Raw genomic sequence first — 70,653 nt, 5'->3', positions numbered from 1 at the left:
CAATATAAATATCTTGTATATTAAAGCAGTTGAAGCACAAGTTAGACATTTGTATTTGCCCTTAGAGACTGCTTGCCAGGGCCATATGGAATGGCTAAATTAAGGTTCCCTTGAAGTTATACAACGATATCAAGAAAAAAAAAAAAGGCATAAAATAGTGTCTCTGTGGATGTATACAATGAGCTGTCTCATTGCTGGTTTTTCTTCTTTGGCTGGTTGGTGGTTTTTTTCTCCACCATGAAAACTTTGTTACATACATATGGGAAAAGAGATGGTTTACAAGTTCTTACTCTCTAGTTCAGTGGCTAGTTCAATTCTAGTTCAGTACCGTGGGGTGAGCCCTTCAATGGAAACTGAGGGAAACCTTATGTGAAAGGTGAAGGGCAACTTGTTTTCAAGTAATTAATTCTAGTCGTGTTAGCTCACACACTCCTACCTCCAATTTTTTGAAGCTAACTTTGTTACAGTTTCATTTTCTGGCATGTCTTCTATCATTCCCAGTACTTCGGAAAAAATCAGTTTTTGCAAAACATTTTTGCAGAAAAGCCTGTTGTGTCTTCCTCAAAGCACTGTAAGTGACTGTGCTGTAATTCCACCTCAGGAAGCTTAAAGCAAATATTATGATGTCTTGTAATCAAGACAAATGCTTTGTTTCCTTCATCTAAATACTGAGGTTTTTTAGGGAAATGAATATGTATTTCGAAGAATGAGACAGCAGATTGTGCTCACCTGTATTTCTAAAGTCACTTTTTTGTCTGGAGGACTCCAGTGAGTTATGTCACCTCTGTGCTCACAATATATCATCAAGCATTCAAGTGCTTACATAAAATTTCTTAAAGCAGGCAGAAGGCGAGCTTGGCAGCTGAACATCTGGTCCTGTTCACTTGTCGGTTTCTAACACACGCTGGGTGGTGAAGGAGCTTTTGGAGAAGGAAAAAGAGAAAATGGCCATTTCTGAACAACAGCAAATAAACTAACAGTGGTAGTTGTTGAACCACTAGTTAAGTCTGTAAATAGGAATTAAAGTCTGTTAATAGGAACTAAGTCTGTTAATAGGAATTAAACCAAGCATCCAGTTTCACTCAAAGATTATTTGCGGGTGAAAACGTGCAAAATTGGTAGTAAACCTTTCTGAATGCTTGCTTTATACCAGTTCAAAACTTCACAGCTTTAGTAAGAGATGGGAAGATTAAACTTGAATTGAAATAGCTACAACTTGATTTTGGCTGTTTAAAGAGGTAAGAAATGGTCAGACTTGAGCTGGAAAGAACAGACCCTACAGGTATGAAGTTTCAATGAATATATTTACATAGCTCTTGGGTGGTTTAACTTCTTAAGTGTTGAACATGTTTTTGACCCTGTCCAAACCACTGGATCAGACTCAAAGGGAAACAAAACATATTATTGTCTGGATGGAAAAATGATGTATTATAGGGTTGTTTTGATACCAGATAATGTTCACAATACAGGCTACATTTGTTGTTCACAAACTGCTAGCATAGTACTTGGAGGTAATGATGGAACATTCCTGATAAGTGACTTTTGCTCAAATGAATACAATACATAATCATTTTGGTTTCTTTATTGTATCTCAGCTTGCAGAAAGTGCCCAGTACAAACTGGGAGACAGTCTGGGGGGTGTTATGCTAAGAACTTGTGTATATTGGCTAGATCTGGCTTAGAGTTGGAGAAGTGTTTATGCTTGGCATACTTGTAAACATAAGATGAAATGATATGCAGAAAAGCAGCATCTGAATGCATATTATGTGAGTTAGACAGCAGTTTGCCATTAGAATGTATAGACAGTACTTATCTCTGGAGGGCCTGGCTTATAACCAAAGCCTTCTAGTAGCTATAATGGCAAAATGAATAAAATGCATCATCTGGAATGATATCTGTAGGATGCATAGATGTGTTTAGGTGCATGTTGTGCACCTTTTGAGCTCTATTACTCTTACTGTTTCCATAAAATTATCTTAAAAGTAAATATTGGTTCTTTGCACGTTAACTATTGTGCCACCTAAACTGATTTTCTACCCCTACTCCAGTCCTTGAGTAGGTCAGCCACAAAGGTGAGAAATTCTCTCTTGAACTCTTGGCTTTTTGTTTTGTGGCTCTTGTTTTATGTACCCTTGTGCCAGATTGACTGGGATTTCAGGGAGCATGACAGGGCTTTGATGCAGCTTTGACACTGTTCAAACTGGTGTTGCTGAGCACTTCCCAAAACTGGGATTCAGATGTGCCAGGTATTTAATAACAGAGGGCCATATTTCTGTATTTGGGAAGTCTGCTTCCCCACCTAAATAGAGAAAAATCTGAGAGGGAAAGATGGATGGGGATGAGAAGCAATGGCTTTTGTGTGCCAGGACCCTCAAGTGCTCTTGGCCAGGAGCCCCTGCAGTTCTTTCATGTGAGGGTGGTGAGGCACTGGCACAGGTTGCCCAGAAAGGCTGTGGATACCCCAGCCCTGGAAACATTCAAGGCCAGGTTGGATGGGACTTTGAGCATCCTGGTCTAGTGGAAGGTGTCCCTGCCCATGGCAGGGTGTTGGAACTGGATGGACTTTAAGGTCCCTTCCAACCCAAACCATTCCATAATTCTGGATTGAGGCACTGTAATGGCCTTGGCTGGGGCACTCTGAGCCACTGTTTTCTTGTCACAGGGGTTTACTGGGTCTGATGGGCTGGTGTTATGGTATTGAGCTTGGGGTAAGTCGGGTATTGCCAAAAATAAAGCCCTTAGCTGACCCATGCTATATGAAAGGGCTGTGCATTAATTAACTCTTAACTTACCTATGTTAATTCTAAATAGAAATATATGCTTTTTGTAATAACTGTGATATGCCTGAAGACTCTTCAAATGCTGCTGCTGAATTGTAATGTGACCTCTTGCCAATTAAGATGTTATATGGCAAGATTTGGGAAAAGGTATAAATATTAATAACTTCTAACAGGTAAATGCATATATTTCATTGCTTGAAATTATACTGCACATAAACAACTCCATCTTGTTTCAGGTGTCCAACACCTAACTGTTGGACTGATTAAATAGAGGAGGATTATCTCTAAAACTGAAGTATTAGAATATCAAAGGGATACATCACTGGTATCTGCTTAGTGCTGTTCAGAAACCAAAAATTGTGATAAATGTTGCTGGTTTGAGTTATTTTATTGTGTGTTACTGGTTTGCTGGGTTTTTCTTTGTATCTGTCCACACCTCCTGCCTTTTTTTTTTTTTTTTTTAAAGAACAAATATGTATCACAGGGTTCCCTGTGGAAAGTGGGGAAGATGTCTTGTGTTTTTCCTTTTTCTTTTTTCCTTCTTTCACCTCTGGTGTCCACATAAAGTCCAAATAAAAGTTCATTAATAGCAATGCTTAGATGTTGGAAGAGTTTGTGCAGAAAAGGTCTTTATCCTCCAAGAAGCCTTAGTAGCTTTCCATTTAAATGTCAGTAAATACTTTTATGCGAATGATAAATGCTTTATTTTTAGTCAGTATTTGAGTATTCTTTGTATCTTGCAATGAATGCTGCTGTTGCCTTCTGTTCAGCAGCATAATGGTCCTCCCTGGTGTAATGTGACTCAGCAAATCACACAGAGGTCATAGTCATTTGAGAGGCTCCTGGAAGGAGAGTCAATATTTCAGTATTGGAATAGGGCAAAACAACATCTGAGAATGTACTAAGAGAGGGAGGGTTGGGGCAGACAGGTGGTAGTAAGGGCTTGTAAGATTTTTAAGACAATGCTGTTGTAGTATTGGAGTGACTAGTAAAGCAAATGCATTTAGATACTCCAAAGCCACTGGTAACATCAAAGTTGGCACCTGGGAGAGGAGATAGAGAATAAGTGAGCAGATACATCCATAGTGGAATTATGCTTAGATATCAAGAAGCAACCCTTTGGGCTGTGTGATGTGTGGTTTTGTTACTTGCTAGACAGTCTAAGAGGCCTTCACGTAATTCCATTTGTAAGTCAATTGCTTTATTTTTTTTTTCCTTTTCTGAATAAGACCTATATCCTGGACATCAGCTAGTGCTATTTTAGGGGACAAAAGTCATCTGGGGAAGCTTGTCAACAGGAGATGTAGAGAGACTTAATAACTTTTTTTTTTCACCTCAGCTTTCCCTCCGTCACTGCATGCTCTGCTTCTTATTTCATTTGTGTTCCAATTGTATTTCTGTCTGAGTCCCTGGGCCTGTAAACAGTCCACACAGAGTTACTGTCTGCTTTTTAGTTGCGTCCAAATTCTTGGCTGTCTTTTTCCGAGGAAGCTTCTCTGGCTAAACAGGGCAAGAGGCTTTGTTATGAAATTAGTCTTGTTAAGTAGAAGATATGTGTAGACTTGGCTATGAAGAGTTGCATTATATATCTGTAAGCTCTGAAGTGGATAATCTTTCCTCAGTAAGAGTAATAATTTTGTCCTGTAAGGAGCCTATTCCTTTTCTGTCCTAAAACAACACCTGACACTCAGAAACCATAAAATCTTATGAGCTTATTTTCCAAAGTTGCTTTCAGCAGAACTGTCACACTTTGACTGATGAGTTCCTCTTCAAGAAGAGAAATGGTGGTAGCAATGTATTATTCAAAAAGCCATTTTGTTCCCTTTCTTGATTTCTTGGCCACTTGTAGCTCTGCTGATGTTCTGTACCATCCAGGCTCATTGCAAGAAGCTCAGCCCTGCAACAGCACTGGGAATAAATATGTAAATGTGCCCAGATTCTCTAGGAGTTGGACTTGATGATCATTGTGGGCCCCTTCCAACTCAGCATATTTTGTGATTCTTGATAAAATAAATTTCTTCTGTGAATTTAGAGCGCAACTCCAAAGACCTTATTTTGTGTTTGGGTTCCTTGTGATCACAGTGTTTATGCTGATGTGCCTTTACTGGTATAATATCTTTGCCAGCATAGTCCTTGGACCGTTCTTCAGTCCAAGTGGTATTATTTAGTCTTATTACAATCAGACAATCAGGACCAGGGCAGTGATGGTCCCCCAGTACTCAGCACTGATGAGGCCACACCTCCAATGCTGTGTCTGGTTCTGGAGCACTCAATTCAGGAAGGATGCTGAGGGGCTGGAGCGTGTCCAGAGAAGGGCAACAGAGCTGAGGAAGGGTCTGGAGCATAAGTCTGAGCAGCTGAGGGAGCTGGGGGGGCTCAGCCTGGAGCAAAGGAGGCTCAGAAGGGACCTTTTCACTTTCTACAGCTACCTGAAAGGAGGGTGTAGTGAGGTGAGGGTCAGGTTCTTCTCCCAGGCAATTAATGAAAGAACATGGCATCAAGCTCTGCTGAGGAGGTTCAGGTCGGACACTGGGAAGAAATTCTTCATAGAAGGGTTGGTCAAGCATTGCTATGGGCTTCCCAGGAAGGTGATGGAATCATCATTCCTAGAGGTGTTCAAGAATTGACTGGATGTGGCACTGAGTGCTCTGGTCTAGTTGACAAGATGGTGATCAGTCAAAGGTTGGACTTGATGATCTTTGAGGTCTTTTCCAACATAATTTTTTCTGTAATTCTATGATTTCTAAAGGAAACTTCATTTTAAGCAATAATAGTGTCACGCAGGTTTCTAGAACATCTCTGGTATCCCATGAGCAGTTGGTTATAAAGGGAATATGGACAAAAGTAGGCAAAGCAGATGGTAAAACAGTAGTTTAAAGCAGCAAGAGATGCCTTGCTGGCAGGCACAGCTTCATGAAATGTGTTGTTCTATTGACTCTCACAAGTATTCTAGTAATGTAACACATGGGTTTTGATGATATGTGTGCTGTAGAGTAATGCAGGCATCCATTTTAACCACCAGACTTTCAAGCACTTAAGTTGTGCTGGAGAAGGTAGTGACGCAGGGGGCTGAATCCTTAATTACATATAGTTTATTCTAAAAAAATAAAATAATGGCTTCAAATTTTTTTTTGTTGCATTTTTACAGCATCACAGGATTGCTAACATCTTTTTTTGTTTCGTTTTTGTGACAGTGAAAGAGCTGCTACTGTCTTAGTGTAAGTACCTGCAGACAAGACCATCAAATCCCATTACAGGAAGCAGCAAACCACTGAATTGTGAATATTGGCTCATATAGTGAGCTTTCTCTTCTTCTGACGCAAAGCACCAGAGTGTTTCATCAGGGAAATACTCTTGAGGATGTGACTCCTAACACAGCTCTCCTGTTGAAAAGCTATGATGATCACCAAGTTAAAATTTATGCTTGATTTAAAAATGGAGGCACAGAGTTTGTTTATTCCTGTTTCCTGTGTAACTTTCCAGTGTTGTTCTAATGTTTTCTAATCTGAATACCCAGATGTTGTTTTGCTTGTATAGCTTTTAATGTGATGAAGACTGTAGTGGTTTTGGTTTGTTTTGTTTTTTTTAACTCTCTTCATCCCCGTTAAGGAAAACTTGGCACCTCTTATACTGTGACCTATTGTTCCTAGCTGTTACCTTCCGGAGGATTTCTTCTAATCAGCCTCCTCCTTTAAGCATGAAAAACATCTTCTGTTTATTCTAGCTCCTCTTGGTACTTATCAGCCTTAATGGAATTAAAGGAGTGGCTTCAGTCTTGTTCACATGGGCCAGAAGATGATTCCATAAAATTTGGTATTAAAGAACTAAATTATCTATTAAAGGCCTGTAGAATTAAAGATGCACATTCATACTGTAAACTACAATTGAAAATACTAGTCATCAAACATGATTGTTAGTTTGTTCTGGCAGGAAGACACTATTGAGCAACCTTGGCAGTGAAAAAGATCATGTGTGAATGGAAATGGGATGACCTAAGTGGTCATCATGTTCCCTGCTCATGTTAGCAAAGAGTCTGGTCTGTAGCCTGGAGGGAAAATAGCTAAAAAACTAGTTCAGTGCTGTCTGTCACTTAATAGGATGCTGTCCTGAAATACAAGGTTCGAGTGGCATTTACTCAAGTGAAACCACCAGCCCTACCCCCAGTTACTGGAAACATCTCAGAATTCCCAAATTCACAAAGCATTGCACAAGGCTCTTGCTGAGTATTTGTATTTAAAGAGCATCCTACTGTTTTTGGAAGGACTCTGAGGTTTTTGGGGTTTTTTTTAATTGGCATACTAGCTAGAATGAAGTCATGGTAGTGTGTCCCAAAGTCAGCAAAATTTGAATGAGAAAAAGCCTGTGTCAAGCCCTTTTTAAAAACTCACCACAAGGAGTTACTCATGTATCCATTGCATATAAAAGTATATTTTAGATCAATATTTGCTTCATAGGGATTTAGCTATAGTTGGTCCAAGTAGCTCTCCTGCCTGCTACTTAGGATGTGTTTGCAACACGCAATTCTGATTAGTGAGATATATATATATATATATATATATATATAGTCCTATACCTTGAGAGGCTGGACGTTAGTACATACTTGTACATACTCCTGGTCTGCTGTGAAAATGCTTTGTAGAAATGCTGAGATTAATCTCAAAGTTGTTGAGAAGATCCACTAGGGAAAAACTGCTATGAACCTGAGAAGGGACTGAGAATGGCAGAGGGGTTGGAGGTAGATAATCTTTAAGGTCCCTTCCAAACCAAACCATTTTGTGATTCTGTGAGGCACAGGAAATTTGATTGCAGCTTAAATGAAAAAGAGTAACTGTAGGATGAGACATCTCTTCACTTTACCAATGTATTTATTTACAACAAATTTTAAATTGTAGCATCCAGATGTTCTTCCTAACATCTGGGAACATGCTCCTCTGGTAAGGCAGCTTGTCTGACTTCACTGGTTCTGAATGAGCAGGGACTCCAGTTTCATATGGTGTTTACTGGAACTGTAACTAATGTTGATTCGTAAAATTGGAAAGTAAACTAAATCTAATTTCAGAGTTTTTAAGATAAGTAATGGGTGTACTTGTAGGTTTATAAATCAGGCAACTTCATGAAACTGTTTATCTTTTCCAAATCACTTAGCAATTGCAGCAGAAGTCACTTAAGGGCTGTAGATTTCAGAGATCTTTATCTCGATCTGTGGGCCAGAATGGTTGCCTTCATTTGGGGAGTGGTGGGATGTTGTTTGTTCCTTTCTAGTTACCCAACTCTCTTGTGTTTCAGAGCTGATTTTACGGTTGATGTAAATCAGTCGTGGTACCATTGACTTCAGAGGAACGCGCTGGTTTGCACTAAGTATCTAGCTTTGTTTTGTCAGTTTAATAACCATTCTGCAATACTTCTGGGTATTTGCCCAGGCAAGTGTTCTGCTGAATCGTTACCCCTAGAAATGCCAAGGGAAATTTGTTTGTTCAGCTCTGTAGTGTGATACGAGGTGGGCGGGACAGCAGTGGCAAGGGGCTTCTACCCCCATAGACCATTCTCATGGTCTTTTGAAACATGACAGCACTAGACGCTTGTCCTCAGTGTCCCGATGCATCTTGAAATAAGCAGCAGCTGAAGCAGCTTTAGGCTCGCACTGCATTTACGAGCTGCCTTTGAGCCGCAGATGAGTTGCTGTGGAAACCAGTGCTGAGCAGGACTGGGAGATGGCTGGAAAATAGGCTTTTCTTGTGAGCCTGGCTAGTTTACACCCCCATCCCCCGTTTGCAGAAGCTCCCTCTGAATTGCTATGGAGACAAGAGGAGTAGTGAAGTTTTCAGTCTTGTAAAAGTGCGAACTATAAATATTTATTTGGTTAATAACGTGTTTTCTGCAATCTCTCTGTTGGAATAAACTCTGTGCTACATTGAACATTTTCAAGCTGTGCATTCAAACCCTTCCTCTCCTCTATGTGAGTAGAAAAAAAGGAGAGAAAATAAACTTTGGAGGGAATTGAATTTTACATTTTGATTATTATTTATAAAACATTTAATAGTAGTTTTTTCCCCCAGCATTTCCCCTGCTCATGCAGTAATCTTTCAGTGTTGGGGACTACTGAAAGCACTTATGACAGTGTTCAGTTTATCTGAAATTCTTGTACTTTAGCGTTCATTTTCTTCAGAAAGGCTGACCTAAATAATCTCTTCCTTTCTTTTTCCCTGCCGTGTGGTTTGGTTTTTTTTTTCGTTTCCAGTTTCTCCTCTACAAGCACTTCACTTTTTGTCGGGGCCAACTGTCCTTGGGGCTTTGCTCCGAATTGAATCATTAACGTGATTTTAAAGTTATCCTACTGATATCTTTAGATAATAGGCTCTGAAAGCTTCAATCTTTTATTACTTTTAGTTCCAAGGTATTTTTTTGCTTAATCTGAAAGTTAAGGATAAAGGCACCATGACTGCTGTGTTGGCTTTCCAGATTGCACTGAACAGTGCCCCAAAAAAGCAGAGGATTAATTCATTCTTTGGTTATTTCTTTATAAATGAAAACCTCTTTGCTGGCCTGATCTCTGTTCGAGGCATTTAACACAGGAACTTCTTTTCCCTGTGAGAATGAGAGCTCCTCCGATCGTCCAACACCAGCTTTTAATACAGGTAGAAATCCTGCTCTTAGTCACTTTCTAGAAAAGCTTCTCTACCCTGTTTAGATAACTCCTGGCTAAGTGAGAACGCAGTTTTGTGTTCTGCTTGTCATGTGATTTCCATTACAGGGACAAAGTTACTGAAACTGCTTAAAACCTGCTTTCTGTAACACAAGCATGAAGGATTGTTTTTGGGTTTATGCTGCATCTGAGTAAAATGGTACTTCTTAAATTAAGCTCTGAAACTCTGGGTATGTAATTAATAAATCCACGTGTAGTTACTGCTGGTTTCCCAGTTGTGTTCAAATTCTTAGATACCTTTTTTTAAGGGAGAGAAAGGAGGGAAAACAGTGATACAAAGGCTTTGCCCAGTTGTCAAAGAGTGCAGTGGTTTTCTAACAAACAGCTTTTGGGAGAATGCACTGATTTTTGTGGGAAAAGAAAGAAATTATGTCTCTATAAGCATTTAAACATATTTAAAGTTTATTCAAAGCTTTTGAAAGCTCTGTGAACAGAGAAGCTCTGTGAACAGGAGGGGGATGGCTAGTTCTTGTATGTACAGAACATGTTTCCTGGGTTAACTCTATTTCCAGGCATACTATTTAAAATAGTATGTCCAGTATAGATATGTTAGTAACTTAAACACCTTCAGTTTTAGGATGGGACTAATCACCAGAAAAGAGGAAAAATTATTTGCTGCATCATGTTGCAGTAGAGAAAAGGTATTTGAACTTGAGCAGCTTGGCCATTAAACTCTGTCACTTCAGCTTAAGTTTTGGTTGTTTGGGGTTGGATTGTTGTTGTTGGTTTGTTGTTTTTTTTTTTTTCCTCCTCTGAAACGACTTGCTTGTCAGGGGAGGAATGACCATAAAGTACATTTTAGGGTGACCCCTTGCTTTGTTGCAAGAGAAGTCCTGCAGGCAGAATATCTTAAAACTTGACTGTTTTGCCTTACTTAAGTGTCTATGGATTTTTTTTTTTAATTTGACTGCTCTTGCTCATAATTGAGATCTTTTATTAAAAAAAAAAAGGTAAAGAGAGTATGTGCTGACTTTCCAGCAAGACATCTATTGTGTGTGTTGTATATCTAACCAACCTACCATCTGAATTCTGGCCTTTATCAACAGTGCCCTTCTTGCCAAGAAGGCCAATGGAATCCTGGGGTGCATTAGGAAGGGCATTTTCAATAGGTCAGGGAGGTGATCCTGCCCCTTTTCTCATCCCTGGTGAGGCACATCTGGAATGTCGTGTCCAGTTCTGGGCTCCTCAGCATGAGAGAGACATGGAGCTCATGGAGCGAGTCCAGAGGAGGCCACCAAGATGATGAGGGGACTTGAGCATCTCTCTGACAAGGAAAAGCTGAGGAAGCTGGGCCTGTTCAGCCTGGAGAAGAGCCAACAGAGGGGACCTCATCAGTGTCTGTCAGTGTCTGCAGGGAGGTGTCAGGGCATGGACCAGGCTCTGCTCAGTGGTGCTGAGCAATGGGACAAGAGGCAACGAGCAGGAACTGATGCCCAGGAAGTTCCACCTGAAGTTCAGGAAGAACTTCTTTCCTGTGCCGTGATGGACACTGGAACAGATCACTCAGAGAGGGTGTGGGGTCTTTCTCACTGGATATATTCCAAACCTGTGCAACCTGCTCTAAGTAACTGCATTAGTAGGGGGGTTGGACTAGACGATCCCTAGAAGTGCCTTCCAGGCCCAACCATTCTGTAATTCAATTCTGCATGGTTCTGAGCCTGGGCTGGAAGTAGGGAAAATGCTTTTGGGTTTGAGGGAATTTTTTTTTTTTAGTTTTGCTTGTGATGGGGGAAGGTTAGTTTTGTGTGTGTTAGATACTCAGCTATAGAGATGGGATTTTAATTTTGTGATAGCTGATCTTCCAAAAGAGGAGCCAACCCAAATATTGGATTTAATTGTTTGCTTCCCACTGACCCTGCTCTTCCCTTGCTCCAAAAACCTAGTCTATTTCTCTGTGAATAAAAAAATCTGTCAGGAGTTGGGAGAGGGCTTGTATAAAATGAGAGGAGGGAAAGCTGTCAGGTATCTATGCATACAAATTGTGGTGCATGACAGGGCTTTTTATGAGGTTACTAATAACTGTCCTTATGGAAAAGGCACTGCTTACAACATAGAAGTTTAACTGTGGTACTCTGCCAGTGAGCTTTTATTTCTTGTGTCCCCCCTGTGTTTTGAGTCTACTGAGTATCTAAAAGCTTCTCCTGTATTTCTGTCATTCCCAAGAGTCAAGACCAAGACATTTCTAGTGCAGTCTAAGGAGTGACAATAACTAGCCCTATTTTTTTCTGGTGCTTGAATCACTACTAGTGTGATACATCACAGCTTCTTTGTAGTGCCAGGAAACCAGCACTCCATCTGCTTGTATCAAGGAACAGTTTTCCTTATAGTTGCAAGGACTAAAAACTTATTTGTGAAAAGCAGTTTCTTCAAGCTGCTGGAAAAACGTTTCTCATTTGCCACTGATGTAGGAATAGCACATGTGTACATAGTGTAGGGTCCCTGGTCCCTCCTTTTCTTCCTTGAGTAAAAACATCTGCAAGGTCTCTGTCCTAGTTAGCCAGTAAGAGATCTTGCTGCATATTGCACCACATGTTAAGCTCCTCTCAAAAGCTCTGTGTTTTATCACCAGGTCTCAGGGAGCTGCAGCAGCTCTGGAGTCTGAATGACTGTAACTTGCTGTGTTTCATCTAACAGTTTCCAAAACCTGACTGAAGTGGTGCTGGCAGTTAGCACCTAAGTGATGGCATGGCTGAGAAGCTGTTCAAGTTCCTTTTGTGTTTTAGACCCCATTAACTGTCCAGCCAGAAAATGTGCCTTCTCTCTTGGGCTGCAATGCTTTATGCAGCCTTTCCACACCTATTAAGAGACAAACTCACTCCACACATCTGAGTTTAGATGGGCTTATTATTCCCACCCTGTGGACCCTGCATTCAGACTACTCCTTTATTTACCTTCTGTGGCTGAAGATATGCAAGGTTGTTTTTTGTGAATTGGATAAACTGCCAAAAGTAAATCCTGTTCTATTATTATTCTTTAAGATTCGAGAAATGTTGTAACTTAAGATAACGGAAAGACTGAAATTCAGTTTCTTTTGCCTGTTTTTCCCCCTTATGATGTGGGATAACTTCTTATAGCTCGTGTCCAAAATTTGAGGTCTTAATGCCACGTTTATATTATGCTTACTTAATCACAGAGTCACAGAATGGTTTGGGTTGGAGGGACCTTAAAGATCATCTCATTCCAACCCCCTTGCCATGGGCAGGGACACCTTCCACTAGACCAGGTTGCTTAAAGGTCTATTCAACCTGTCCTTGAACACTTCCAGGCATGGGGCATCCACAGCTTCTCTGGGCAGTCTGTGCCAGTGTCTCACCACTCTAATATCACCACTCCTAATATCTGATCTACACCTGCCCTCTCTCCATTTAGAGACATTCCTCCTTGTCCTGTCACTACATGCCCTTGTAAAAAGTCCTTCTCCAGGTCTCTTGTAGCTCCTTTAGGTACAGAAAGGCCACAAGAAGGCTCTTCTCCAGGATGAACAACCCCAACTCTCTCAGCCTGTCTTCACAGCAGAAGTGTTCTGACCCTCTGATCATCCTCATGGCCTCCTCTGGACTCACTCCAATGGTCCCATGTCCTTCCTGTGCTGGGGACCCCAGAGCTGGAGGCAGCACTGCAGGTGGGGTCTCATCAAAGTAGATTAGAGGGGTAGAATCCCCTCACTTGCCCTGCTGCCCACACTGCTCTGGATGTAGCCCAGGACATGACTGACCACACTGACGTGCGACTGACTTCCCACAGTGAGGCTGGGTTTACTCCAGGCTGGTTTGGTGCCTAAATCGCCAGTTTCAGAGGTGGGTTAAGGGCTCTGCCCAACTTAGGAGACTCCTGCAGAGGCTGTGAGAGACTCCTGAGAGACTGTCCCAGTCTCTCCAGCAGGCTTGCTGGAGGTTGGCATTCACCAACAGGCAGTGATGGAAGGTGAAGGCTGCTGACGGAAAACTGACCCCTGACAGGAGCGTGGCTGGGAAGGGTGGTGGGACTGAGCCCTGGCTGCCTGTCAATAACTGTCAGAGTGAACATAGTCCAGCCTGCTGATGCCACCCTGAGCACCCCTAAGATGCAACCACATCTTAGACTACTAAGAAGAATGAGAGTTAGTAGTTTTGGGGTTTCTTTAGGTGATTCACAGCTAATTGTGTCCAAAGGTAGGTAACTTCTCCTCCCCCACCTCCATTTATGGACTGTGTAGTCTGTGGACTGCTTTTCTTAGGAAGAAGTATGGCAACAAGTGAGCCAAAACAGATGTGACAGTGACAAAACACAAGGGATTGTTGGAGTGCCTCATGGTAGGTAGTTCCATGGCTGAGAAGTTCTGCATCAGCATCTAGTTATGTCGCTGAGGCTTTACCCTGGGGTGGTCACATGTCTGAAAGATGCTAACACCAAACAGATGTCTGGTTTCCTATTCTCTTTCAGAGATAGCCAGTAAGAGAACTGGCTTCGTTGTTGCTTTATTCTTGGGATGTGAGACTTCCTAAACTTACAGTGTCATCGGAAGCCCTTTGTTAAGCTTTGCTGTAGACCACCTGCTATTTAGAACTTGGCAAAAGAAATACAGACTGCTTTTTCTCTTGTACTTAAACTTTGTTTTGATTCTGTTCTCATGTAATTTCCTCCAGGCACACTGTTTCCTTTGATTTGATTTGACTAATATGCTCTTCCTTTATGATTTCTCCAGCTAGTAGTTTCAGATTACAGTTGTGTGAGCGTTTATCAAATGGAAAGTGTGTATTTTTGGAGTTTATTTCCAAACAAATAGAGTTAGTGACACATAAAAGTAGCTTTTTTTTGTTTGTTTTTTTTTTTTCTGGTCTGTATAAAAGCATTTGCTGAATAAAAGGTTTCCTGGTACAGTAATATGTCATCTTTTCACTCCTGCTCCTTATATGGTGAATTAAACTCCAAAGCTGAAGTGCTGGACTCCAAATAATTGGCAGAGGTATTTCTGGAAGGGCAACTAAAGGAAGAGATGCTCTAGGCTTAAGGACCTCTCCTGTCTTTCTGCTTGATTATAATGGTTTTAATTTGGTCAGCTGTCTCTGCACCACCTTAAGTTACTTTTTGGACTCTACAGCTTCTTGAAGAGAGTCCTGTATATGTGTGGTTTGTGTGTGTGAGGAGGAGGGCTCTGCGTATGTGGAACTTGTTTCTTTGTTTTGACATGTTTTATACTTACTGCACTGCATAATAGAATCTTTATGTATTCTATAAATCCCCTCATGTTACAGGAAATATGGAGACTTTGTGCAATTGCAAGTTCCCAATACAAAGCATGCAAAGTAATTTTGTATTGACTTCCATAGTGAAAAGTAACCACCATGGTCCAGCCCCAGAAGTCATAAAACATGTTTTCCTGTGGTGGCTTCTAGCTTATGAATGTGTAGATGGTGACAGTGAGCTGCATGACATCTGTATTAAAGAGGAGGAGAGAAATTTCCAGGTCCATGAAACAGTGAAGGTAATACAGTGATGAATTGCATGTATTTTAGCTGTTTTGTGTCCAGACAGAGAGGGTTGATGTACCAATAACTTATAAATGACTTTATCCACACTTTGGAGTCCTAGAAAGGCTTCCTACCTAAGTGTCAGCAAGTACTAGCTGCTGTCAGAGTCTCAGAACAAAATGTTCCTCCCTATCATGATCACATGAAGGAAGGTGTTATTTCAATACATAAACATGATTTTTATGTATTAGTATATAGGATATGGGAGGGAGGAAGGGAGGGAGGGGAAAGCAGGGGTGTTGTTCTAGAAACATGGTTTTGGTAAAAGTCAAAAGCTAATTTTCTTTCTATAAATCTAAATAGGACCTAATAGATTTAAAAGAAAATTACTTAATGACTTCAGGCTTAACTCTAGACCAAGCCTGGACAATACCAAGGAGCTGGGCTGTGTGTGGACATGCAGGAGGAATGGTTGCTTTGGAAGGGCTGGAGAAATTATTCCTTCCTGGTTTTAACAGGCCATGAGGGGGCTCATTTAGGGGTTTTTTTATTTCTAACTTCAAAGTTCAGCAGGAAAATTTCCTTTCTTAGTGGGGTGGAAAAAAATTCCAAGTGTTATTTGTAATGCAAACATTTTTTTGCCCTTTCAGTATTCTAAGGGTACGTAAATGGCATGGCTAGAATTATCTTCTTGTCTTATTTATTTTCATATTATAAACTTCTCCCACATAATTATTTTGGACGATAAAAGTAAAACATATTAATGTCAGGATGGTTGCACACAAATTTGGATCTTTTGGTAATGTGCACATACAAAAATTCACTTTGCATTGCTGGGTGTGAGGCTGTGTTCTCTTAGAAACAAGAAATGTTGGACAGGTATTTGGAAGGAGGGAAGGGGATGTGAGATATCTAGAAAGCAGCATGGAGAATCTGTGTTGGAGCAGGCTCCTGGCAGTAACTGTGATCCATGGAGAGAGCCCACACTGAAGCAGGGGAAAGTGTGTGGAGGAAGGAGCAACAGAGAGGAGCTTTTATGGACTGACCACAACCCTCATTCCCACAACCACTACACTTACTCTATTTTTAATTGGAAATAAATTTAGTTATTTTTTTCCTAAGTTGAGCCTGTTTTGCCTGTGATGGTAACCACTAAGTAATCTCCCTGTCTTTCTCGTGACCCATGAGTTTTTTTTAATCTTATTTTCGCCCCTACCATGTTGAGGAGGAGGAGTGAGAGAGCAGCTCTGTGGGTGTCCGACAGCCATCCAAGGTCAACCCACTGCAACACAGAGTAAATAAGTAACTGAACTCTTGCTACAGTGCCAGGGGCTCAAGTACCTATTCTGACCATTGCTCCTTGTCTCACAGAGGTGATAGATACCAATAGAACTGCAGTTTGTGTTTTTAAAGGATGCTGAAAAAAAAAAACCTAGAAAAAAATTATAAATGGAAAGGGCCATAGGAACAGTTTGGATAGAGAATTCCCTCTGTTGTGCCAGACTTAAACAATAAGGAATGATCTTGGAGAAGAAAACTGATGGTGTGCTGTATGGGACCAGTGCTGCTTGATATGTACATCAGTGACAGACAAAGAGATTGAGTGCACCCTCAGCAAGATTGTGGGTGACACCAAGCTGAGTGGTGCAGTGACACACCTGAAGGATGGGGCCATCCAGAGGAACCTGGACAAGCTTGAGAAATGGCACCATGAGAATCTCATGAGGTTTAACAAGACCAAGTGCTGGTGCTGCACCTGGGTCGGAGCAACCCCCGGTATCAATCCTGGGGGCGAACAGATCCAGAGCAGCCCTGCTGAGAAGGCCTTGGGGGTGCTGGTGGGTGAGAGGCTGGACATGACCCAGCCATGTGCACTGGGAGCCCAGAAACCCCCCGTGTCCTGGACTGCATCCAAAGCAGTGTGGGCAGCAGGGGAGGGTGGGGATTCTGCCCCTCTGCTCTGCTCTGGTGAGACCCCACCTGCAGTGCTGCCTCCAGCTCTGGGGTCCCCAGCACAGGAAGGACATGGACCTGTTGGAGTGAGTCCAGAGGAGGGCCACAAAAATGATCCCAAGACTGGAGCACTTCTCCCGTGAAAATAGTCTGAGAGAGTTGGGGTTGTTCATCCTGTGAAAGTGAAGGGGATTTGTAAGAAAGATGAGGACAAACCTTCTGATAGGGGCTGTTGTGTGTTAAGACAAGAGGTAATGTTTTAAACTAGAAGAAGGTAGGTTCAGACTTGTTATAAGGAAGAAAGCTTTTATAATGAGGGTTGTGAAACACTAACACAGGTTACCCAGAGTGGTGGTAGGTGCCCTATCTCTGGGGACATTGAAGGCCAGGCTGGATGGGGCTCTGAGCAATGTGATCAAGGAGTACATTGCAGGAGACTTGGACTAGATGACCTTTAAAGATCCCTTCCAATCCAAACGATTCTAAGATTCTATGATGATACCTTCAAACAAAGAGAAGAGCATGTTAACTCTGAGCTGTGAGGACCCACAGCTGAAAGCCCAAATGGACTCACTCAAGGGAGGAGTGAGGCATCCACTTCAACAGGAGCAATCAACTGTCAAAAGAAAACCATAAGAAGCAAAAGATTCTTAATTTGTTTGTGTCTTCAGATCAAGAATGGATATCCATCTGTTAGGTTGTGTGCAACTCTTCCCCCATCAGGAAAGGGAAATTAATTCTTTAGGGATGGATGCCTTAAGGAGGTCTGTGTGCACGAGAAAGAAACTAGTTTAATCTTGCTATTTACCTGTCAGTCAAAAGATTATGCTTTTAAACAAGCCATGTTTCTAAACACTGTTGATGGGGAGAGGGGCTCAGTTCTTGTTCATACCCTCTGTAGCAATTGTTCAGTTGACTGATGCAGATGGAGGAAAGGGACTGCATTAGGAGCATCTATGCTGTCTTCAAAACTAGCCCTAAAACCCAGGGGAACTTGAGATGGTTTATGGGGGGGGAGGGGGGGAAGTACACCTCTGTAAAGAACTGTACTTAGCTGCTGTTAAGCACTTGGTAGCCTGCTGTGAAGTAATTGTAGTAACTGTAACTTAGGCCTTGCAGGAACACTTCTGAATTGTGAGGGAACACAGTGGAATCCTTTCCTGGGAGGAGAGCAGCTCTTAAGAGAGGATACATAGTTAGATCCAGTGGGATAAAAGATAGCTCGGTGTAGGACTAGTGGTTATTTCACTTGTTCTCTCTGGAATTTCAGTATTCCAAATATATGAGATATCCAAGAACATATGGCGTTTTTATTCTCTCTTTGATTTAAAACTATAGAATTGTTGTCTAATGTTTTCCTTCCCATTTCGACAAGATTTTGAGGTAGTTGCCAATTACTGCACGTATTTTTTTTACCCCGTAGAAGCTGTATGTGGTATTCTTCAGCAAACACGCCTGCCTTGTAGTAGGAACACAATGGAAAATACACTTACGGATTAATAGAAGTGTCCCCAGTTAGAAACAGACCGAGACATTACCCCGGTATAAAACAACGTCTACTGTTTATAGAGAACTTCTCACATGTAAATATTATCATGCTGTTGTAAAAAAGAAATACTACTATTTTTTGCAGGTTCAAGAGCATGGAGAGGAAAAGATGAATTGGTCAAGGCCAGCCCTGGTCTAGCTCTTAGTCCTGTGGTCTCCCTAGTAGACAATGTCTAACCTATCCAGAGCAAGGAGGTCTCAAAAATATTGCCTGTAGCTGCTGAAGCACATAAGAAATTACAAGTGTCTATTGCTGATTTGTCTTTTTTCTTTCCCCTGGCAGATCCTGAAGTGTCCGGAATTTCCATTTTAACAGATAACGAAAACGTAAAAGCAGAGGAGTTTAAGGGTACAGTATGGGCATTGCTGTGATAACTTTTAATGTATACACAATACATGAAAACTATGTATACGGAAGCTATGCAGCTGTTAAGGTTGTCTTCCTCTTTCCTGAGGAGTCCTACTCCTACTCTCTCCATTGACTTTGTGTTATCGTGTTCTTGTCCCCATTTTCTGTCAGTGTGGGGTTGGACTTGGTGCTCCCCAGAGTCCTTTTACACCTCACCTGTCCTGTGGTTCTATGACTTGTCAGTCCAGGTAGTCCACTCTGTAACTTCGGCCTGGTCTCCTTCCACCCAAAATGATGGGAGCTGCTGAAAAGGAAAAGCATTAAATATAACAAGAGAAGTAAGAGACTAGAGAGAACAGCTATAATTTAGCTAATTATAAGTAACTATAATTTAATGGCTTTTTTTAATAGCACCAAGCCTATTAGAGTTCAAGAAGCATCTGGACAAAACTCACGACTACAGTTTAGTTTTAGGTAGTCCTGTGAGGAGCAGGGAGTTACGTTCAATGATCCTTAGAGTCCCTTTCAGCTTGAGATATTCTATAATTCAATAATCAAATTATAGCCTCCAGACCAGATGTAAATCCAAATTAAACATTGTCCAGACCTCTCGAAGATCCCAGAAGGTTTTTCCAGGCTTGACAGTGCCAGTAGTGATGCACAGCATCCTGTGGGTCTACCTTAATGCAAGTTAAGTAGGCCTACTGTGGAAAATACCTCTCACTGACTCCGTTACTGTGGGGGAAAGTGGGAGAGGGGAACTATAACTAAGGAGGGTTTTATTATGTTGTCTTTGTTCTGTGCATGCTTCCTTTCTTCTACCCATTCCTTTTCTCTGAATAAGATTAGTGAATGGGCATCACCGCTATTTTTTTCTGAAACAAAAACATGTGACATGTAAGAAAGGGGCAGCTCATTCGAGACAGAGGTGACTTGTTCTGCTGAGAACACTTCAGCTGAGCTGTCTCTGTGTCAGCTAATAGAGACCAGCTCATGAAACCGGCCAACTGTCACAAGGTCAGCAGCAAAAGCAAGCTGAGCTTGAATGATGGTTTTTCTTTGTAAGAAGGATACAAAAACAAAATGGAAAGGAAACTTTAGCAAATCTTAAGATTCAGGAAGTCTCCACCCATCCACTCAACCTGAAGTCAGGAACCTTGGGCTTCCTGAGTGCACAGTATGTTTTTCGAAGCGGCCGGTGCGTGTGTAACATGTTTCTGGCAAGGAATGCCCTCCTGCCTCAATTTTTCTTTCAAGTCTGGACATTTTTTCCCCTGTGAGTTATCACCAAGGCTACCAGTCTGGCTTTTTGTTTCTTTGCAGAGCAGACCTAGGAAATCAGACTCTGAAGGGTGAGAGGGTGAGCTGTCAGTAGCTCTTAATTGCCCTCCAGCCTCATTTGCTGAGACTGGAGAGGATGATGGTTAATGCAGGTTGACTATGTTTGAGCAGTGCATGTTTGTCTCATGAAAGCTTGACAGGCATTGCCAAAACTATAAAGGCTTTTGATCCTTGATACTCTGGCCTGTATTGGAAGATGAGTGGCCTAAAGGTGGGAAGATCTATGTTATGTTTGTTTCTTCTACAGAAGTTTCTGGAAGATACTAGATTTTACTTTATTAATAGATTTGGAGCCAGTCAGATGTATAGCTGAATTCTTTCCTCTGATGTTGTTTCCAAATAATTCTTATTAATACCTTGACTTTAGAATTATTTACTGGGGATATATATATATATACATACATATATATGTGTGTATATATATATGTCTGTGTGTATATATATATATATATGTGTGTATATATATATATGTATATTTCAGTATGCTTTTACATGGAGAATGGAACTACTGGAATGCCCTGCTGGGAGGACAGTTGGGCTCACAGGATTTCCTGTTCTTCATTAGGAGCACTAATTTTGGTGTTTAGTTTTGTTTTGTTTTCCTACCCAGTTATGGCAACTTTAGCAATAATCCAATAATCAGTAACTCTTGAAGTCTCAGCCTCTCTGTGAAATTTGACTGGTGTTGCCTATTATACAGGAGTCAGGGAAACTTGAGTGGTCAGACAGAAAGGTGAACAATTGTATGAATCTTCTTTTCACGAGAACTCAAGAAAACTTAGAGGTAATTCCCATGGGATGTTATGAGCAGCCTCTGCTGCCAGAAACTCCAGGGGCCTGGGGGTTCCTCGAGCTCAGCCACTGGAGCTCAGCCTGGAGACCTGGGGGTCTTTGTCCCAGGCTGATGGGCACAGCTGCTGCTTTCCCGTTTGCCTGTTCAGCCGGTGGCAAGGCTGTGTGTGTGTCCCAGGGGTGGCTGTGTGTGCACTGGTGACACTGCCACAGCTACACTGACCCCCATGGACAAGGCACTGCCCTCAGCAGCACTCACTGCTGCCCAGGCTCACGCAGTGCATCAGGCACAGACAGCAGAGCCTCCTTCCTCTTCTCTGCCTGGTGGAGATTGAATTCCCTGGCAAAAACCCTCACACAGTGTTCCAGATTCACAAACACATGCGTGTTCTTGGATCCTCTGAGTCCCAGCACAGCCCCTCTGCCCATCCCCTACCCCTGCCCTGCTCAGCAGCTCACCCAGCTGGAGGTTTGCTGGTGAATTACACACACACCTCCGGGCACACCAGCTTTGGGAAAGTACAAACACTGCATACTCTGCACACCCCCACTTCCAGAAGCCAGCACTGCAAGTCCAGGGGTGCCCACATTGCCCCAGTGTGACCCCAGCTGATGGACCTAAATTTATTCAAGCCACCTTTCATGTAAAAAGACAACCTTGCACTGTGGGCTTGGAGATTCACACACTCCCAGTATCTGTGGCCCTTCCAGTTACTGATGCAGAGACCCTCACTTGCTCCAGTTGCTCCATTTGCCCACACTACATCCCAGCACTTTAAGACTGGGGTTTAAGACTGTTTGGACACTGATGGTCGTTGTCATTCTCTCTGTTTGTATCTCTGTTTGTGTCTCTGTGGTTTTGTTTGTTGCTGCCCCTTTACTTATGACCACTTTTGAAGTGAAAACGTTCTTGATGGGGAACCTTAATGAAGCACGCTCTCACCTTCCATATACCCTCACAATAACCAAAGTGGAATTGTGACTAAATACATAGACATAAGATACTTAGAAGAATGTTTAACCATATTAGTGAATGTTTTCTGTCTACATTAAGTTACATATTTAAACAGTTAATACTGAATTCAGAATGGTAATTTAAAAAATATTGTTAATAACAGGGTAAAAGTCCTTTTTTAACAGTGGTCTGCTAACTGAAGAAAGTTAACTAAAGTAACTAAAATAAGGATAGTAATACAGAATCTCTGCCCATCCAAGATGGGAATATCTAGTCCCCAGTATCTGAAGTTTGATCCAAAAGCCACTGAAGTATGGGAAAATTACTGGTTTCTGTTTTCCCACTGTGTTTGTTTAAATGTGGAGAGGCATTACTTTGAGAAGTAGATCTGGCCCTTGCTTACTGCTCAGTTTCTTTTGAAGGGGGAATATTAATTTCATGGAGCTTGAATGTGTACCAAACAAGTAAAGTCTCTAACTTTCCCATTTGTGTTCTCTCTTTTTTTTTTTTCCCTCTAGAGGCGATTCTTAGTTGCAAACACAAATCTTCAAAAGGGATGAGCTTAAGAATAGAATGGAAGAAAATTCAGCCTCAAGGAGTCTCATTTGTCTACTACAATGGTGAATTTACAGGTACAGTACTACAAACAGACTGATGCTTAACATGTCATTCTCTAGCATAGATATTGGCTGTCTCTTGGGGAATAACACTAGGAAAATGACTGAAGGAGAAGGCTCTTGACTGTCTATATGGAACAGCTGTCCTTTCAAGGTAAAGATTTCTTTCCCAGGGGAAAAAGACATTTCTTTATAAAACTGGGAGTTGTTACCTTTTTAATGAATTTAAATATCATAAAACTCAAGACTAAGAAAAATGGCACTGCAGATCCTTGGCATTTTCCAACAGTGAAATTATGCAGATATGAACTCCCCAAAACTACTGCAGGCTCTGCACTCCTATCCTAAAAAGAGATTTCTGAAGCTTCTTGTAGAGCTGGAGGCTTGGAAATGAATAATGCAGGAATTTTTATATACATAAAATATAAACTCAGCTGTATATTTTAAATTATTTGTATTCTCTTCAAAAGTAGAATTTCTGTTTGTATGTTCTGAAAAGGATTTACTTCAGCTTTGTGTGTTGGAGAAAATATGGGTCTCTTGTTACCTTGTACACAATAAACGAAGGTTGAGAAGTAAAATCAAAGCACAGCAATTTTGTTACTTTGTAGAGCTTGCAGATGTGCTGACCTTGTTGATTAACTTTTTTTTTTCTGCATATATTTGATTTAGAGAAACACTGGAACTTGTGGTTCGGTGTGTGAATGTAACTTTAATTTCATAACAAGCTGTAGAATTAAAAGAACCCAAACTCATTGTAAGAAATCTGATGGCAATATCTTTGCTATATCCGTCAAATTTTTCTTGCCAAGTTAAAATGTCAAATCCTTTGCTGTGGTTTCACTCACAATTCTTTCTGTAAGGTAATTAAGTTAGTGATTGCCATTTCTCTAGTGGAAGGGGATTTCTTTTTTGCGTCCTGACTACTGCTATAAATATTTTCTTGAAATATCTGCAGAAAAAAGCATTCAATCTTCCAACTGGAGAACGTTCAGGAGACGTAGGTTTTTTTAACTGGGGCGAGGGAGGTGTTTGGGCTAAATGGACAAATTGTGGAAGGTTCTTACTGTCTTGGGAAGGGGATTAAACATTATATGTTGGTGATAGATAACTAACACTGAACAAACGAGCAATGGTTTTGTGTACGATATCACATAAAGTATCAATGAATTGTATGCGATTTCAGAATAAGCAAATGAGCTGTAGACATTTGCTTTCAAACTGACAGAGTGGAAATTTAGGTTAGATATACAGAGGAAGATCCTTACTGTGAGGGTCATTAAACTGGCACAGTTGCCCAGAGAAGCTGTGAATGCTCCATGCCTGGAAGTGTTCAAGACCAGGTTGGATGGAGCTCTGAGAAACCTGGTCTAGTGGTAGGTGTCCCTGCCCACAGCAGGGCGTTGGAACTGGGTGGTCTTTAAGGTCCCTTCCAACCCAAACCATTCTGTGATTCTAAGATTCTATAAGCAAAGAGCAGAAACCTCTCTATTCTCCCTTAAAGGTGATCTTCGAGGCCGAGCAGAGATGCTGAACCCAGGAATCCGAATTAGGAATGTGACTAGAAGGGATTCCGGGACCTACCGCTGCGAAATCAGTGACAAGAGTGAAGGGCATCCACGCCTGCAAGAGGCTATAATTACCCTCACAGTGTTGGGTACAAACTTTATTACTTGGGCTTCTGTAAACAAACTGAATGACTGTGTGTTGGGGTGTTGAAGGTAGTGTTGTCCACGTGGCATGTGGCTGCTGGGTTTTGGGTCTTCTTTGGGCTGGGATTATAAATACATGTGCACATGCACGTTCTACAGCATACCTCACAAAACAGCTTTGCAAAAGTCACACTTACATTAGAAAGGAACATAATTAAGGTTTTGTTGATATAAAAGTGAGTTTCAGTTCTCAAAACTTAGCAAGTATGCTGATCTACACAGTGGTGAAACTTCTATTTCTACTAAGGCTGAGGCCGCTGAGTGGCTGAGAACCTGGATAAGGCAATCATGGTGTTTGGCACTGGAAAGTCAGCATCTGTCAACACTTATTAAATATTCATAAGCACAAGTTCATTCCAATATGCTACAGTCTCCTCCTGGTTTTGGAAGGAGAAACTGCTGCAGTGTCTGTGCAATGACAACCAGTGAGCTGGCATTTTGTGGACTTTATTTACAGGAGAGATAGTGTTGGCTGCTGGGGGGGGGTTGCTCTTTGTGGAGTTTTGTTTGTTTTCTTCCCCAGTTGGGTAAAGGAGGGAAATGTGAATACTGAGCACATTCTTCCCATGTTGTTTCTGGTATTTTTCCCAGCAGATGAGTCGTAGAGGTTGATGGTTTTCTTCTTTTTCCTGTATAGGGAGAAAAGGAAATATTTGCTTTTGTAGTTTTTGTATTCTTTTCCATAAAAAAAAATTGATCTTTTAAAATTATAAATAAAGTCTCAAAGTTCTTCGTAAAGGATGATAAATTCACGAACCTCTGATTAGCTACAACAGTGAGATAACTCCACTTATTCATTCTTTCTTCCAGCCCAAAAGGAGGAAGACTGTCGTTGTTGCTTACAACTTTTTTGAAAGTTAATATGAATTAGTTAGTATTTCACTTTGTTTTATTTTTACTTTTTATCTTAAAATCAGCCAAGAAAAAACTATCAGTACTTGTTAAGGTGTGACATGTGCTTTTAATGTTCTATGCATACATTTTCACCCTTAGTTTTCTTCTACATAGCATCAAGTACCAAAAAATAAAAAATTAAGTTCCTTTTCTGTTCATGTATTACAAATCAGAAAAGAGGTGTTCATCTGCATGGGAGAAGGAACAAACAGTTCTCCCACATCTTTGCGGGGGAACGTTTGCTTTTAATTTAAACTGAAATGTAGTAACAAATTGGTTTTGGTCCTCAACCTGGGATTTATACAATGGCTGCAATGATTGCCAGTCTTTATGATTCTTTCTGACAGTCACTTTTCAAAAACCAGTTGACTTCTTTTAATACGAAAAAATCTTTTTCCTCTTCCTCACTTCTGTTTTTAAATAGTAGGGTGGGGAAGGGGGCAGTTGCTGGGCTGCAGATTCCCTGAGTTATCCCATCTCTGTTCTGTGAGCAAGAAACAAAAATGAAACAAACTCTGTGGGGTTGGGCGAGAGTGCACAGATTGGAGGCAGAATGACACAGCATGTGGTGGGGGAGGCTGGCTCTCTCATTTTTAGCAACTCATAAATTTTACTCTGCTCTCAGTAGCAGGACTCTGCCTTCAACCCCTTCTCCTGTGCCTCATTTCATTGATGTGGTACATCAGTGCTGAGCACATACACAAGTGCTCACCTCCTCACCGTAACTGTCAATCTGTTGTCATGCAGACAGTACTTATAAGTGTGTAACAAGTGCAATTCCATTGTCCAGTTGCTCCAACTACTCCGGTGTGTGATGTGCCGAGCTCCGCAATGACGGGAACAGTGGTGCAGCTGAGCTGTAAGGAGACTGAGGGCTCTCCTCCATCTGAGTACCAGTGGTACAAGAATGGTGTTGCCTTGCTGGAAAAGACAGGAACAGGCAGTGCTAGAACACCAAATATAACTTACACCATGAATAAGAAGTCTGGCACTTTGGTAAGTGTAATAACCAGCTCTGTGATAGCCAGCTATCAAGGAGACCAAATTTACTGTTTAGTGCAATGATGCACAGGGGTCTTAATCCAAAAATGCACAAGGTCTTTGTTGGAGATCGATGTCATGCTGAAATATGTGTTAACAAATGTAGAAAGCAGTCTCTGCCTCAAACCAGTGCCAAGCTGTAGACATTGAGTGATGCAGACAAACCGGGAGAAGTGCGAGTCTGCAGCGATGAGAACTGAGCAGGATCGGGAAAATACCTGACAGATTTCACCTTGTCAGTTAGAAAACTAATGCCAGGTGAGAATGAGTGCTCAGTATGGCAACAGAGCTACATTTGGTAGAACTTAAAATCTGAAATAGCAGCTTTGGGGGGACTGCAAGCACTCAGATCACAGAATCTCTGCGATCCAGTGACACTTAGGAGCTCCCATCCAGGGCCTGTGAAGTCGGTGGGAATGAACTGGGGCTGTGAGTAAGGTTAGTAGGTTCTTTGTTTAGTTGTAGTTTGTTTTGTGGGTTGTGTTGTTGGGTTCTTTTCCCTCAGAACTGGCTGTCTCTTCCTCATCCCTCTCCCATTAGCTGATCTTTCAAAAAAATCTTGATACTACTTAGGGTGCATTGTCAGCTGAGGTTTTTCAGAAGTAAAGAGTTGTTCTCTGAATGCTGTGACTCAGCATTCAGAGGTGCTGGGGATCTTTCATCACACTGTGGAAATCAGCTGGTCTGCTCAAACTTATTAATCACTTCTAAAATCTCAAAGTATGGCATATAATAAAGGGAAAACAGTTAACAAGTCTAAAAAAGAATACAGGGAAGCACTGGAATTGATGTGAGGTCAGTCTCTGTCCACCTCTTGCTTCCTCATTTTCATTTTTACAGTAATAGTATTTGATAAATAGTATGGTTTAGCATTTTTCTGCTGGAAGAAGAGACAAAATGCCATTTTTGGAGTGGTGGGGACCCCCCCAAATAAGGCTTAAACTTCAAAAAAATTTCAGTTGACAAGGCACTGTAAGTAGTATGTGTCAGGTGTTTTTGACGAATCAGCAAATGGGGTTGTTTTGATAAAATGAACAAACTGCTCTGATTTCAGGTATTTTTCGGGTATATTTCAGGTATTCTGAAATTTCACACTTTCCTTCAGGGTTTTTTTTTTGTTTTATTTGTTTAAAGCAAACACTCCCCCCCCTGCACCCATTGACATGTCAAAATTTCTATCCCATGGGAAATGCCAATCTTTTTTTTCCATTCTAACACTCGTTTTGAACTCTTTCTTAACAGCTATTTAACACAGTTACAAAGAATGACACTGGAGAGTATTTCTGTGAAGCCTCCAATGGGATTGGATTATCTCAGAGATGCTCAGTGAAGCGAATGCAAGTCGGTATGTGTTAAAGAAAATAAGGGTGGAAAACAGTCTTGCAATAGGATTTATTTAATGGCATGGTGCAAGTGAGAAGCTAAGACCAGATTGAATTAAATCTTTTTATTTTGGCTATGGCATTTGGGGGGAGGAATAACAATACTATGACTTCCTTATGTGTAGTTGCTGTGGCCACTTCAAGCTTTCCTTTCTTACAGCACAAACATATCTCACTGTATGTCAGAGAAAAGCAGGTAGTTTAGTACCATAAAATTATTGCAGTAGCCAACCCTTAGGTTGCTAAACACAACTTCACAGAAGAGCAGCAGCCATATGAGAGCCTTAATGTTTCCAAATGCTTTTGTGGAAGGCTTACAGGATAACGTGCCAGTCCACTGGGGTATTTTCTTCATGCAAAGCCTCCATTTAAGGATATATTTATGTGAGATCTGAATGTAACAGATAGATGTAATAGAAGGTTAACTGAGTGATTCATTTATACCTGACAGAGGAACACTGAAGAAGTCAGTGTATCTTAAAAATAAACAAATAGATAAATAAAGCCTGCTGGCTGTATCTTTTCTACTTGTACAGCATGGGTGAAGTGTAACACTGGTTAGCTGATAAGGAATTAACAAAGGCTGGAAGGGTCAAGAGTCTATAATTACCCAAAATGCATGGAAGTTTTTGCAAAATATACAACTACCTCTTGTAGATGTGATAGGAAAGCAAATGGTAGCAAATTCCAATAACTACTGCAGAGGAGATCCCATCCAAGTGTTTCATAAAGTGATTGACTGGTGCTTTTTTAGAACTTAGCTGAAAATTACTGTGTCATGGCTTTTAATGCACTCCTAGTGGATTGTGAGCAAGTGTTCCTCAAGCTACTGAGATAGAATCCCTCTGTTGTGGAAATACTCACATAGAGTCCTAAATTGCTGGCAACCAGTACACAAAAATGTATAGGTTTGCGAGTAAAATTCGCAATCATATATTAATGTATGCTTAAAGTAAGGATCCAAACAGGTAATTGGACATATCACAAAAACCTGTGAAAATGTTTCTGCTTGTTGATGCTTTTGTTTCTCATAAAATGGATGATTGTCTGAAGCTCTTAGTGATTATATCAGGAAATGGGCATGGCCCATGTCATCATTTAACCCAAGCCACCACCTTCAGAATAAAAATGGCTAGGTGTACGTATGGCCTGATGAAGAGTTTAAGCTGTTCAGACAGCTTGGCTTTATTGTGTTCCATTTTAAAAACCTTGCTCTTTAAAAATTAAAAAAGCATTGAATTGTAAATAACCCATTTGAAGGGTTCTTCAGAACTGGAGCCATCAGCTGTTTCAGTTGTTTTAGGCAAATTAACTGTATGAAAAGACTTGATTTAATACTTACAAAGATTTCAAAGTGTTTTCCCTTTGAGACACGTGACTTGGATAAGACTTATTTGGGATAAGTATGATGAGGAGTATGTATCCTGTGGCCTGTCTTACTCTTTCCTTACTTTTCACCCAACTTAAGCAGTTGAAGTGCATCAAGCACTTCTCTTCACGTGGCTGTGATACAGTAGTGCTTTTAGACTTCTTATCCATGTCTGAGTGTTACTAATCAGTTTATCCAGCTTGGGCCAAAGACCACCTATGGATAAAACAGGTGCCTGTAGCAATTAGGGAAAAATCCAGCCAATGGAAATGTTTACAATTTACAACACTGGTCTTGTGTTTTATAATTACAGATGACCTGAATGTAAGTGGTATCATTGCTGCTGTAGTATTTGTGGCTCTGGTAATGGCACTGTGTGGCCTAGGAGTATTTTATGCCCAAAAAAAAGGCTACTTTGCAAGTAAGTAAAATAAAATCACTCCTTCCTTGTGTCAAAAAAATGTCTGTACATAGCAGAGTTTCACAAAAGATCTCTGTTACCCAGAGAAGCTGTGGCTGCCCCATCCATGGAAAAGTTCAAGGCCAGATTAGACCAACCTGGAGCAACCTGGTCTAGTGACCATGGCAGGGACTGGAATGAGATGAGCTTTAGGGTCCCTTCCAACCCAAACTAATTCTATAATTTTATGATTCTGCTGACTGTATCATGTCCTTCTTTTCATGAAGGCTCTAACTCCATGGCACTAAAGCTGGAGAGCATTACTAAAGCATTTTTTGTGCATTTTTATTTTGCCAACTTCTACTCCAAAAGATACATCAAGAATGACATGGAAACATTTGTGCAGTTGCTTACAGCTACCAAACAGCAATTTAGGGAAAAGCAACAAGCCAAACCCTGGTTCCTGCAGCCTTTCCGCTCTAGTTTTGAGAGGGAATAACAAAGAAAGGGAAGATAAAAACAAGCCAGTTTTAGTACACAAGGTCTGACCGGCTGAGTTCTGGTGAGAGTGAAACTAAATTAACTGTCCCCTTCCTCTGGGTGATGGAGGAAGTTTGCTTTTAGGGGTTGCTGCAAAAGGCTTGACACCCAGCAGCCCTCTGTAGCATTTACATTGGTGCCTGCAGCTGAGCACAGCAAAAAGGGATGACGAATGTCAGGATCTGAAAAGTTCACCTGTCTCAGTAACAGAGGCTACAGAGCTGCTGTTAGGATTCACTTGGAGCTTTATTTAGCCTTAAAAGCAGCCTAATCTTTTTTTTTCCCTGTTTAAACTCATTACACCAAAAAGAAATATTTGGTTCAGAAACTCCTAGAAACTGGAGAGCTGAATAAGCTAGAAATAATTATTTCAAAGGACTTTAAATCAGTGAAGGAAACTGTTCTGGTGCTAATTCTTTCTTTTTTTTTTTCTTTTTCAGAGGAAAGCTCTTCCCAGTAAGTATCTTGATGCATGTAGTACACAAATCACTGCAAATTTCACTTACATTTCTGGCGATTTAGTAACTGTAATGATTTTTATGGCCTTTTTTACATGATTCTTGACACCAAAATAAACCCAATCCTACACACCAGCTGGTTCTCGTATTAGAACCAGCGTGCTGGTGAGACAGTGAATCATTACATTGCTGTGATCAGTGTGCAGAGATGTGTCTTTTATAGTTTACAGCCCTAATTCACCTTACAGGCGTTCATGTGTCTCCTCTACAAGCTAGACAAAAGACAATCAGAACCAAATTGAACTGCCTTCATGTCCATGTCCACAGGTTATTTCAGGAAGTGTTTTGTAAAAATATGACTGGTGGAAACTTTCTGATGGTGCCTAGTCTGCTCCTTTGATATGGATTTATTTCATTTGCTTAAATTTCTTAGTAGCAAGTCAGAACTCCTCAAGCTATTTTAGTGCTCCCACAGGAGGCTAAAATTGTGTGCTTCATTGGAAGAGGCCTCCAGTATTTTTTTTATTGTTTTTGCTTTCAGAAGTTTATCTTAGCACTTCTAGGTAATAGCATTAAAAAAAAAAAGGGGGTAATATACTAAACGGAAAGATGATGTGATTTATACTGGCCATGAACTGAATAAAAAGTGTAAGTGAAAGACTTGAAAAGACAAGGTAGAGAATGTGATTTGCAGTGGTTTATGAGATAATGACAGGTATCTAAAAGCATTCAATGGGTTTTGTTATTGCAACTTTTTTTTAAGAAGGGGGGAGGAAAAACCTAAGGGTCACTGGAAATCTGGAAAAATGCTTTCATACATAAGGTTCACAAATGGCTAAAACAAATACCAGAAAAGTCACTATTTAACCTGCATTCCTTTTGTGCTCTGTTAACAGAAAGAAGACGAACTATCAATCTACAAGTGAAAAGGCAAGTCTTTTGTGTTCAGTACTGTGTTTAAAAAGTTTTAGATGCATTTACAGCTTCCTATCACATAGTTTCAAGTGCCAGCACCTTGCTCAGTACTTTGCCATCTTCTCCTACATATCAATTAACCAAGGAAACTAACTCAGACACAGTCCAGGGCAGTAGTGAGTGTGAGAAAAAGATTGGGCCTTAATTCCTCTAAGAATAATGGGTGTCAAAAGGCTTGGCCAAATATGGAAACTGAACATATTACCCTTTTTCCCCTCTTTTAGAGGGGTTGAAAGGCTTTAACTGTTTGTAGGTTGCTTCAGCTTTTCAGATTGGTGCAAAAAGAATGGTGCTCCAAATAAAACTTAAACTAAGAGCAACTTAATTTCACAATCCATACTTTAAGGCTATTAAGTAGCATTAATAGTACTAATGTAGCCTTAAAAGCTCCCTGAACTCCACCCCTGTTCTTAATCAAAACAGAACATACTAAATTGCATAAGCCTGTTCCTTAACCTAGTATGTCTATAGGGAACTTACTGAGGCCAACTACCTGGTTGCTCTGAGTGGGAAGGAGCAAGTTTTGAAGAGCTGTGGTATCTGCTTATCTGTGTTAATGCACTTACAAATCAGATGCTCAACAGAGCTGTTTAATACTTGCATTTATGAATATATTACTTCTGTTCTGTGTAGCAGTGCATTCCTTAGACTTTCTATTCCAGAAAAGAGTAAACATTAACCAACAGTGCCTCAGACATACTTCTTGTCAATCTCAATGCCTTAATTTCTTCTGAAATGTATTCTGTTCACCTGTTTAAAATATTTGAACTATTACTTACATAGCCTTATTTGCTTTGTTTAGGATTTCAAGCATACCAAGTCCTTTGTTATTTAGAAGATTTCAGCCTCTGTGAGGGACATCAAAAGAATACTTGTTATACAAAAATATTAAAGTCTCCTGGTTTCGACTGGGATAATTTTCTTCCTAGTAGCTGGTACAGTGCTGTGTTTTGGATTTAATGTGAGAATAATGTTGATAACACACTGATGTTTTTGTTGTTGCTAAGTAGTGCTTACACAAAATCAAGGACTTCTCTGTGTCTCATGCTTGGCCAGTGAGGAGGTGCTCAAGAAGCCGGGAGGGAGCACAGCTGGGACACCTGACCTGAGCTGGCCAAAGGGATATTCCACACTGTACATCATCATACCCAGTCTGTAAACTGGGGAAGTTGGCTGGGAGGGGCCAATCGCTGCTGGGCGACAGGCTGGGCATCAGTCAGTGGGTGGTGAGAAACTGTGTTGTACATCACTTATCTTTCTTGGGCTTTACTCCTCTCTCTCCTTTTCATTACAATTATTATTGTTGTTATGATTATCATTAGTATTATTAGTATAATTAAATTTTACTTTGTTTCAATTATTAAACTGCTGTTACCTCAACCCACAATTTTTACTTTTTTTTTTTCCCAGTTCTCCTCCCCACCAGGGCTGGGGTGGGGGGCAGTGACCGAGTGGCTGCGTGGGGCTGAGTTGCTGGCTGGGCTTAACCCACAACAGTCCTTTTTGACACCCAACATGTGACTCAAAAGGGTTGAGATAATGACAGATCTGATCAGAGCGTGTTAAAACAAATTTGTTATACACGGTCATTGCGTTGGTTTAATAGTTGCTGGTTACCATGTTGATTTGTTTGCTCTGGGCATGGGCTAGGTTGTCATTGTGGTGTTCTTTGTCGTACCGGCTTGTGATATGAATGAGTGGCTGGCCGTGAGCCTCGCCTGGTGCGTGTCCTATCCGCCCCTCGGGAGCCATCTGGAGGAAGTTATCCACAATTACATTTATTGCCTTTTTCCCTCGGACAGCCAGTCTGCGGGATAAAACACCTTCTTTCCCCTCCAGGATGATTACAGTAGTGTTTGAGAAATCTGAAGACTTTCAGTATCCTTTTACCACCCTTGAAACCAGCCTGGTCCTTTCGCTGGCAACCAACATATTGTTGCATGTGGTCCAGGTCGTCTTTAGGGTTAAGCAACAATCTGTGGCTACTCAAACCCCAGCCAGACGTGTTGTGGCTACTTAAAATCCAGCAACACGTACTGTGCCTTCACAGACTCCAGTGACAGGCCAACAAGACCAAGAGGCAACCACTCAGTCCTTATCCCTGAATGACCTGTGGGATATACAAAAAGATTTCAGCCATTGTCCCAGTGAGTGCAGGACCACCTGGCTGTTCCAGTGCTGGGATAATTGGGCTAACAGTTTGGAGTTAGAGGGTAGGGAAGCCAAGCAGCTGGGATCACTTTCTAGGGAAGCAGGCATTGTTGAGGTGATTGGAAGAGGGACACAAGTCCTCGGCCTCTGGAGACAACTCCTGTCAAGCATGAAAGAAAAGTACCCCTACAAGGAAGATGTTCTGTGTTGCTCAGGCAAGTGGACAGCAGTAGAGAAAGGAATCCCATGCCTGAGGAAATTAGCCATGCTGAGATGATTTATTTTGACCTGAACAACGCGGAGTTCCCCACAGATCCAGACCGAGTCCTATGCATACAACCCATGTGGCAGAAATTTGTAGAGAGGACACACCAACCCACTGGCAATGTTCATCTGGAGAGGTACCACACTACCAACAGTGGATGCAGTGGCTCCACTTCTCCAGGAATGCAAAGACAACCTCTCTTCCTCTCTCATTTCATCTGTGGAAAGACTGTCAGATAAACTGTCCCAGGAGTTCCAGCAGTTCAGACAAGTTATGTTCTATTCTCCACCTGCACAGACCTGCATCTCAGCTAGTAACAGTAAGCATCCACTGGCTCAAGAGGGAGGATATGGAAGGTACACACCATGGAATACCCTGTGGTTTTAGCTGAGGACCCACAGAGAGTACATGAGGAATTGGGATGGAAGACCTACCTCAATTCTACAGACATGAATTGCAAGGGAAAACAATCCCAAATAGGAGTTCTTCTAGGAAAGTTGCTGCTTCAGTCTCCAGTGGACAGTTTCCCAGGCAGAGTGGAAGGGCTGAACTTACTCTCGATCCTATGGAAAGAAATTCTAATCTGCTTCTTCAAGAACTAAGCTTTTTTAGGCATTGTGGGTTTTCAGAAAATGCAGGTTCCAAACTACAGTCTGCCCTGTAAGCCCTTTCTATCAAATGACTCAGAGAAATTGTTTCACATGGGGCCCTGAGCAACACCAAGCCTTTGAACAAATTAAACAAGAAATACTTGGAAAACACTCGTAGACAGGTGGGCCAAAGAACATGGCACTGAGTGGGTAGATTGTATCCCCTATTGTGCACCAACCTCTGGGACAATCAAATAATACAGTGGACTGCTAAAGGCTACCTGAGAACAATGGGTGGGGGACCTTCAAACATTGGGATATGCATTGGTAAAGGCCACCTGGTGAGTCAGCACCAGAGGGTCTGCCAGTTGGGCTGGCCCTGCCTGACCAAAGCTTCTACGTACTATGGAAGGGAAAAAAGTTCCTGTAATGACAATAAAACAATATGCTGGGCAAGACAGTCTGGGTTATTGCTGCCTTGGGCAACGGCAAACCCATCCATGAGATTGCTTTTGCTCAAGGGCCTGGGCACGCTTGTTAAGGCAGAAGGATGGGGAAGTCTGGGCTTGATTTTGGGTGAGAACAGCCCAATGAATCTAATTGTGTGATGTTAATTGCTATATAACACTGTGTATTATCACTTCTGTATCAACTGTGTGCCCACCATTGCCTGGGCACCTCATAGTGCCTGCTTCCACCACTCCAGATTTCGGGATCCAAACCCAAGTCCCCTTCAATCGTGACATTAAGAATGAACTTTGATGAAACCAGACAAGCACAGCAGTGATGGAATCAGAATTGGCTTCAACATGCAACAATCCAACACCACGCACCATCTTTCCTGCCCGGAGACACTGTTATGACAGATGGAGCCAAAAGTCATGGACTAAGTGAACTCAATGGACTTCTACAGGGATTGTCTATAGACCAAGGAAAGGATATCTGTGTATCTATCAAAAGACAGGAAAGGTGGTGATGTATTGGAAAGTGCAGGACCTGGCATGATATAAATGGTATGGAATAAGCAGTAGATACTGTCCTGGTTTCAGCTGGGAGTTAGTTTTCTTCCTAGTAGCTGGTACAGAGCTGTGGATTCAGCATAACAACACACTGATGTTTAGTTGTTGCTCAGTAGTACTTCCCTGAGTCAAACACTTTTCAGTGACTGATGCTCTGCCACCAGGCAGGTGTACAAGCCATGAGGAACAGGGCTAGGACACCTGACCTGAACTGGCCAAAAGGATATTCCACACCACAGACTGTCATGCCCAGTAAATAAACTGGGGAAAGTGGCTGGGAGGGGCCAGTTGCTGCTGAGGGATGGTGACGAGCACCTGTGCTGTGCATCACTTGTGTTTCTCATGTTTTATCTCTCTCTCCCTCTCTCTCCATTACAATTATTATTACTTTGTTTCAATTTACCTGTTCTTATCTCAACCCACTAGTTTCGTTTCCAATTCCCCTCCCCAGGGCAGCGGGAAGGGGACAGGGAGTGAGCCAGAACTGTGGGGTGCTTAGTTACCACCTGGGGTTAAACCACAACACAAAGGGATCTTTTGACCTCTATGCTGTAAATACTGTTTCCACATCTTACAAACTGAAAATAGAAACTGCCAGTGTTCAGATCTAGTCAACCTAACTGTCTGTGATGGCATTAAAAAAAAAACAAACACCAAAAAAACTGTAAATTAACTTGTATATTGAATCTGTGTGACGACTTCTCATTTTGTTCACATATACATGCAGCAATACAAGATTCACTCTTGCAGCTTGGAACAACCTACTCAAGTAACTTCCACAGATGACCTTACCAGTACTTCTACTACTTCCATCTCCACCATTGTCAAGGGCTCAAACTCTCCTGCAATTCTGATTTACTAGGACCTTGAAATTGTATTAGATTTGCCAAATCTGTCTATAAATCTGTAGCTGTGCAGAATTAAACTCACTATCCTGACAGAATAAACCTTCCTCTAATTAAGGCTCAAGCAGTGTTTTATTGTCTAATGTGGAGGTCTCTCCCTCTCTCTTGCTGCAGGCTGCACATGTAATTTCATTCTGAAGAAAAATCGTGCCAGTACAACTCAAGCTGTAGTATCTACACCCTAACTGCTGAAGTGTTTGTTTATATAGTTACATTATTATATATAAATAAATAGTTCCTCAGAAGCTGAAGTGTTCATGTCAGTAGTTCAGTCACAGAAATTTAAATCTCACAATCTCATTAACAGCTTTCAGTTTCTTCTGTAAGATTAACACTTCATCACCTGTGTGTTCCCTGATGCAGAGCAGAATTAGGGTATTTGTGCCTATGCTTTTGGCTGTGCACCTTCATCACTAACATAGGGGCTCTGCTACACATTTAGGGTTCATGGAGGTTTTTTCGTGCAGAAGCTTTTGGGATGTGAAAAGCTCAGGATAACAGGGAGTTTCTTCTCTGTGTATCATTACTGGTGTTATAATGTCTCACCACTGAAATATAGCTCAGCAAAGGAGTTTTGCAGTTAACACTAAGAAACACTACTCAGCTGCCTCAGCCACTCAGAGTTGATGACCACAGCTAACTACACTCACCATACAGTCAAGAACTTCTTCAAACCACTGGAATCAAACTGAAACACCACATTTATTAAGATACAACAGGTGCCGTGTTAAGCAACTCCATGGCTGTACACGGCTGCAGAGATCACTTTGGAGCCTCCTCAAATTTGGGCTCTAGAGGGAGAAAGAGAAAAGTCATATTAGTCTCTCTTTATTCGATCCTCAAACACCATGATTAATCTGTAATTCAAAGAAAACTAACCATTAAGTTGGCAAGCTAAAGCAAACTCTTCTACATTGCAGTTTACACCCCCCCTTACTTTGCATCAAGGTCTGATTGAACATGGGCAGCACTAAAAACAAAACTACGGTGGAGAGAGGTCTTTTCCACCTTGCAGGAGTTACCCATAAAGGCTAAGACTTAGTAACATTTGCCAAAACAGCTTTTAGCAAAACATGGGGTGGTGGGGAAGGCAGCAGGGAAACTGGAGGAGTCAACGAGAACATTACTGACCATGACAAAATATTTCCAACTCAACTCTGATACAAGAACAAGAAATCAAGCTCTTCACTCCTCTTGATTAGTGTTATTACTGTATATTAACAGAAAGGAATGGAAAATTTCAAATCCAGTCTCCACATGCAAACACCGAGGAAGGAGTTCTTGATGTCACAGGTACAAACTCAGAAGAGCTAGGGATTTGGACAGGTGGGCTACTAATGCCTGTTCTTAAAACTGAGTCTGAGAGGTAAGGCTTGGCTTATAGTAATTGTCCCTAAGACAAAAAAATTGAAGTTCCTATCCATATAACCACTCAGTTTTGAACTCTTGTTGAAATTAGATTAAGGACAGGCAACAGTGATAAAAGAACAGTTGTGTGTGTGTGTGTCCCCACTTTGTTCTGTTCCCACCTTCACAAATTTTGTTTCCTTACAAAAACAAATCTGAAATTTTAATATGCACTGTTTCCCATATGACACAGAAATAAAATAAGATAAAGAATATATGAATATAAAGAAACCACATCCCTAAAACTGGGGGGAAAAAAAGAAAAAAAACATAGATCCTACTTTACAGATACTCTGTTTTATTTGCACAAGTAACAACCTGACAGCAACTCTACCCAAGTGAAATGTTACTGAAATCCAAAATATTTTTAGGTGTGTTCCTACTCTAAATTAGAATTACCAGTTAGTCTGGTCAGAATTACAATGGTGGCTTGGCCTTGGCTGGCAGCCAGATGCTCACCAAGCCTCATGCTCTCTGCTCTTTCCCTTCCACGCTAAAACAAACTTAGAGCAGTTAAACAGAGGTCAGATCCAAATAGCTGAAGAAAAAGGTTTAATACAATTCAGCCGCAAAGTATTCATAATTAAGAAAGTTAAGTTCTTTGTTCATTTTCTGAAATCAGTGGCTTTCCAGAGGAACTCACAAAATCTGAAAATCACAGTCTGCATGACATAAGACAACTGATTTACAAATTCTAATCTGCTGATCTCTTTGGCAGGATGAGAAGAAAAATACAGGCCCTGGGCTATTTCTGTTTGGGCTCTTTTTTTAGGGTCTATGAAGGGCAATTAGGATACCCTGATCTTACAGTAAGTTTTGTTAAGCATCAGTGTAAGGAAGTCCAGACCTCTACTGGAAAAGGCAAATAATTAAAAAAAGGAGTCAAGTGGAATCAGATGTGAACTGTGCGAAAGCGGTGAGATTCCCAGAGGGCATCTTACATGAAATTAATGGTCCAAATAAAGACAAAATGGAAATTAAGAAAACCCGTGAGTACGTCCTTACTTGCAACTGGAATTCAATGAGATTGTTAACTCACCCTCAAATTTAAATTCTGGGAACTTGGTTAGGTCTCCCTCACCATATGCCCGTTGGAGTCTTGCAAGGGATTCATTCATTTCTTTCTGAAATTCGGGTCCTGCATCAACAGGCCCTCCTGCTTGCCTAAAAAAGCATTAGAAGTTGTGATTAACAACTCAGTTCTAACACTGCATGTGGAAGTTCTACATTTTTACGCCCATGTATGAATTAAAAATCTTTCTGATAACCAACCAAAGGAAATCATTTAAAGTATTTCTGAAACTCAAGACATGACACACCTTAGGGCCTCCTTACCTTACACATTAACAAGGTTCTCAGGGTAAAGTACAGGCTTTCTGCTATTAGTGATGAAAATCCAAGCTACAGAGGTGGCCTTTTGAGACATAAAACTACACTGAGTATCCAGGCTCTCAGGGCTTTTAGTTTCTCTTGTTCCATGTGCAAATTCCTAACAAAAACAGATTTGCACCTCTGCTGTCTCTGAATTAGTCACCTTGGTTAGTAAAGTTTAACTGTTCTTGCAAAGAGCAGCCAAAAAAAAAATCCACAGAAGGAACTTCTTAGGATACAAATATAAAACAACTAAAATAGTAACTGTAGATTACCAATGCTCAGTAGCACCAGCACAGGTAACTTAGGATGGATAAAACCACCAAAATTCTGCCTCTCTACACAGACTGGTAGTAGGTGTGGAAACACCCAACTTCTATCAGTAGAGCTAAGAAGTGGCTTATTCCCTTCCCAAGAATAATTCCCAACAGAGTATTACTATAGTTTTAGTTTCCTGTTCAGTAGTTCGTTTAAACATTACAAGAATCTAAGATTCCATCTGAATGAGCTTATTAACCGGAGATGTAAAATGAATTATCCTGATAATTCCATTAGTTCTTGATTGTTTTTGGAAACAAGACTGGAGAATAATGGTTTACCCCAGACAAAAGAAATAAAGAAACGCTTGGTTTTGGTTTCCCCCATTCACAAAGCATATAGGTGGGTAAAAATCAACATGCTGGTACGTGCACATAGTGTGCAAGAGGCCTTAACTGGGTGCCTTAACCCCCCAACTTTTTTCTTTTTTAAGGGAAAAAATGTGACATTTTCCGTTGGGTGTGCAAAAACAAACCTCACTGGTGACACCATCAGTAAGTGTTGCAGGAAAGCCTTAACACCTTAAGTATTTAGAGGCCAGCCCACAAAGCTACCAAAGTGCAGTCAAAAATCAAACAGTTCACATTTCACGTTCTTATGTCAAAATCAATATTTTCCCCCTTTTGGCATCAGCTTCCCCCCCCTTAAAATAATTTCCTTTACTCACTTGCTCTTCGTGTTGTACTCTCTGATCTTGTCCAAGAAGAGCTTCTGAACGGGGTCGAGCTCTTTGGTCTTGTTGAAGACGATGGCAGAGAGACCGATGTTCCTGCGGAGCTGCACGGAAACAGCGGAGCGGAACAGGGAGGAGAGACGCAGAATCTGCCGCAGGATCATGATCGCACCGGTGCTTCAGCCTTTAAAAACACCCAGCGAAACAGGAACGCGGAATTACTCACTGCGATGCAAATGCCCAAAGAAAACAAGCAAAAAAAAAAGTAGTTTGGAGCTGAACTTTAAAACAGAAAGGTATCAAAAGGTATTTTAATGGTATTTCGGGATATTTAAAGGGAGGAAAGCCGCAGGATCATAATGACGCTGGTACTTCAGGCTTTAAAAAACCCAATGAAACAGGAATACGGAATTAAGCTACCACCACGTAAATGCATTACGAAACAAAAAAAAAACAACGTAGGTTCGGCCTGAACTTTAAACCAGAAAGGTACTTAAAAGTATTTCAAGGTACCTAAAGGGTATTTTAAAGGGTATTTAAAGCAACATGGAGGCTGGGGTAGAAACTCCAGCCGCCACCGAACCCGAGGGCACCGTGACACCGCGGGCGCTTCTGCCGTGGCCCCGGTGCTTGCACCGCGATGGAACCAACGCCAGACAAACGCAGGTATTTCATGATTTCATCTCCTTAACGAAAAAAGCTTACTTACTTAACCCAAAAGTCCCGGAGTCACCTTGGCGCATGGGCGCAACGCCTTAGCCCCGGACCCGGTCTGCCCGGCGGTGCCGCCGGGACTCGCCCCTCGGCACGGCCCTGCGCGTCCCCCTCACACCGCGCGGCCCCGTCGGCGCCCTCCGGGAGCGCGGTAGGAGCAGCCCGGGAGAGCCTGGCGCACTCCTGGAGCCGCTCCGGAGGAGGGGAAGCGTCCCGGACGTCTCCGAGCCGCGGGAAGCGCGCGGGGTGCCGCCGGGAGCGGTAGTCCGGCGGGGGCTGCGGTGAGCTGTAGTTCCGCGGGGGGCGGCGGAGTCGCGCGCCTCCCGTGGGCCCGCGCGCCCGAGCCCGATCCGGCGGGACGCTCGGACCCGCTCTGAGCCTGAACCGCAGCGGAGCGGAGCCGCGGGAGCTGCCGACGCGGACGCTCCGCGGGACGCTGCTCGCGCAGCGGGCGGCGGCGCGGACGGACTGTGCGCGCGGGTGAGCGCGGCCCGGCCCGTGTTTTTGTTTCGTTTCGGGTTCAAACAACGACACGGAGGCGCCGCGGGAAGCGGGGCCTGCGGGGACATGGAGCCTGGGCGGGCGCGGGGAAGGGCCCCCGGGATGAAGGAGCGGGAGCTCCCGGCGCGGGACTCGGGCAGCGCGGACCGAGCTCCGCGAGGCCTCCCCGGGGCGGGACAGCTTATCCCGCGTGTACAGCCCTGTGCTGGATGGGAATCTACGGGCATGTGGCGTCTGGTGGTTCGCCCCCGGTACTCGGCGCCTGGCAAGCACCTCCAGTTGGGGTGGGTCCAGTTTGGCCCGCCTGCACGCAAGGAAGGGCACTGGAGGGCTGGTATGCGTTTTTGTCTTCAGAGAAGGGAACGGAGCTGGGGGAAGGGTCTGGACACAAGTCTGTGAAGGAGCGGCTGAGGGAGCTTGCGGAGGCCTCGGCCTGGAGCAGAGGGCTCGGGGAGACCTTATCACTCTCTACAACTACCTGAAAGGAGGGTGTAGCCAGGTGGGGGTCGGTTCTTCTCCCAGACAACCAGCGACAGGACAGGAGGACATTAGGCTCCAGCTATGCCAGGATAGGCTTACACTGGATATCAGGAAGAATTTCTTCACAGAAAGGAGAATTAAATATTGGAATGGGCTGCCCAGAGAGGTGGAGTCACCATCCCTGAAGGTGTTCAGAAAACGACTGGATATGGCACTCAGTGCTCTGGTTTCATTGACAAGGTGGTGTTTGGGCATAGGTTGGACTCGATGATCTCAGACATCTTTTCCAGCCTAATTGATTCTGTGATCTCGCATAGTTTGCTTTCTGGTGCTCTACCAGGTATGTTCTGCACAGCCACAGCTCCCAGTTCCCGTCTATTTTCTCACCTCGGGCTGTGGATAAGGAAGGTAAACACGTGAAATCTGGTGTGACTTCCCCCCACCCCGTTCATTTGTCCACTGTCTTTTTTGTAAATCCGAAGTGGCTGAGTTGTAAAAGCTGACCTCTAAAGGACAGGCTGTCTGCTTTGTTACCTACTTTGTGTTGGTATTTACAGTTTGGATAATAATAGGGATGGATAGGAGCATATGGTACATATGCGCTGCACACACTGAAGCTTCTCGGGAGCACAGATAACTCCAGTGCCTGACTTCAGTATCAGCTGATAATGCATCTGAGTCCAGGACTGATCCCCACTTCACAATAACCTGGTGCAATAGCAAACATTAATTCTACTAGCAGAGTTTGTGCCCATATCTCTTCCACAAATCCAGCACAGTTTTATACGTTCCTCCAAACAAATGCTGCTGTTGCAGTGTTCCTACCACGTGACTCTCCAGGCAAACCAGGCTCTTTGAGCCTTCTTGTCTCTCAGGAACCTTCAGGAAAGGCTCAGGCAGCTCAGTCCTGTGTGAACTTGTGTTCACTTCCAAACTCTGCATCATCCTGTAGCAGCAAACTTTGCTAGACTTCACGTGAAATGTTTATATCATGAGAAGTCTCTTTATTCTACCATAGGAAAGGCTGAATAATTTTCCCCTTAGGCTTCTCTGAAATTTAATGACTTTCCATCATGTTGTTCTTCTTTCCACCCATCATCTCCCTTCCTCGTGTCTGTGGAAGCATCTTTCTTCCTCCTTGTGTACCTACTCTCTGTGCCTGTGCTCCCCTCTCCCACCTCCCCAGGGATCCAAAAATACACCAGAGCTGGAGAGATACAAACACAAACTGCTTTTGAAAAGTGAGTGAACAGTTACTAGTCCAGCTGCCCTTCTGGCATCCAATCCATGGGGGCTTCAAAATGCCTTGCCTAATTCTCAACAGTTACTATGTGCAGTAATATTTGCTCTCCCTTTAGCAATGTTGAATATTTTCTGCCAGAAATCATTCAAGATGGTGAGTTCCTTCTGCAAGTCTGCAGTTTTCTCAGTAAATAATTTATGAATATGTCAACGAATAGAAATCCCAGCCTAACCCCTTTTGTGACCTTACTGGTAAACTCCCTTCATCACAAAAAAAAAAAAGATAATTTACTCTTGTTTGGGGTTTTGAATCTGATTACTAATGCAGAAAAGACATTCATCTTTTTTTAATCATACCACTTTGCTTTTTGGGGAGTTTTCAGTAAGGGACATTGCTCAAACCTTGGTTTTGAAATATTTTGTAACAGTCAGACAGGTCACCTGCAACCATGTGGGTGTCTTTATTTTTAGATATTTAAGCCTGTCTGCACATTTTGGAAGTCTTATCATGAAGATGATACACAAGATTAAAGGATATAGGAATTGGACTCCCAGGGCCTTGTTCAATGGACACTACCTGACACTTTGGAGATTTTCACAGTGCCAGATCTGTGAACAGAACAGGTTCTGGGTTTCCTTCTTGTGAGATACTGATACGGTGAATTTTTACTTCTTGTCTGGCTTTGGCAGCTTCTTACAGAATGGCACCACATGCAGCCTTTGATTTCTTTGCAACTGATCTTCCAAAATAGGTTTTGAAGGAGATGATGAGTAGTTTGAATTTCTTTAAACAGTTCGTGTAGCAGCTGTTGAATGTAGTTGGCTATTAATTCCTTTAGAGAAGTTTTAAAGTTTAATAAGTTCCCTTATTAACTTGTCTAGTAAGATTCTTATGCTAACAGTCAGGTTTGGGATAGAGTAGTCTCTGGGAAAGAATGATTCCAGGATGGAAACCTTGATAATCTCTTCTGTTGTGGATATTTAAATAGTAGCGTGGTTTGCATTTTCTGCTGTGATTTTTCTTCTTCTGTGCTCTTAATTCCTGCTGTCTTTGTTATGAGTTGAAGATGTTATTTATTGTAAACTGTTAATATAATTGGGCCTGGTTCTCTATCATTTGTATTTCATAGTTATGATGTATGGGCTGGTTAGTGAAACTCAGTAATACCAGGCAAGCTATGTCTTTACACATCAAATGCAAAGTAATTCTTTCTTTCCCTCTTATGCTCCCAACAGACTCCAGTGTTCTACAAGGCATGAAAATCTGCAGTCTCAGTAATAATATCACAGAGTAGCTTTCCCTTTCATTGCTACTGTCCTGCATTAGTTTGGGACTTAACAAGATGCATTCATTGTGCACATCGTCAACTCATTGCCCGTGGGACAGATGGGTGGAAAGACAGGACAGTCAACAAACACTGTGTTGTTCAGTTTATTTATCTGTGAAGAAATCATTGATCTTCTCTCTAACTTCCTGCTGCAGCTTTTCATGTAAAATGCTGCTTAAATTTATAAGCAGCAACTTTCAGCCTTGCTAGGAAGGTAGTATGAATTTTCAGATGTTCTTTGCTGTAGGTGGCCCATAACAAAACAAAACAAAAGTCAATAAATTTGGGTATCTCCAAGAGAATCATGCTTTGGGCTCCATGCTTATGTCCATTATAGTCCTGGGTTTGTCCCTAGAACATTTGTTTAAAGAACAGGTATTGTCATCTGTTTTGTGAAATCTGTGTAAGCTTGGATTCATTTTTTACATGAATTCTTGGCTTTAAAAGGGTATTCTGGTATTTGGTTTAAAAATAGGACAAAAAACATTATCTAGTCTTGTTGGTATGTGACTTACAAAAAAATTTCATTTCTGTTCCTAGCTCTGTTCTTAAGGCATTTCAGCCATGACTAAGAGAGAGGCAGAGGAGCTGATAGAAATAGAAATTGATGGAACTGAGAAACAGGAATGCACTGAAGAAAGGTATGTACTGCTTTTTGGAATCCTTAATCAGCACTTAATTAAATAATTAATTTATTTTTTTGTTTGTTATCTAATTCAGTTGGGCTTTTCTTAAAGTTGAACTGTAGCCACTAGAGGAAATCAGTATAGTGCTGTCATGTCCCTCAATCTTAATTATTTAAAATCCAGACTGTTATTTCTTGCTACATTATTGGTACTTCTTTTCCTACCGTCATATCTGTAGGAGCATGTCTGTGTTTATGTGCTACAGACCTTTCAGCTTCAGTGTGTTCTTCTGTAACAGAGATGAACCTTCCAGTTTCTCCAGTCCATTGCTTTACTGCCATACTGGATTTCTACAGGGTCATTTGTTTCTAACAGAGCAGAAATGATGTTCTGTATCGACTATAATTGTTGTTAGGGCCATTGAAGCCATAGATACTGAAGTCTGATATCCTCTGACTTTATTACCTCCACCTGTTTTTTTTTAGTTCCTAATGCTTCCCTCCTAATTTTTATAACTGTGTTTGAAAGCCCAGAGCTCAGTTAATGCATTGGATAGAAATAGCTGAGGCTGGTTAGGTAAGCTGCTCTTTAGGAACCTGTTTTAGAGAACTGATTTAAAAGCACTTACTAGTTTCTTCTTATTCTGAGCTCCTTGTATATTTTTAGTGCTTGCAAACTATGACTGTACACTTTCTGATTTCCTTCTTTGTAAGTGAAGAGAGCCCAACTGTCTAAAGTCATTGCTATGACAGTAGTCCCATAATATTGATATTTCTGAATGCCTGTGGTAATACTGTCATTGCTGTAGTGCAGGACAACCATGACACATGGCTGTTGGTTCCTTCAATCCTCCATGTTGCTGTAGTTTCATTCTGGTTGTCTCTTGTATGTGTTAAGCTTATCCTTGTGCTGACTGGTGAAGAGACATGGACAGTTACTCTGTATGACAATGAGTATTTTTTTCCTTCGTTTTTTCCCTGTTTGTTAAGTTTCTGTGTTTGCTTTTAACTTGAATATCTTTTAAATACAGTCCAGACAAGACAAGCAGAATTAGTTTACTCTAGATGCAGGTTAAAATTGTACAACCTGTTAATCATGACTCAGTCCCTTGAAAAAGGTGGTCAGAATCTTGGTATTTAACCCAGGTTTTCAGCTGTGACAGGGTGAAACAAGAGTTACCCAACTGTAAAATCAACGAGACCAAATTTACTAATTCACTCTCTATCCAAACTAAGAGTTTATTTGCATGGTATTAAGATTCCAGAGTCAGTATTAACTTTTATCTAGTTTACTTCTAACTTTTATCAAGCTTTCCTATACCTGCTTCGGTAACATGTAGGTAATGATTTCTTTTATTAATTTGGTATTTAAGCATCGTCGAGCAAACCTACACCACAGCAGAATTTGTGAGTCAGGCTATTGACATCAATGAACCCGTTGGGAATCTTAAGAAGTTGCTGGAACCCAGACTGCAATGTTCCTTGGATGCACATGAAATTTGTCTGCAAGATATCCAGGTAAATTGAAAGGCTAAGAAAGATTTAACCTCTTAATGGAAAAGTGTTTTAAATACTTTGTCCCTTTCTTCTCTTCTGTGGAATTCATGCTTCATGTGGAATACTATTACAAGTAAGAGTTTAACTTTACACCAGGTTCATTATCATTAGACCATTTAATATATACACACAAGTTCAGTGTGAATAAAATAAAAATATTTTTATTTTGTTCCTGGTGTAAGGGTAAGAAAGCACCTTGCCAGTGAATGAAGAATGAGGGCAACAACAATACTTCTTTCCCTTGACGTAGCCCACATCATTCATTGCTGCCTGAACTTCTGTGAGTCTAATCTTGTCTTGAATCTGAGTGAAGTGAGAAGGTTTTTATATTACTCAGGTGTAGAGATAGCAAAGCATAACTCAAGAAATCCCTCCCACCACATGTTAAACGGTATAACTGTTTTGCATTCTGTATAGCTGCATGTTTTATTTGTTGTTATAATCAGACATCTGTGGCTTTTCCAGAAACAACAGAATACTGTTGTAAAGACAAGAATTTTTATGAAGGTGTTTAAAACTCAGAAGAGGAACTGTAGATAATTTTCAGGTAGTGAAGATACTGCCCAATATTGCTTTGCTTCTTTTAGGTCAAAAAATGTCCCTCTAAGTGAAACTGCCTTAAACAGAATAGAGCAGCAAGTTTCAAATACAGATCAAATTCCTTCTGTCATGTACTATGTCTACATAGCACTAAAAGTGTTTGCACACTTCAGATTTGCTGCAGGCACCAAGTGTTTCAAAACTCTGAAGGAGAATAAGTTTCTTGTAACTGTGAGGCTAATAAATATTTTTAAATTTTTTTATGCTTTTATCAAGCTGGACCCAAATCGAAGCCTTTTTGATCAAGGAGTGAAAACAGATGGAACAGTGCAACTCAGTGTGCAAGTGATATCTAGGCAAGGTAAGCAGTTATGTTTGTGTGTTGTACAGACAAACTAATATTGTAGGAATACTTGTGAGCAAACCTAATCTCTTCCTATTCCTAGCTGTAAAACTGAGAAAATCACTGAATGCTCATGGAGCTTCAGAATCTCTTTCATTGTGTACTGTGGTTATAAGTAGTAAAATTAAAATAAATGTCACGGACTAATGCTATTTGAAATGTTTTTTTATAGGAACTTTATATCCTTTTATAAGTGAAAAACCCAAACATAAACCCAAATCTCAAACAAATCTGAGTCGAATAGTGACAGTTACAGTATGAGGATTTCTTCAAGGTTGAGTAGTTACTTATATCAGACCAAATATCAAAGCAGGCAAAAGAAGTTTGTGTAGGTTGGTGACAGTTTCATCTCTGTGAGGTGAGCAAGCTTGTGTGCTTCAGGAACAAATAGACTATGAAAGTATATGTAACTAATTGGAAATTCTTATCAAAGTCCAGGATCACTATCTATTGTCTGTTTTCTTTGGATGAGAAGTCAGAGTAAACCATTGTGACAGAGGTGGATATTAAGCAGGTGGATAGGGATTTGTTGGTGCATAGTTTTTATTTGTATTATCCAGTATGACAGGATTTCCCCTTGTCAAATCTTCAGGAATTAGCAGCTTCCTCATTTTGCTTTTTGTCCTATTCTTCTGCTTTGCTCCTTCCATTTATCTTGAGTGGAAGGACTGCTACCACTCACTGAAGACAATGTTCATGTTGGGCTTTGGGAACAGTTACAGGTGTTAGTTTACATATTTTCAGGCAGTGACAAGTTCCTACTCGAGTAGATTGGTTATCTCCTTTGAGTTACATCAGCAAAGCAGATCAGCAAATTTTGGGGAGTACACTTTGTTTTCTTGTGGCTTCAGTGTAGGTTAGACAGAAGTAAACCTTTCTGCCTTGTATTAACAGTCTTCAGTAAGATACAATTTGCATTTAATGCTGAGTGTCAGGTGAGTAGTGCTGGGTTGAATCCTCAGTTCCCCATTTGTGATGGGGTTTGAACTACCTTTCTGCTTTTAAAAATAAAGTAGAAATGTCCTTCAGGGAACTAGAAAAACTGCTCTTAATTCATACTAGTAACTTACAGTATTCAGACTGTTATCTTCCATATTCTTCCTGTGTTTAGTGGTATTCTTTGTCTTTAATGTAAAACTGACCATATAGTACAAGGAGCTTCTTGCCTCCCCACCCCATGGCACCTTCTCTCTCTGTCTCTCACTCTCTTTCTTTTCTCTCCCCCCTTAAAAGGAATATTTGAGTATTAAGTACTTCTGTGTACCTTTGGGACAATCCTCAGTGTTGTTTTTCAGGCCTTCACACTTAAATAACTCATAAGAAATCTGCATGTTGAAGGCATGTAAAATATGGCAGGACAGAATGTCAGAAAACCAATAACATGGATATGAATAAAAGGAAGATATTTGGATCACTAACAGGAAAACGGACTTGTTACCCTTGACTGCAGTGTCCCTTTGAGCCAGACAGAAAAAACAGCTTCTTACGCCAGTAGCTTATTTTACTTGCATGGATGAGGTTTTGAAAGATTCTCAATTTACTTATTTTTATTTTTCCCCAACTTGTGTAATGTATAGAATTCGGCTAGTAGTAGTCAGTGGTGCTCATCCTTGTGGTAGATTGGACTCTCTTATTTTTTGAAAGCAAAGCTGCTGCATCAGTTCAAGTGTTCTATCAAATTTTCATTAGCCATCTGTAAATTCAAAGGAATGAACACCAGCTGAAATATAGTCCAGTGTAGTTCTTTTATAACATTTTGTACTACAGCAGATAAAATATCATTCCTGATTATTCTTTTTCCTAGAAGAACCATCCTGGCACTCCACCTTGCCTTATCTCCTTTCTCCTGGTTGGAGGAATGGAGATGTGTGTGGTTTTCCTGCCATTGTGAGAACAGCAGCTTTGAGTGCAGCCCAGTTCTGTACTGCTCTGAACTGGGCTTCTTGAAAGTCTGTGGAGATCTGAGTAACTGTATTCCATTGTATGTCAAAGAATTTGAAAAAATCTTTAATTTTGAAGACCTCCATAGCAAAATATTCTGGAGTATTTTCCTATAACAATTTCTGCTTTCACTATTTTTAGTATGTAAAGGGACAAATGAATGTAATGGTGCTGATCTAGATTAACAGTGCAGTTTGACTGATGTCCTGTGTCTGGCTGTGGTTAATACTAGACATTTCAGGGTGGAATAAACCAGGCTGCCTGTAGGTCAGTCTTCACCTGAGTATGTTCTCTACCTTCAGACAATTGGCAGTGAAGGGACATGTCCTGGCAACATCTGCACATGTCTTGGTAGCTCATGTCCTTGAAGCTTTGTACTCCTTGTACCAGTTTATGCTTCTGGGGTGTGTGTCATTTTGTTCCACAGCTTAGGTGTGTCCAAGGGATACTGGGCATCCATTCTTGTATGCAGTAAGTGGAGGGAGAAGGTGTGAGGAGAGATGCTGACAAACCTAGGGAATTAATGTTGCTCTAGTGTTGCAGTCAGTTAGGTATCAGACTTAATTCACAACATTTTTACTTGTAAGCTGATTACTCTACAGAGACTCATCGCTATGATCTCCATGTTTGTATTGTGGATAAAGCACTAAGTTCTTCTGACATGTAATTATTTGACAGACAGTGAATTATTTTGTTGAGCAATGGTGAACTGTTACTCTCTAGAAAACTTTCTCTTTACTTTCTTTTTTGAAGATCAAAAATAGAATCTTAACCCTTAGTATTTTCCCTTACCCGTTTTTATCTGATTTTGAAAGAAGCCTGTGCTCTGCATGTTAATTTTAGATGTCCTAGATAAAATACTCTCCTAAGTAAGGTACTTGTTTGCTTTTCCTTCATTTTTGCTTCTTCATCTAATGAACCACTTATTGGTTGTCTGCATCTGTTTTCACTTCCTTAATTTCACATTGCTGCATGTTGTACTTAGGGTGTTTGTGGCGTTCCCTTTCTCATATTTCTCTCAAGCTGAATTCCTTTTAAAATCTAGAGGAATACTTGTCTGAAAAAGACTTGGTTTGTTCTTACTTGTAGTACTGGTATGTACTCCATTTATTTTCCCTTCTGAGCTATGACTGCATTGTGGCTTCAGCTGTTAAGGCTGTTACCTGCAGAACTTACCATCTCACATCGAGCTTTAATACAGATTAGACAGGAGGGACAAAAAGTAAGACTTTATGGCTCAAGATACTGAAGTTATCCTGGCCATATGATGTTCTGTGAATCCTACTTTCATCTGCCTAACCTAGTCAAGGTTTTCCAAGTGATAAAAAGATGGAATTTTAAAGTTGGGGTTTTTTTCTGTGCAAATATTTTTGATAAGAATATCTTTAAAGAAGTTAGCTGTCATTGCAATGGAAATATAAATCCCGTTGTAATGGAAATTATATGTCAAAAAATTGAAATTATTTTGAAAAATCTTCATTACAATGTCAGAAATTTGGTGAAGGCACCAGTTGGACAAAATACCTTCTCAAGACAGCAGAGAAGGTGGTGATACAAAGCATTAGTGAATGTGTTCTTTATTGCTGCAGAATAATTACAGACATACCTTCCAGCTCAGCAATCTAATATCTGAAATGACAGACATAAAGCCAAAACATGAATAGCTGATGAAGCTTGAAATATAAAGAATTTTCTAGTTTTCTTTTAACTTGCTGTTAAACATACTGCCTGCCACAGAGTACTGAAAAAAAATGTTGTCTGCTGTGTGTAAACCCCAGAGATACCAAGAGAGTATTGTAAAGGCTGAAAATAATGCCTCATGGTTGGAGAAAAGGGCTGGATGCTTGTTCTGGGTCTTCTTGGGGGTTGCTGGTTTTGGTGTTTTGGGTTTTTTTCTTATTATTTGGTATATTTCTTATAGCCCAAAATACTTACACTTTATGCCCATATGCTGAACATTCTGTCCAAGATCTGTGAAATGGATCACCTAAATAGAAAAGGAAGCTGTAATACTGGGGGAGGAAAGAGGGACAGCTTTGTATTCACCTTGCTGAAGTATATGCTGTATAATAAGATATCTGTCATTCTAATTTAGGACTCTCACAGAAATTTAATGCTGTTTTTGTGTCCTGCTTCTTCCCTGAGTATGCTAAATCCTACTAATCAGAAAGCTTTAAAACAATATTTTTGTGATATTGACATTACCAGCTTTGTTTTGTGTTTGTTTGTTCTTCCCATAACTAGGGATAGAGCCCAAGTTGAACATCCTTGAAATTGTGAAGCCTGTGGAGACAGTGGAGGTGGTGATTGATCCAGATGCTCATGCTGGAGAGGCTGAAGCTCACCTCGTTGAGGAAGCTCAAGTGATAACCTTGGATGGAACAAAACATATTGCAACAATTTCAGATGAAACCTCTGAGCAAGTGACACGATGGGCTGCAGCACTGGAAGGCTACCGGAAGGAGCAGGAGCGCCTTGGAATTCCCTACGGTAATAACACACAGCGTGGTGTGTGTTTTGGGCAGGGTCTGAGTTCTTGTGTTTGAGGGATTGGTGCTCAGGCCCTCAGAGAAGGCAGCTTAGGGTGTGGGTAAGTACAGTGCAAGTATCTGCATAAGGGAATTGTAGAATCATGGAATGGTTTGGTTTGGAAGGGACCTTAAAGATCATCTTGTTCCAACCCCCCTGCCATGGGCAGGGACACCTCCCACTAAACTGACTTGCTGCAAGCCCCATCCAACCTGTCCTTGAACACTTCCAGGGATGGGGCAGCCACAGCTTCTCTGGGCAGTGTGTTCCAGGGCCTCACCACCCTCACAGGAAATAATTTTTTCCCAGTACCTAATCTGAAGACTAAAGAGGAGTACAGTGAATGCTTGTAAGAGTTTTATTAAATCAGAATTTTTTGCTCCATAACCTTTTTGTCAATGCAGTTTTTAGAAAGCCCTTTTCTTTTTCCTACCCTCCTTAATAAGGTGTATGTTAATGATAAAGTTCCTAACATGTGTGTGAAATTGAACTGGACTCAGTACTTGGTGGAGGTTGCTCTTAAAATAGCGAAACAAATTGTTCATGGACGGGAGGATGCTGAATCTGGTGTTAAATCAGATTTTGCATGGAAAGCCATACTGGACTTCAGCATACTGAAGGAAGATGATTCAGAACTGACAGTACATATTCTGGTAGATGATCATCTCCTTTGAATTAATGTTGTTACTTAGCAGGCTCCTCTTTTAATGGTAGCTTAGAAACAAACATCTCTGAATGCCTGCTTAAAATTGAGCGGAAACTGTGGGGTTTAGACCTGTATCATGTTCAGGAAATGATTTAGCTCAGTTGCTTCTTGTGGTTGTCAGAAATCTACTGTCAAGGCATATTCAGCACAGGAAGCTGTAGTATCTGAGCAGACCCGTAAAACTGGAATGTATTTGGCAAGTGGGATATTCGGAAGTGTTTAAGGATTCCAGTCAAGTCACAGGTCTTTGCAGGACATGTAGCTTGCAGATATTTTGAATGTATTTTTGATAACTAAAGCAATGGCTTTTTCATGGCGTTTTGTTGTTGTTCTTATTGGCAAGCACTTCAAAAATAGTTTTCATCATATTGTGTCTGTTGATAATCAGGGATTTGACGCAAAATGTTGGGAAAAAAAAGTGAGGGATTATCAGGAGCAAACTAATACTTTTAAGCATGCTCTCACATTAATATCAGAAGAAAATTACTTAAACTGATGTTATGTTGATAATGTTTTTAATAAACTTTCATAATGTTGATGCTTTAAGAAAACCCTATAACCCACAGCTGTGGCTTTAAAAGTTTAATGTAATTTGGGTCATAGGAGTGCAGATTTTTCAGGAAAGTCATGCTAGGTCATTATGACAGAGGTCTCTCTATTATGAATAATTGTGTTCCCTTGACATCTGAAAAATATGCTAAACTGCCTTTCTGAAAAGAATAAAATTTTAAATGTTTTCTGAGTAGATATTGCAGGGACTTGGGCTGAAATCAGGTACCCCTAGGTTCTACAGTATAATCTGAAACTATTCCTTGAATGTTTCAGAGTACAGGGTGTCGATATTAAAAGTCAAGTCCAGTCAGTAAATAATCATCTGTAAAGGTAGTTGTTCAGTGTTTTCATCCTTACAGGCTTCTCAGCTTTGCTGCAAATGGAGAATGAGCTTATAGCAGGTCTTTAAAATGTGGCTTTCTCTTTGTGTCATGTTTTGGTGGGTTTTATTAGAGATTACAATTTCTTATCTCTACAATTTTTATTTACAAGAATTTCTGCCATTAGAATCCAAATATTTGGTGCCATTGCAAAGGTCCCTAGGAAGAAGGAAAGTATTAATTGTTAAGAGAAACAAAGCCAGAAAAGGGAGCAACAGAAGCTTGGAAACCACAAAAGTGGTTAGGGAAAAGTAATGATTTATGTTTCCTTGCAGGTTGTGTTCTGTCAATGAGACCAAATTAGCAAAAAGTCACTGCTGATAATGTTTTGAAGACCAAACCCTTTGTGGTGTGTCTTTTGCCAAAGGATTACATTACATGGTTTTAGGTAGCATCCATGAAAAATGATGCTGTGTAACTGCCCTTTATTAAGCAGTAGCCAGAACATCTCAGTGTTAGTAACACTGATTTGGTCACCAGCCTAAAACACAGCATGATGAGGAGAAAATTAATCCATCCTAGCCAAACACAGTACAGTGGTGACTTGTTATTGTAGAAACTGGATTAATGTGAACGAGTTTAAAATGTAGTATTTTGTCAGAATTGCATACTGATCAGCATGTTTGAGGAGAGTGTCCTTGTGTGAGAGGGACTACTCTTTTCTTGAAACTAAAGATGCATGGAAAAAGAAAAATAATTATTTTCTGTGTTTGAGATACGTGAGGGTCTGGTCTGATGTAAAATCATTTACTAAAGAAGATCCCCTGTCTCAGTTTAATGAGTTAGAAGTGTTTTGCTAAGGAGGACTTGAGTTATGAGGAAGACCAAACTCCTCCCTCTAAGCAAATTGTAAATCCGAAATTAAGAGGCTCCAATTGAGGAAGTGTGGAGAAAGGAAAAATAACACTTTACTAAAGGATTTATGTGTGTTGGCAGAACAACAAAAGCAACTAAACAATAATCCTGTACCCGGAAATCCCCTTCAAAAGGGAAGCGGTTCGGTACTTCCCGTCCTTTGGCGCAATTCCATCCAGGATGGGCGGGGGGCGCTGTTGGGTCTCTGGGGGAGCAGAGCCTGCGGTGCTCGGTGTTGGCCGGCAGGGGGCGCTGTTGGGCCCGGCGGTGCCCACACGAGGCTCCGGTTCACGGGAGAAGCCGAAAATGGAGATCCCGCCCCCCCACCGGGAAGGGGAAGGGGAAAAGGGGAAAGAAGGCAGGTTTTTCTCACAAATACTCAAACGCTGCCTGCAGCTGGCTGTGGCCGGGATTTCCCCCTTTTCGTCGACGGGCACAAAGCGCTGCCAAACGCGGGAGCGGAGGAGGGAAAAGGGCAACCTGCTCCCCAGAAAATTCCCCTGAAGATAGGTCAGGCCTTCCCCATGAAATCCGAGCTAGGGGCAGAGCAGGGTGCAGGCAAGCCAGGGTCAGAAAACAGCCAGGTGACCAGGCCGAGAACAAAACGATCTCGGAGTCCCCCCAGCACACACCTTGGCCGAGTTAGGGCAAAAGTGAAGTGCCCCCGGTTTCCCAGGAGAGAAGTAAAAAAAAACTCATCCCCCCTCCCCACAGTCAGCTTGGAATTCAGGCCTGCCACTTAGTTCTTTTGTGCGGATCAATCACCCGAAGCAAACCACCCTCCCCCATTCAACATCTTTCTTTTACAGCGAGGCGGGGGAAAGAAAACTTCCCTGCTTGGTTTTTAGAACAAGTAAACCTATGACACACTGGTTTGGTCACCAGCCTAAAACACAGTATGATGAGGAGAAAAATTAATCCATCCCAGCCAAACACAGTACAGTGGTGACTTGTTATTGTAGAAACTGGGATAATGTAGTATTTTGTCAGAATTGCATACTGATCAGCATGTTTGAGGAGAGTATCCTTGTGTGAGAGAGACTACTCTTTTCTTGAAAGTAAAGATGCATGGAAAAAGAAAAATAATTATTTTCTGTGTTTGAGATACGTGAGGCTCTGTTCTGATGTAAAAATGTTTACTAAAGAATATCCCCTTTTTGCCCTTTCCATTTCTCCACCACCCCACACCACTCTCTCTGCATTTTAAGAACTGTCAAATTTCCAGTCAGATTTGGTCACAGTAACTCTGCTTCTGGATGGTAACTCTACTTCTTGATGTTACACATTTACTTTTATGGAAGTTATATAATTGAGGAGGGACCTTGCAGTACATAATGAGGTGATTTGCAGTTTCATCCCTCTCTCTGCAGACCCCGTGCAGTGGTCGACAGACCATGTGCTGCACTGGGTGGTGTGGGTGATGAAGGAGTTCAGCATGACCGACATCGACCTCTGCACGCTCAGCATTCCTGGGAGGGAGCTCTGCAGCCTCAGCCAGGAAGACTTCTTCCACCGTGTCCCACGGGGAGAAATCCTCTGGAGCCACCTGGAGCTTCTCCGAAAGTGTATGGCAGAATTTTCTGTAACTGGTTTTACTTATTCCCCCTCCCCACTTCTCTGTTTCCCTTTCTTTCTTTAAAGACGAAACCAATTGTGAGCAGTTATTTTTCCTTTACTTAATATTGCGAGTAAAAATGAGGTTACAGGAGGTATTAGAGAGAATGTCTGCTGCCATGGAAGATGTCTGCATGCTAAACACTGCCTGTCTTTTATCAAACTTCATCATTAGTAGAAGGTAGTGACTGATGATTCCTCCTTTGTTTTTAATAGAGATCTGTAGTTTGTGCATCTGCTGAATTTGATGTGTAATTAAATACCGATTATGAGTTATTAAGTGAACATTTCTGTGTCATATAGAAGTAAAGATTATTAAGCAGAGGCAATGAAATCCTTATGTGGTACACAACACAACTGATGAGTGATGCGTTGTATGGGCCTAATACATTAATGTATCTGCATTTCAGATTTACCATGCTTGGATGTAATTTGGCAGACTAAAAGCCATTTCCATCTTCATTTACATGATATAGCTAAAGGTTTTAAGGGATGGAAAATGCATGAAATACCTTGAAATTTGCCATGTACATCCTTATTTCTAAAAATTGAGTGACAGATGTTAAATGCCTCTACTCATAGGACCATGAGCTATCCATGTAGATGGATACCAAATTTTGACTTTTTTCCTCTGTGAAAGATGAAAGCTTTTGATCTTCAGTGACTTGAAATTTGTAGGTTAAATAAAAACGTACTGGTTTTGTTTCTGACTTGCAGATGTGTTGGCTAGTCAAGAACACACTGGAGAAATAGCAACTGTTACTATTGATCAGCGTAAGTGCTTCTATCAGCATTAACTCTCACCGTTTGCAGGTTTTGCACTGTACTGTGGTTCAGCTCTGTGATAGTACAGCATTGAGATAATCACTTAAGAGAGTAGTTTTCCAAGGGGAGAAGGACATATTTTAAACTTCCAAACATAATGCTGAGTTTCTCTATGTTTTGTTAGTGACTGAGAGGTGGTGTATAACCTGAACTGTGGAAGATTATAACTTCCATTTGGGATGGTAGATTTTCCATCCACTGGAAATAAGCTGTCTAGGATACATATTTGAGGTTTTTAGTTATTCTGGGGTTTTAGGTTATATATTGCATTAATGAACAGATATATCAAAGTATTAATTTAAAAAAAAAATAAAAGGATTTCCAAAAACTGAAGGGGCATGTGGAAGGGAAAACTTACTTATAAACCAATACTAGAAATAATACATTAAAGAAATTTTAATGTATTTGAAGTTATTTGTTATTTGAAGCTCATTCTTTCAGCTGAAAAAGTGCCGTCAATTATTAAAATGAATCAATTTTCAGAAGACTTGTTAGCAGCTTAAATTAAATAGACAGACTGTGTGTTACGTCCTGGGGTTGTGTCTGGTTGAAGCCAGCTCGAGTAGGGCATTTGGATCCTCCTCCATGGTAATAGAAGGGTGTTTACTGTTTGAATACCAGGTTTGGAGGGTGGTACAGTGACTGCAGAGAAAAGGGCATTAGGGCAGATCATGTGGGAACAGCATAAAGATGAAAACAAAGACTTGAGGGTGTTTGAGTTTTTTTTTATGGAAACATTAATACACATGATAGTAAAATAAAGCTGATGTTTTCTCTGTAATGTGACACTTCTACAACGAATCTAAAACTACAGTTTTCACTGTAAGAGATAAAAACTCTTTAAATTATACTTAGCATTGTGACTTATGCGGTGTGCCTTTTTAGCAAAGGAAAAAAAAACCAAGCTTCTAGATGTTTTGATAATACAGGTAATAAATAAAATATATGTGCTTCTGTGCGATTTATAATTGATGTTGTGCAACGTTCTCTGCTCCACAGCTGTGCAGATTATTCCAGCGTCTGTACAACCTGCTACCCCGACCACCATTAAAGTGATAAACAGCAGTGCAAAGGCAGCCAAAGTGCAGAGAGCTCCAAGGATCTCTGGGGAAGACAGGAGTTCCCCTGGGAACAGAACAGGTACCGTCTCCATTATTTTTACATGCAAATGCAGCGAACACTAACTCATTAATTTGAATTACAGTTTGGTGGAACACGTCTTTGTTGCACCAAATGTGAGGTTTGTAGGAGTCCGTGTGGTAGGAAAGGAACAAAATGCGTGGTAAGCATGAGCTTACCAACCTGGCAGGTTGGTCAGCTCACACAGGCACCATGTTAATGTGGTGCTGCAGTTTTTCAGTGCTGCAGTAAATAAAATGCATGAAATGGTTTCTTTTCCCCATCCTTTAACAGTCTGTCCTCTGAAACCCCTGCATAGCTTTTCTTCAAGCTTTTAACTTCTTTCCATTTGCAGAAAGGGGACAAAAATAAACTGTATGTTGTAGAAACCTTGCCTAACTGGTATTTGCTCTACTTGTTCCCCTTCTCCTCTGTTCCCCCCCAGTTTGGTGACTTCAAAATTTAGCAAGTTTCATATTTCTTGTTTAGTTAAAAGAATGCACATCTGGAAAAGTGCACACTAAATCTGCAGTTTATTTTTGGAATTACTGTTACTTGTTCCATAATTTTTCATTATTACTAACAGATCTTAATTTCTTTACCTTATTTTTTCTGCTGTCATTTTTGTTTTGGTTCTCTCCACTGTTGTGAGTTTTTCTGTTAAATCCTTTCCTCTCCTTTAGTTTTTGTTTGTTTCAGATTTTCCATAAAAGTCTATAATTATGTCATTCAGAATTCTTAGGCCAAGATTTTAATGGCTGACATTAGCAGGGAATACTTTGTATTTCCCTCCTTAGTCATCAGGTCTGCTCTCCTTATCTCATTGAGAATTTAGGAATTTTACTACAGGTCCTTGAGTTAGAAAGAAATCTTAATGATTGGAGGTGAAAGATGTTGATGGAAGCTAAGTTTGGGAGTTTCTTTTGTATTTTTAATATTTCATGTTGAAAATTTTCGACCAAATTACATTTTAAAAAAACAGCTTCTATTATAGAAGAGGAATGTGTGAAGAAGAATAAGCAGCTCCTGCTAAGTCTGTTCTATTTTAGAGATAAATATGTGTCTAAATTTTGTTTTGTGGGGGTTTTTGTTGTGTGATTTTGTTCAGTGGAGGTTTTTTGGGGGTTTTCTTTTAAATTCTAGGGACAGATTTATGAAAAATTTTTATTAACTTTTTCCTGAATTCATCAGTTTTTTAATAGATGGATACTGGTGACTTTCCAGGAAAATGTTTGCAAAAGAATCATTAGAAGAGATTAATTAAGTGCAGGTTTTCCTTCCGTCTTATATTCTGTGTCGTTCTGCTTAAATATGTTGGTTGAAAATTTTTATTCTGTGAGGGGAACATAAAAAAAAGACAAGTTGAAATGGATCTTGTTGCTCCTATTTCAACAGGGAACAATGGGCAGATCCAGCTGTGGCAGTTTTTGTTAGAACTTCTCACTGACAAAGACGCTCGGGACTGTATCTCTTGGGTTGGGGACGAAGGAGAGTTTAAATTGAATCAACCTGAACTGGTTGCACAAAAGTGGGGACAGCGCAAAAACAAGCCCACGATGAACTACGAGAAGCTTAGTCGGGCCTTGAGGTAAGAAACTTTCAGGGACTTAGATGTGATTTGCTTTCATTTGGCTGTTTCATCTTTAACTGTCACAGTGCAAGACTTGCAGCTCTTTTAATAAAGGAATAAATAAATCTTCTGAAGCTTGTTCTTCCCATCAGATTAAAAGAAAATAGACTTGCTTCAAGATTGTTAATTTGGGTAGCTCACTTTCAGAAATATGTTGGGTTTTTTTCTCTATCTTCAGCATTTATGCTCTTAGTAGCATGTCAGACAATATTGATTATTGGTGAAAGAAAGAGAAATGTGTGAATTATTATTTTTTATGTTTTACTGTTCTCGTTCCTCTTGCTCTTGTTAAAGAATAAAGCAGATACTTTCCTGTAATTATGTAATCGTTAGTACTTAACAGCCTTTTCTAACTTCACATATTCATTAATCCCTTTCATTGTTCTTATTGTGAGGGTGTTAAATTGAAAAGTGCAGGTGACAGGTAAGTTTCAACAGCTGCGATTCAACATCTCAGTGAACTTTCCTCATCTGAAGAAATGGAAAGGTTTCAGTGTCTTCATTCCAGTGTGATTTTGTAGTTTGACATTGGTAAAAGGGACCTGTATTACTGAATCACTGTAGGGGATGTACTCCAGGAGGGGGAATAGTGCAAGTACCTGAATTTTAGACTTCTTTTCCCTGATTATTTTGGTCTCTGGAAGCATTTGAAACTTCATCCAAATTCCCTGAAATCATTAAGAGTGAACTTCTGATTTCTTGCTGTGATATGGTTAAATATATTTCTCCTGATTTGTTTTCAAGAAAGGTGTTTATTGCCTAATCCTGCAAATTATTTAAGCAGTTTTAGGAATTCTGTTTATATGAGTGAAGTTGCATATTGACTGAAGTCTGAGATCTGTGATTTGCTCTTCAGTGTTTTCACTTTTGACTGCTTTCTGTCATTGGGTTTTGATTTTTTTTTTTTTAAGTAAATGCCTCTAGCATTGTTTAAAAAAAATCAATTTCTACTTAAAAAATACCTCTGTAAGAAAGGATGGTAAAGTTACCATATTCTGGCTTTCTTAGTCTTGTAGGGAGGATTTAATTAACATCTGGCAGGCACCAGATACACAGCTTACCTATACCCTTTCATTTGTCTTGGAATTTCCTTGGGCACAATATTGTGGATGCCAGAATTATTTTATGTGTTTGAGAGGGAAGTTGAAAAATTAATGAAAAGGAAATATTTTGGAGGATGTTAGGTGTGGAAAGATGCAACTTTTAAGAGTTCCTGAGCCTCAGCTCATTGAAAGCAAGGAAGAACATTGATATATATTTACTCTCTTGGTTTTCCTTAGGTGTCATATTTTGGTCTGTTTGGAGTCTATTCCTGTTCCAGATGGATCTTTAGTCTGGCCCTGTGTGGCTGTTCTTGCATTATTTATATGTTAAATTAGAATGTTAATTTTTTCAAGAGTCCCTTGGGTTGGAAGGGCCTCAGGAGGTCCCTGGTCCAACCTCCTGCCCAAAGCAGAACCTTCCCAGTACAGCTGCTGCCCAGCCTGTATTGTTGCAGTACCATTCCCGTGTTTTCAACCTGGTTTTGTGTATCTTTGAGTTTGTGTACTGAAGGCATGTATGAAAACATTCTGGAACATAAAAATCATTTAAACTGTGCTAATGTTTTTTGGGTTCTGTCAGCAAACTCTGCAGAAGATCTTGAAGGCAGATGAAGAACTTCAGAATAATGTTCTTATCCCTGGGATATTAAAGGGATGTCTGCACAATCATTTGCATAAATCACTATTAGAGAAGTTTTGTGTTTATATTTTAGTCACAAAATTACAGAAATCACATTCCTCAAAGTGTTGCCATTTTGGCAGCTGCATCAATATTGACGTGTTTTCTAACACCTAAATGTCTGAAAGGATATTTAATGGCTCTTGCTGCTCCCATGATAAACATTGTTGCCAAGCTAATGTTGTATTAAGCAGTGATGTGTTTTGTTTGCTAATGTACTGAAATCACTGTGTCAGTTGTTGGTTAATACAGAAAATGATGTTGCTGTTATTGAGAAACGTGCTGGCTCTTCTGCCCAGCTGTAGGGAAAGCAGCCAATATAGAAATTAGGGCAGGGGGAGAAGGGGAAGAGCAGCTTTTTTTGTTACACATACCTTGGTAAATTTTCTAAAAATCAGCATCTGCTTAGTTATCCAGTAGGGAAGTGAGACTCAAGGAAAGTAATTCGTCCTCTGTATTCTTCTGAAACAACGTTTTCATGTGTCTTGGAAGGTTCCAGTAACTAAGGCTTTGTAAACTTGCATGGGTATTTATTTTTAGTTTTCTATATTTTTGAACAAGCAAATGCTGTAATCAGAAACACCTTCAGCATAATATTGAAAATATCCTCTTGCCACATTGCCTTGATTTCAACTTGAGTGTTTCTAGCCTTGCATTGTTCTGAGCCTTCACATAAATGTCATCTGATTTCTTGGGGTCCTTTTCCTTTCTGATAATATCAGTAATGCAGACTAAATAATTTGAAGTATATTCAGCTCTGTAAAGCATTTTTCTATGTTATTTTGAGACAGGCATTATTGTACAGGATTGTACAATAAATGTAAATGCTAACTTTAAAACAGTTATGGACACTGGCACTTGACATGCCCTGGCCACATTTTACAAACTTGCCCTTGTAATTGACTCAATTTTTCCAGTGAATGAGGATCATCTTTCCTTTATAAGCATGTCACTCAGGATTGAGTTTTAGACAGCCAAGAAATCTGGGTTAATTTGTGCCACATTTGGGTGATGGTTTTGAGGCAGTTAAATTGTGCGATTTGTGTTGGTTGGTTGGGCTGGATTTTGGGGGTTTTTTTTCCAAATTTATCACAAGCTTCTTAAACACATCAAATCCAAGTTACATCCCAGCCACTTAGTTTTGCTTAATGAGAAATGTGACAGGCATTCTGTTAATGCCTCCAGTGAGACAAGGGCAGCAACAAAACTGCACAATTCTAACTTCTGTTTTATTAGTGCGACCTAAAGTTTTATAGCATCTCTGGGGTACAGGGGGTCATGTGGACTTTATCTTACTGCATTTCTGCCCAGTCTGAGAATTCTTTTGTCACACAATGTAAAAAGTATTTGTAATTAGAGAAGTCACTTGTAGTTGTAAATGAAGGCGAAGATCTAGCTTTGCCAGCATATGAACTATAACAAAAAAAACGAACAAAAAACTACAAGACAAAAAAAAAAAGGGGGAAAAAAAAGGAACAAAAAAAACAAACCAAAACAAACAACACAACACAAAAACCCCCCAAATCCACCCCATACTTTTATAGTTTTCTTACCACCTTTGAAAACAGTAGGGGGAGAATGGCTGCTTTCCTATCATAAAAACCACAATGCTAATTTGCAACCTGTTTCCAACACGATTTTTTTTTCTTCAGAAAAGCAGAGACAAGAGTAAAGCAAAGGAGAATAATGAATGGGGAGACAATATTTTCTTACTAAGGCAAAGCTATAAAGTTTGACATATAAACTATATATATAACTTCTTCCCCCTCAAGCTGTTTTTAAACTGCTCTAAGAATTTTATTTCTGAACTGGTGCTTCTGACTGCCTATAAAATAATTACTGTGTTTCATTTCTCCTTAACATATCAAGGTGCAGGGACAATTTTCAACCCTCTTCCCTTTTCTCATGTAAGAAAATGCCTAAATACTATCTTGGTACGTGAAATTATGAGAATCTCGATGAGAAAATTTTGGTCTCTGAGTGACCCTAAATAAATAACTGATGTATATGGAAATCACAGGTGCTGGAAATTTGCCTTGAGGGTTTCATTTCCCTTTTGCAGGTATTACTATGACGGAGACATGATCTGCAAAGTGCAGGGGAAGAGGTTTGTGTACAAGTTTGTGTGTGACCTGAAGACCCTGATCGGGTACAGCGCGGCCGAGCTGAACCGGCTGGTCACGGAGTGCGAGCAGAAGAAACTGGCCAAGATGCAGCTCCACGGCATCGCACAGCCAGTGACAGCAGTGGCACTGGCTACAGCATCCCTGCAAGCAGAGAAAGATAACTAAGCACTGGGACCTCAAAGTGGCAACCTGAGGCCTTTCCTCTACAACCAGAGCAGTTGCTGCTCCCATCTTTATCAGAATTGGAAACTTCCTTTGTTTCTTGACTGTACAATGTAGGGCATGGTTTTCTATAAAGAACTGGGACTCGCATAAATTTGGATCTTTTAACAGCATATATTTCAATGTAAGTTAAGGGATCCCCTCAACTTCTGCAGCTGTGAGTCAGGGCCTCCATGGTGTGCAGCTGGTGAGAGCTGGAACCGCTGCAGGTTCTGTGACCATGGCTGTGCAAAGTCATTTCTGCAGCACTTCTAACAAAAATAAGTCCTCACAGCAAAAAGGCTGACCAGTTGTCTGAACACAGCCCTTCCCAGTCTTTTGTTCTCTGCTGAACTACCAAATGGCATTTGATGCTTTCAAAGTTAAAATGTGTTCATTATTCTCAGTTAATCAAGCAGAGCCAAAAGACACACTCAATGTTACAAAGCATCAGGTTCTTAAAATAGCTTCTGGAGTAGCAAAGGAAACTAAGACTAGGCTTAACTGGAGATCAGTGCTGAAGAAGGAGATCCAGGTTTAGATCTGGCTTAGGTGAAAAGCCAATTATGAGTATTTCATTGTAATATGTAGATAATATGCATATATGAGGGCAAATACCTGTTTTGAAATATGTCGTTGACATTTGCCATTTAGCAAAAAGCAAAGATAAACTTCCTCCCCCACTACCACCCCCCATCAGGTCATTCAAAAACTTGAAAAAACAGCCCTCACCCAAAGAGCAGTTTGGGTTTTTTGGGGGAAGGGGGGGGTTAATGCTGTGTTCTGCAAGGTGCTGAAACCAGCACAGTCGTCAACCTTAGTATGCTAAGACTTAAGTTAATCACAGTCAGTAGTCCCTGGTTAGGAACAAAAAGCAATTTGAAAGTAGTTTACAGAGAGCTGAAGTTTGATTTCCCAATCATTGTACAGTCTGGTATATATTAAAATACAAAGAGGCATTTTTTATTTAAAATTTATTTCTCTCTGAACTTCAAGTGGTATTTTCAAAGCTTCTTAAGCCAAATGCATGACCCAGAGCTGGGTGCAATTTGAAGAGGGGATGATAATTAGAAATAGTTGGAACGTATCCTGAATTCTGAGCTATGCTTCGTGCAAACTTACACATACAGTAAAAAGCAGGCTGCAGCTTTTTAGCTTCTGTACTGGTGCCTATGAGTGCTGCTTTTGATGGCTGAAAATGGTGTGATTTGGGGGTTGATTTTTCCCCTTCCTGTTGCTGAACAGTATAATTATTATGTCACCACTGATATTTACCAACTTTTTGTAAGTGAAAGTCCCTCTGGTAACACTTAACAATTAAAAGGGAAGACCTTTAATTCTTTGAGGGATCCAGCTACTGTTAAACCCAAAGTCCCTGTACAGTGAGGTTCTGAACATAAAGTGTGTTTGTGCTGAGTAGGGAGAGCAGGAATGGTCACACTTGGAGGCAGAAGGGAGAAAACGTCAAGACTCATGTATTTTAAAGATGTGTTTGAGGACAAAGCTTTTTGTTTGTAGGTGGATGCTCATCTCCAGATAGTTTTTGCTTGACTAGAAATTTTGCATGTAGTTCTAGCTTACTTTTTTCATCATCACCAGGAATATAAAATTAAAATTTTTTTGCCAGATTCTTTCGGTACCTCTATTGTTTTCGCTCTGGAGCTCTCAAAGCACTCCATCTGCTGAGCATGCTGGCTTCACTTTGCTTTAAAAAAAAAGTCATAAACCCTGAGCAAAAAATATAAGTGCATCTGTTCATGAGAGGTCAACATGAGTCCATTTATTGATATTAGAGCAGTCTGATGCCACCAGTTGGCAGGTGTTCAAGGTGGCTTGTGCAGAGAGATGAGGGTTTGCTTACCAAGAATGATGTCAGGGTGGTAGTTTGGTGGCAGCAGCTCTAATTACTAAACATAAGTCCAGTACAAGTCACTGGTTCTATTTAGCAGAGTGGTTGAGAAGCCTTTTTAGTTAAAATACAGTATAATAAGAGAAGCTTAAAATACCAGCTTTCTATATCAAACTAGGCTATGGGAAGATAAACAGCAAAATTGAAATTTAATTTAATCAAAACTTTATTCCCCTGCATGTTCTTGTTACATGATGAGTCCAGTGGGGGAAACTCCTGCTCCCACCCTTTGTCTGTAAATACATCCCATTATTGTTTTGCAGCTTTTAGTAGGTGTGATGGTCCTTTGGGTTCTTTGTTGTGCCTCCATCTGCTTTTCCACCAAGTTCTAATTAGTAAAGAAAGAATCTTTCAAATGGTATGAAATCATCATCATATTCTCTGTAGTTGAGGGAGAAGTCTGTGACTAACTTGATGTCTTCAATGAAACAAAAGATGTAGAATATATTGTCAAAGGTTGTTCTGTTGCTGCCAGAAGGAAAACACAGAAAGAATATTCCCAATTTTTGTAAAACAACGTTTTTTGCATACTTTTTACTCTTTAAATAAAGACACTTATACTCTGCTAATAATTACGTATTTCTTTTGTGTTTTGCATTTTTTTTGGTAATTTTACATGAAACAATTATTTTCTATTTTTACTCTGATAAAATATTTGTGCATAAAATGTCAATATAGTAAAATAAAAATGTTATACAGCTAATGCCTGTTGACTTCTTAATTTTTCAGAAAGCCATTTGTAATGTCATTCAGGTGCAAGCAGTTCACCTGCCGTTTTTTCTCTTTTCTCTTAAGGTCAGAAGCTCAGAACAGGAAGAAGGCACTCACTTTATATTCTGAAGGTGCATGTTCTTTGACTCAATACTTGGCTGTGTGTTTCTACTTTTAAACTGGAACTGGGTGTCCTTTCTTTCTTAAGCAGCTTTCTTTAACATCTTCATTGTAAATCTCAAAGTGATGCTTTGATTAGAAAAAAAATTATGAAAACTTAATAGTTGGACTAAGCAGAGCTCTATGAAATGGTTCATTTTATGCTTTTAGTGGTATTTAAATCAGAAAGATTCATGTTGATCTGTAAACTTTGGACTTTTTCATTCCTGCAGGTGGCCCCACTCGTTTCATGTGGCCCTGCTAACTCAACTGTTAGTACTGTCCTTGTTAAAAAGAAGACAAAATTCTGGTTGTGCTGCTATTACTTTATTTTAAAATTGTTTCTCAGTAGAAACTTGCTCATTATACCTCTGAAGTCCTCCATCTGGACTGCCAAATTCAAGACAGAAATATTTTGTCACCTTTAAACCTGCCACATCACTTGATTTCAAAATGTTTATGTTTAGCTTAGCACCAACAACATGTAATGGACTGAAAATACTGGGTTTAGAACATTTCAGTAACTTGTTGGACTTCATGGTCTTGGAGGCCTTTTCCAACCTAAATGATTCCATGATTTTAAAGTGCGCTTAACAAATGTTTGGTATTGTATTAATCAAGGACCTTTTATTTGTGGTTATAGCTGTTAATATCTTTATGCCACTGTGAGCTTGTTTTGCAATTCCTATTCTCATACAGAAATTGTTACTGGAGCACTGTAGGGAATTACAACAGACAGCTTGCAAGTGAAATAAGCTGACATGGAACTCTGTTGCCTGATAAAGAAGAGCGTTACAAGGTCCACTCACAAAGGTTTAGGGGGAATATTTTTACTGACTAGACTACAGTGTTTCATCTTTCAAGATCATACATATTCTTAAGGGCTGTGGGTTTAACATATCTATATCAAGACTACTACAGTGTATTTGGGTTGATACTGTAAAATTTTTTTTGGAGGTAATTCTTAATTAAATGAATGATGCTAAATAAGAGATAATTAAAGGAGAGGAATTAATGGTTGACTGGGTTTGAGGGTTGTAATGCAGAACCGCATGCATTAGACATATTATGACTCAGTGACATTTTGCATCATTATTTCAGAATTGGAGTCCACAGAATCTAATCAGGCACCAAACTGAAATTTTATCATCTTATAATTTTATTGACATCTCAGCCATTAATGATTTGAAACTAAAGTTAAAAAGTGCTGAGGAGGGAGAAAGTATTGAGGGTCTGCCTCTAATTAAAATTGTCTTTTACTTGTGGAGCTGGTCTTCTGGAAACCAGAATTAAATGGTGCTAATGGCAGTTGTGCCAGAAGATAGATCTGTGAGCCACAAACCAGTTCTCATTTACTTTGAAAATAGGTATCAGCTGTTGGGTTTGTGGTTTGTGGCACACAGCATCCACACAAGTTCTTTTTGTAGGAGGTGTTGCCATAATCGGCTGTGATGGGAAAGAAAGAATCCAAAGAATTAATGATTGATCATAGTTTTAAGCAACTTACTCGTGGAGTTACTTAATAAAAATTAAGTCAGTTTAGAAGAGGAGATAACTCTGTATCAGAAACAGTTGGAATCTTCATGTAAATGGTCGTCTGTTACCAGAAAAGCTGAAACTCCCTGCAGAGCGTTAGTTTTTCTTTGTCCAACTGTTCTTTACTCATAAAAGTGTCTGCTAGACACCAGATAGTAATAAAAATTTAGTTTACGGTCATTTTCAGGTTGCAGAACTTGAAACAATTGTTTAGAAACATCAGGAAAAATGCTTGTTTAGTTCAGCACAGCTTTTGGGAGTGAGAAAACTTGTGGAAACATTTAATTTTGTCTATTGAGTTGCTTCAGGTATTTGCTACTAATTATTTAAATGAGCTGGGAGTGTTTGGTAGTAAAAAAAAACCACCACATTGTCCATAATAGATCTGAAATCTTAAGACATCTTTTTTTATTTCTTACCTTTGCAACCTGACTTGTAACCTAAATGTAAGAAATTAGCATTTAAGACCTGTATTTCTAGTCTATGGGACCAGCCTGTCAGAATTCACTGCTCAAGGTAGAATACCCCCATCTCAGTAGACAAAAAGCAAATTATGTAAATTATATGTAAGAATATGTAATATATCAATTATTGATTATAATGGAAGCAAACATGGATGGCATTAAAAGTGTTTCTTAGAAATTAGATCTGTTGTTTTCTAGAAATTCCTCCCAGTTAGGGAAAGGTAATTTGGGATGAAAATATGTGACTTAGCTGTTTCCCCCTTCATCCTGCTAAGCTTCAGTTTTTCAGTATTCTCATTTTCAAGGGCTCTGCAGGAGCTGCTTCACAGGAACTGGGTTTGCATAAACCTTCAGCTGCAGAAGGCAATGAGAAATCAACATGTTTTATACAGATCTTGTCAGGGTGAAACTGCAAACAAAAGTTAATCTGGAAGAGTGAGAATGTGAGAGCTGAGATTTAATGAGATTAACCAGACATTAATTAGACACCTGCAGGGTGCAGTTCTTCAAACTTCAGGGTTAGGACAGAAAAGATATTAATTTTTTTCCTCCATCAATGCAACATTTTATTCCAGAAACTCAAAGCCACGTTACTCCCACATCCTGTGGCATCCAGCCTGTTTGGCTCCACAGAAAGTGCTCCATGTGGGAATCTGTAATACCCACCTCGGGACTTTGATGTCCCCATTGAGAGCAGCAAAGGGAGGTCAGAGACAGTCAGAGAGGATGTGAAACTCACTGTGAAACTTGAGTCTTTCCTGGCTCTTGTCCCATAAAAAGAGCTGAGGGAGGCAGAACTGATGGGAAGCAGCTTGGCTAAGAACCATAAATTAATAAGATGACCTGAACTGTACCCAACAAGGAACTAGAAGCTGTAACAGGAGCTTGAACTTGTCCTCAGGAATAATTCACCAGATCTAAAGTGAGCTTTGTAAGAATGAGAAGAAAAAAAATCACCTAGGGGATAGTTCAGAGTGGAGGAGTTTTTATGGAGAAGATTGGTGTCTGTCTTTCTTGCTCTACTAACTTTTCCACCCATGGGCCAGTTACTTCCATAGGGTTACGAGCAAGAAAAACAAGTTCTGTGAAACTGAAGAGCTGGGTCAGTGTGATCATGCCCAAATTAGTGTGCCCAGGTAGGAAAATAAAGCCTAATTCAGCCTTTTTGCAGTCAACAGCATGCTGTTGTGGCCACTTGGTGAATTTTGTGCAGCTGGAGAAGCAGGAAAAAAACCGACAGCTGTGATTCATGGGCCTGCATATGTCAGAATGGAAAGGCCTCAATTGTTTTGGAAAACAGGTTTCAACAGTTAGTTTTGCTGAAATACTTTATCAAAAGGATAGTTCTTCAACGAGAGGCAGTAACGAGCCAGAGCACAGTACCCTGCCCATAGCTGGTTTAGGACACTAAACTGAAAATAGCAATAGGAATTCATTTTGTAAAAAGCTGATAAAAACAGACAGGTGGCAATAGACTTTTGCCCTGGACCAGAAGGTGAACTAGACCATGCTGGTAGGTACAAAGAGGATAGAGGAGCTTTGCCTGGATGCTCTGCCAGAGTAATCAAGGGGCTTTGCCCAGGGCTGAAGTAAAACTGGCTTGAGTTGAGGGACTGAACATTTTCCAATAGAAAAGTGCTGTACAAGTTTATAAATATACATACATATAGATATAAGCATATAAATAAATATATTAAAATAAATATATAAATATATGAATAAATTACACACATACATAGGGGAAGGTGTGCCCCCCCAGGCTTTGCTTGGTCAGATAGAATTGCATCCTTGGGACTTCACTGTGCAGTAGAGAAAGCCAAAAACAGGGAATGCTTTAATTTTTTTTAATTACTGTTAAGTCAGATCTGGCTAAAGAGAACAAATTGAGGGAAGAAATAAAAACTTCTTCCTTAGAGGTGTAAAGCTGCTCAGAAATGTCAACTGTCGAGCTGGAGGAGTTATTAAATAGACTGAATATAAATGCAGGTAGAACACTGATGTTGGCTGAAGGTGCAAGGCAAGCCAGAGGGGATAGAAATAGAGCCATCCACTGAAAAATAAAAAAAGCAGGGAAGCAAAGAAATCCTGACTCAGCTAAAGCAGCTCTGAGAAAAGTGCAGTAAGAGCCATAGCTATCTGCTGGGAGCAGCCTGGTGCTGCCAAGGGACTGTGTCCTGTTGGCTCCCTCTCCCACAAAGCCTCTGTAACTAAACCAGGTGGTGTCAAGGTAGTTCTTGATTTTATCCTCACTGGCTGCTGACCGAAGGAATTGGCCTTGATTATGCCCTTGGGCCAGGAAGTAAGCAGTTAAATGAGTATTCCCTCT

The 70,653-nt window shown here is 40.6% G+C and overlaps 3 protein-coding genes across 5 annotated transcripts; 2 read left to right on the top strand and 1 right to left on the bottom strand.

Annotated features, from left to right (window-relative positions):
• Positions 1–1,245: 1,245 nt before the first annotated feature.
• Positions 1,246–32,635, top strand: JAM2 (junctional adhesion molecule 2). The gene is made up of 10 exons (XM_029961433.1): positions 1,246–1,282; positions 18,718–18,783; positions 22,390–22,503; positions 23,993–24,145; positions 25,885–26,090; positions 27,378–27,480; positions 29,200–29,307; positions 30,267–30,282; positions 31,181–31,214; positions 32,062–32,635. Exons 1-10 carry the CDS (start codon positions 1,246–1,248, stop codon positions 32,092–32,094), a joined length of 870 nt encoding a protein of 289 aa, XP_029817293.1. The 3' UTR covers positions 32,095–32,635.
• Positions 32,636–36,872: 4,237 nt separating this feature from the next.
• On the bottom strand, positions 36,873–40,204 carry ATP5PF (ATP synthase peripheral stalk subunit F6). The gene is made up of 3 exons (XM_029961444.1): positions 39,953–40,204; positions 38,636–38,760; positions 36,873–36,980 (listed from the first exon to the last, which is right to left on the bottom strand). The coding sequence occupies exons 1-3, from the start codon at positions 40,120–40,122 to the stop codon at positions 36,952–36,954; spliced, it is 324 nt and encodes a 107-aa protein (XP_029817304.1). The 5' UTR covers positions 40,123–40,204; the 3' UTR covers positions 36,873–36,951.
• A 1,170-nt stretch (positions 40,205–41,374) lies between these two features.
• GABPA (GA binding protein transcription factor subunit alpha) lies at positions 41,375–66,152 on the top strand. Of its 3 annotated transcripts, none has more exons than XM_018076987.1 (10): positions 41,375–41,424; positions 44,764–44,864; positions 46,222–46,366; positions 47,222–47,306; positions 51,534–51,779; positions 55,682–55,876; positions 56,643–56,699; positions 57,750–57,890; positions 59,265–59,457; positions 63,284–66,152. In XM_018076987.1, exons 2-10 carry the CDS (start codon positions 44,788–44,790, stop codon positions 63,510–63,512), a joined length of 1,368 nt encoding a protein of 455 aa, XP_017932476.1. In that variant the 5' UTR covers positions 41,375–41,424; positions 44,764–44,787; the 3' UTR covers positions 63,513–66,152. The 3 variants fall into 3 exon arrangements, with proteins under 3 accessions (XP_017932476.1, XP_017932475.1, XP_017932477.1); XM_018076986.2 differs by lacking the exon at positions 41,375–41,424 and adding an exon at positions 41,968–42,894; XM_018076988.1 differs by lacking the exon at positions 41,375–41,424 and adding an exon at positions 42,007–42,061.
• The last annotated feature ends 4,501 nt before the right edge of the window (positions 66,153–70,653 follow it).

This window comes from Manacus vitellinus, unplaced genomic scaffold, assembly GCF_001715985.3.
Source record: "Manacus vitellinus isolate BGI_N305 unplaced genomic scaffold, ASM171598v3 scaffold_34_pilon, whole genome shotgun sequence".
NCBI classification, from domain to species: domain Eukaryota; kingdom Metazoa; phylum Chordata; class Aves; order Passeriformes; family Pipridae; genus Manacus; species Manacus vitellinus.
The sequence above is the reverse complement of the archived record's forward strand: the minus strand, read 5'-3'. Positions and strand labels throughout refer to the sequence as shown.

Excerpts from the sequence above, each read along its gene's own strand:
- JAM2 (XM_029961433.1), top strand. The coding sequence starts at position 1,246 with ATGGTCAGACTTGAGCTGGAAAGAACAGACCCTACAG. Across the intron at positions 18,784-22,389 it reads AAAAGCAGAGGAGTTTAAGG|AGGCGATTCTTAGTTGCAAA; the intron begins GTACAGTATGGG and ends TTTTCCCTCTAG. Across the intron at positions 24,146-25,884 it reads AATTACCCTCACAGTGTTGG|TTGCTCCAACTACTCCGGTG; the intron begins GTACAAACTTTA and ends TCCATTGTCCAG.
- ATP5PF (XM_029961444.1), bottom strand. The coding sequence starts at position 40,122 with ATGATCCTGCGGCAGATTCTGCGTCTCTCCTCCCTGTTCCGCTCCGCT. Across the intron at positions 38,761-39,952 it reads GAGTACAACACGAAGAGCAA|GCAAGCAGGAGGGCCTGTTG; the intron begins GTGAGTAAAGGA and ends ATGCTTTTTTAG. Across the intron at positions 36,981-38,635 it reads CCCAGAATTTAAATTTGAGG|AGCCCAAATTTGAGGAGGCT; the intron begins GTGAGTTAACAA and ends TTCTCCCTCTAG.
- GABPA (XM_018076987.1), top strand. The coding sequence starts at position 44,788 with ATGACTAAGAGAGAGGCAGAGGAGCTGATAGAAATAGAAATTGATGGA. Across the intron at positions 51,780-55,681 it reads GCGCCTTGGAATTCCCTACG|ACCCCGTGCAGTGGTCGACA; the intron begins GTAATAACACAC and ends CTCTCTCTGCAG. Across the intron at positions 57,891-59,264 it reads TTCCCCTGGGAACAGAACAG|GGAACAATGGGCAGATCCAG; the intron begins GTACCGTCTCCA and ends CTATTTCAACAG.